This window comes from Dasypus novemcinctus, chromosome 21 (assembly GCF_030445035.2).
Source record: "Dasypus novemcinctus isolate mDasNov1 chromosome 21, mDasNov1.1.hap2, whole genome shotgun sequence".
Classification (NCBI taxonomy): domain Eukaryota; kingdom Metazoa; phylum Chordata; class Mammalia; order Cingulata; family Dasypodidae; genus Dasypus; species Dasypus novemcinctus.
The window spans coordinates 63582104-63654192 of record NC_080693.1 but is presented as its reverse complement, the minus strand read 5'-3'; the positions used below and the strand labels follow the sequence as shown (position 1 = coordinate 63654192).

The window sequence follows — 72089 nt, the reverse complement described above, 5'->3', positions numbered from 1 at the left end:
CCTCTAGCAGCTAGTATCTTGTGTGTTTTTTTGTTATTGTTGAAGGTAGTGTCACATTTTATTAAGATGTGCACATATTTTATTTAGTGCAGAGATAAATCCTAGCCAGAATTAAGCCTACCAAGGCCAAATATATGCCTCATCAGCAACCTTACAATACAATATAAAAGCATAATCTTCAGAATAACCCAAAGAAAGGAATTTTTAAAATGCTAAACTAGTTATAAACAAAAGTAATCTACTTAAAACAACTAATCTTAGCCATAGCTTTGTAAAGTGTATGAACTAAAATCATGGACTTGACTCTCTTATTCCTTTGGTATTAATACTGTTAAGCTTTGGATTGAGACTGGCTGATGAAAGAAATACCATAAATGGAAATTCTGCAGTATAGGGCAGAGTTCTTAATATAACATTCTCAGATACAGGTTGCTACAGATATTTGGAACTTTGAAAATTCACTCCTGCCACCACAATGAGGGACAAAGAAAGCAAAACTATTCTGTATGTATCATTAATCTTGCATTCAAATACACCTTATCCACTTGAAAAGGCTTCTCTTTATTCTCTTTCAAACCACTACCCTTAAGTTCCTCAGCAACTTGAACTTGACAGCCCAGGTGCCTGCAGCCACCGAAAGGCGGTTTATTTGTTTGGTTATTAGTTGTCTATATTCCTCCCTAAAATGCAGACTCCATGAGAACAAGGATTTTATCTGTTTTGTTTTTTTTTTTAAGATTTATTTTATTTATTTAATATCCCCCCTCCCCCGGTTGTCTGTTCTCTGTGTCTATTTGCTGCATTTGTCTGCTTCTGTTGTCGTCAGCGGCACGGGAAGTGTGTGCGGCGCCATTCCTGGGCAGGCTGCACTTTCTTTGGCTCTGGGCGGCTCTCCTTACGGGCACACTCTTTGTGTGTGGGGCTCCCCTACGCGGGGGACACCCCTGCATGGCAGGGCACTCCTTGCGCGCATCAGCACTGCGCATGGGCCAGCTGCACATGGGTCAAGGAGGCCCGGGGTTTGAACCGCGGACCTCCCATGTGGTAGACGGACGCCCTAACCACTGGGCCAAGTCCGTTTCCCTTTATCTGCTTTATTCACTGCTATACCCCAAAGTGAAGAACCTGCTTGGAACATGGAAGTGATTAATGAATATTTGTTGAATGAATGAATCTCTCATATCTTCAGTTTTTTCATTTTTAAGATGAAGATACTATTATCTACCAGGCAGCAAAGTTGAAAAGATTAAAGATGTGTTTTGCATATAGTCAGTGATCACAAAAAGGTAGCTTTTACTACTGTAGCAGAAAATATTTTGAGATAATAATTAACATTTTTCTTTTTCACCTTTTTTTTTCCTTGATTCCTGAGGGGGATGGATTTAGAATAAAGAAATCAGTGCATTTCAGCTCATATCATAGAGCAATGGCTTATCTCCCAATATACAAAAAAACCCACAAAATTTATACATTACATACAAAAAAAGACTAACAACCCAACTGAAATTGGGCAAGGGAACATTTCACAGAAAAGGAAATACGAAGAACTTTTAAACATATTAAAATATGTTCAACATCACATAAATAAGAAAAATGCAAATTAAGTCTACATTGAAATGACAGTTTTCACATGACAGATTGGCAAAGATCAATTTTGCCTTGCATAGTGGCTGTGGTATGCCCTTTCATCCAGCAATTCTGTTTCTAGGTACATCTTGGACCAGTGTGATCTTCAAAATGAGGTGTGCACACCTCAGGGACAAAATGATCACAGAAGTGCTGAAAAAAAGCATTAGAATTTAATTTTTTTAATCTAAAAGAGGAAGAAAAGCAAGTAAACTTTATTAAGCTAATATTTATTTATTTATTTAAAGATTTATTTATTTATTCCCCCCTCTTCCCCATTGTTTGTGTTCACTGTCTGCTCTCTGTGTCCATTCATTGCATGTTCTCTGTGTCTGCTCATCTTGTCTTTTAGGAAGCATTGGGAACCAAACCTGGGACCTCTCCCATGTGGGAGAGAGGCAATCGCTTGAACCACCTCCGCTCCCTGCTTTGCTATGTCTCTCATAGTGTTTCCTCTTTGTGTCTTCTTGTTGCATCAACTTGTTGTGTCAGCTTGCTGCACCAGCCCATTGGGTCAGCCTGCTGTCTTGCTCATCTTCTCCAGGAGGCTTGGGGAAATGAACCCAGAACCTCCCATGTGGTAGGAGGGCGCCCAAATGCTTGAGCCACATCTGCTTCCTAACCTAATATTTAATAAGCAGACTGAGACTGGTGGCCTCTCTGGGCCTCTCTGTCAGACACCCTGGGTCATATAAGACTGGTGAGCTATCTTGGTAAGAAATAAGGGGAGAGCTGCATATTTGGAAGGGCTTATAGGAATGCCCTTTGAGCTGTATTTTCTTCAGTGTCCTGGGATGTGTTTGATTTTCAGTATTTTGTGTAGTTACATATGCTTAGGTAAGTGGATTCATAGATTATACCAACTGGATTGAACTGTGTCCAAAGTGGACAAGGGGTTTAACAAGATTACTGCGAAGAAGCAAGATTACAGCTAATCCTAATGATTTACACACAAACAAACATTCCAGGTACAAGCTCTCAAATTCAATTAAAATCTGGTCAGCGGAAAGTGGCTGTGGCTCAAACAGATGAACTCCCATCCACCTATGGGAGGCCCTGGGTTCTGTCCCCGGGGCCTTTTTGTGAAGGCAGGCTCACCCGCACGCTGTGAAGCGCACCAAGCCCACGCACGCGGTGCAGTGCTGACTCAGCAAGGTGACGCAACTAAAAGAAGGGAGACAGGCGAGAACACAGAAGAGCCCTCAGCGAATGGACACAGAGAGCAGACAGCGACGGGGGAGGGGAAAGAAAACAAATACACACAGACACAAGAACGACCAGACAGCACCCAAAAAGCTGTGGGGGTGGGGGGGGGGGATAAAAAAAAATTCTGGTCAGTGTTGAGAGGAAGCCCGCTCGCCAATGGGTTAGAAAATCACTGCTTTTCAAGAGAAACTCTTGACATGGAAAAAATATTTTGAAGAAGAATGTTTGGAAATATTTTAGTCTTTACGTGACTTTGTTTCTAATAATAGTGTGTATTTCATCTTAAAAAATAATAATAAATTTTAAAAAAGACTCCTTATCTGCACATTTAAAGATCTAGGTGAAATTCTAGATTTTCTAAAATTTTTAAACCATTTAAAAATCTTCCAAACAGAAGATTTTCAAATGAGTTTTGAAACAATTTGTTGAAACTATAAAAGCACAATACTTTCTGAATAGTTTGCAAAAACAACTGATAAACATCATGGAAGATGGAAATTTATTAGCCCAACTTCAATAAAAGCCTTTATGGATGGGACTGAAAATTGAGTGCCAAGTTTTATTAAATGCAATTGATGCAATATTTTTAAAATGGAGAATAACAAATTCATAAAAGTAGAGAAATTATTATAATGAATAGCCCCGAGTGTGTGTCTTCTAGACCATTCATACTTCTACCCACTGAAGCTTTGTTCTCAGTCATGAGTATAAAAAGCAAGGATTGAAATAAAAGGAACTTAAAACCAGACCTAAAAAAAATTTTTTTTGAAATATTTCAAACTTAAAGGAGAGTTAAAAAAATTATACAAACCCCATAAAAACCAGACCATGGGATGGCTGTTTTACAAAGTGTTAAACCAAATTTTTAAAAAAATGAAGCATGTTCAATGACAATATTTTCACTAAATATTTTTCTGTTTGGTTTGATCATAAAGTTTTGGTAATGGATGGTGGTGGTGGGAGCACAACCTTGTGAATGTCATTAACAGCACTGAATTATGTATTTGAATGTTGTTAAAAGGAGAAATTTTAGGTTGTATATCCATTACTAGGATAAAAATTTAAAAAACAAACATAGGACCATACGACACAGTGAACTCTATTGTAAACAATAGACTATATAGTTAATAGTGCAATTATAAAAACATTTTTTCAAGAATTGCAACAAATGTACCACTCTACTGCAAGGTGTTGGTAATTCTGTGGTATATGGGAATGCTGTATTTTAGACACAATTTTTCTGTAAACCTGTAACTTCTCTAATTTAAAAAAATCTAAAAGCAAGCACATTGCAGAACGAAAAATACAATATATAAAACAATACAATATTTGGATGGACATGCTCTATTAATATGTATCAATAAAACTGATTTGTTAAAAAACAATATGATATATTGTTTATGGGGGATACATACACATGTTGTAATATGTTTTACAAATGTAGTAAAATGTGCTATATTTAAAAACATTCAACAGAAAGATGAACACCAAATTCAACAATAGTGGTTACCTCTGAGAACGAAGGGAAGAAAATGAGATTGGAGGAAAGACTTCACATTGATTTATTTCTTTAAAAGGAAAAAAAAAGATGCAGGTAAATAACTCATAATGTTAAAATAAGATGTTTTAAAACTAGTGTCTCTCTTACCTCTGAACCAAGGTCCCTGAGTTTTCTTCAAGAGCAACCATCCACACATCCCTTGTGTATCTATCCTGAGCTATTCTATGTGCATGTGAGGATACCTATGTGCATATATTTCCCCAGCTGTCCTTCTTTATCTTTTTAAAAGGAGGTACAAGGGATTGAACCCAAGACCTCCTACATAGGGAGCAGGAGCTCAAACCACTGAGCTATGCCTGCTCCCCTTCCTGCCCTCCCCCAGAGGGTTCCCTCATCTGTCTGCTTGTAGTGTCCACTCCTCATCTGCTCAACTTCTTTAGGAGGCACAGGAACTGAACATGGGACCTCCCATGTGGGAGAGAGGCACTCAACCACTTAAGCCACCTCCTCTCCCTGCTTTGTTGTACCTCTCATTGTCTTTCCTCTTTGTGTGTCCTTGTTGCATCAGCTCACTGCACCAAAGCCACCTCCTCTCCCTGCTTTGTTGTACCTCTCATTGTCTTTCCTCTTTGTGTGTCCTTGTTGCATCAGCTCACTGCACCAGACCAAAGCACCAGCTCACTGTCTTGCTCATCCTCCCCTGAGAACCAAACCGGGACCTCCCATGTGGTAGGCGGGAGCTTCACCTACTGAGCCACATCCATTTCCCTCCCTTTTTTTAAAAACACAGATGGTAATAAGCAGTACACACTGCTTTGAGCCTCACTTTTTTCTTTAGCAATATGTCTTGAATTTTGTTGCATGTCAGTACCTAAAGAGCTTCCTCATTCATATTTATGACTGCCCAATTGTCCATGGCTATAGCATGCTTCTCTGTGTCAGTCTTCTATAGATGGGATGTAGACTATTTCTCTTTTTACTACAATAAGCATCACTGCATGAGTATTCTTTTTTTTTAATTTATTTTTTATTTATTTCTCCAGCTCCCCCCCAGTTGTCTGCTCTCTGTGTCCATTTGCTATGTGTTCTTCTGTGTCCACTTGTATTCTTGTGAGTGGCACCAGGAATCTGTGTCTCTCTTTTTTGTTGCGTCATCTTGCTGTGTCAGCTCTCCGTGTGTGCAGCGCCACTCCTGGGCGGGCTGTACTTTTTTCGCACAGGGTGACTCTCCTTATGGGATGCACTCTGTGCGTGTGGGGCTTCCCTACACGGGGGATACCCCTGTGTGGCATGGCACTCCTTGTGCACATCAGCACTGTGCATGGGCCAGCTCACCACACAGGTCAGGAGGCCCTGGGTTTGAACCCTGGACCTCCCATGTGGTAGGTGGATGCTCTATCATTGAACCAAATCTGCTTACCTGAGTATTCTTATAAATGTCATTCTGCACATATCTATGTGTTAGAATAAATTCCTAGAAGTAGAATTGCTGGGTCTTTTCAAATTGCCTTCCAGCAAGATTGTACTGACTTACTTCCTGCTTCAACATTTTCCAGGGCCTGTTATCAATTCACTGCATATCCATTCAAACTTTTCCATCTGAGAAGCAGACAAGGATACAATCTCCTTGTGACTTTTAATTTGCATATTTAAAAATTATAAAAATAAATTGAGCATTTTTATAGTTTGAAACTCCAATTTGGGGGAAGAGGATGTGGTTCAACTGAGTGGGCTCCCGTCTACCCTATGGTAGACCCTGGGTTCACATCCCAGGGCCTCCTTGGGAAGGCAAGGTGGCCTGCACCTGTGGAGAGCAGATGGCCCATGCCCATGGAGAGCTGGTGCAGCAAGATGCTGTAACAAAAGGAAACATGCGGACATAGAAGAATGCACAGCAAATGGACACAGAGACCAGACAGCAAGCAAATGGCAGGAGACGGGGTGTATAAATAAAAAAAAAATCTTTTAAAAAAACAAAATGAAACTCCATTTTGGGGGAAGCAGATTTGGCTCAACGGACAGAGTGTCTGCCTACCACATGGGAGGTCCAGGGTTCAAACCCAGGGCCTCCTGACCCATGTGATGAGCTGGCCCACGTGCAGTGCTGATGCACACAAGGAGTGCCATGCCACACAGGGGTGTCCCCCGCGTAGGAGCCCCACGCACAAGGAGTGCGCCCCATAAGAAGAGCTGCCCAGCGTGAAATAAAGTGCAGCCTGCCCAGGAGTGGCGCTGCACACACAGAGAGCTGACACAACAAGATGATGCAACAAAAAGAGACACAGAACTTACCAAATCCAATGGATGTGTCATGATGATGGGAACGAGTGTTGCTGGGGGGGGGGGGGGGAGAGGTGGGGTGGGGGGGTGGGGTTGAATGGGACCTCACATATATATATTTTTAATGTAATATTATTACAAAATCAATAAAAAAAAAAGAATACATAAAAAAAAAAAGAGAGACACAGATTCCCATTGCCGCTGACAAGAATACAAGCGAACACAGAAGAACACACAGCGAATGGACACAGAGAGCAGACAACGGGGGGGGGGGGATGTGGAGGGGCAGGGAAGGGGAGAGAAATAAAAAATAAATCTTAAAACAAAACAAAATAAAACTCCATTTTGGGCTTTCAGCTCTGAGGAGGCCAAGGTGCAACTTTCTTTGGTGATCATAAATTGCGTTCACCCAACACCAATCAACTCGGCCATGACGCCCACGTTCCACCCCAGGTAGAATAAAGTTGTGTACCTGAGATGCACCGATGGAGAAGCTGATGCCATGTTTGCCCTGGCTCCCAAGATTGACCTTCTGGGTCTGTCTCCAAGAAAGGTTGGTGTTGACGTCACCAAGGCAACTGGTAACTGGAAGTGTCTAAGGATTATGGTGGAACTGACCAGAGGGGATAAGCCCAGATTGATGTGCTACTTTCTGCCTTTCCCTGATCATCAAAGACCATAAGAAACCACCAAGAGACAGAAAGAAGCAGAAAAACATTAGGCATCATGGAAAATCTCTCTTTCTTTAATCTTTTTTTTTGGGGGGTGGGATACATAGATCACACAAAATGTTACATTAAAAAATATAAGAGGTTCCCATTTACCCCCACTCCCCATCCCCCCACACACTCCTCCCACATCAACAACCTCTGTCATCCGTGTGGCACATTCATTGCATTTGATGAATACAGTTTACACTCTTTTCCAGTCCATTCTGTGGGTTACGGCAGGGTATATAATGTCCTGCATCAGTCCCTGCAATATCACTCAGGACAACTCCAAGTCCTGAAAATGCTCCCATGTCACACCTCTTCTTCCTCACCCTGCCCTCAGCAACTCCTGTGGCCACTGTCTCCACATCAATGATACAGTCTCTTCCATTGCTAGAGTCACAGTAATTCTGTAGTAGAATACCAGTAGGTCCACTCTAATCCATATTATTTTCTTCCATCCTGAGAAAATATCTCTTTTGATGAGATTGTAAACATTGCCTGACAAATGCGGCACCAGTCTCTAGCCAGAGAACTCCCTAGAATCAATAAAGAGATTCTGGGGGCTACCCAGTCTGTGGGATGCAGTGTTGATGGCCACCACCCTCATGACATCGTAAGTGACATCAACAGTAGAATGCCCTGCAGTAGAATGTAGTTAACAGCTACAAAGGAAATATTTCAATAAAGGATCATTTGAAAACCAATTTTTTAAAAAGATATTTTGTTCAATTCTGTAGCTTTCTGTTTAATGTGCCATTTATATGAAATTATTTATTTATTTTTAATTGTGATAAAATATGCATAATATAAATAACATTTTAAGTGGACACTTCATTGACATTAAGTGCTTTGACATTACTGCATAATTTTCATCTCATTATCTATTTCTAGACTATTTTCATCATCCTAAACCAAAAATCATAGTGATTTAGCAATACCTCCCTATTCACCCCTCCCAGCACACCTGGTACCCACTTATTCCACTTTCTGTCTCTATGAATTTGCTTATTCTAAGAATTTCATATAAGAGAAGTCATACAATTGTCTTTTTTTTTTTTCAAGATTTTTATTTTATTTATTTCTCTCCCCTTCCCTCCATTTTCTGTTCTCTGTGTCCATTTGCTGTGTGTTCTGTGTCTGCTTGCATTCTTGTCATGTGGCACCGGGAAACTGTCACTTTTTTTTGTTATTGTTGCATTATCTTGCTGTGTCAGCTCTCCGTGTGTGTGGTGCCACCGCTGGGTGGGCTGCGCTTTTTTCACGCAGGGCAGCTCTCCATGCAGGGCGCACTCCTTGTACGTGGGGCACCCCTACGCAGGGGGCACCTCTGTGTGGAATGGCAATCCTTGTGTGTGGCAGCACTGTGCATGGGCCAGCTCACCACATGGGTCAGGAGGCCCTGGGTATCGAACCCTAGACCCTCCATATGGTAGACACTCTATCAGTTGATCCACAACCACTTCCCACAATTGTCTTTTTGTGTCTGGCTTATTTTACTCAACATGATGTCTTCAAGGCTCATCCATGTTGTAGCATGTACTACACTTCCTTTTACTGCTGAATAATATTCCATTGTATGGATATACCACATTTTATTTATTTCTCCATCCCTTTTTGGACACTTGGATTGCTTCCACCTTTTGGCAACTGTGAATAATTCTGCTATAAACATTGGTGTACAAATATCTGTTCGAGTCCCTGCTTTCAGTTCTTTGGGGGTATGTATCTAGCAGTGAGATTGCTGGGTCATACAGTAATTCTATACTCAACTTTCTGAGTTAACTGTCAAATTGTTTTCCACAGTGGCTACACCATTTTACATTGCCACTGGCAATGAAGGAGTGTTCCTATTTCTCCACCTCCTCTCCAACACTTGTCATTTTCCATTTTTAAAAATAGCAGCCATTCTAATGGGTGTGATATGGTATATCATTGTGGGTTTGATTTGCATTTCTCTGATGGTTAATGATATTGAGCATCATTTCATGTGCTTTCTGTCCATTTGTGTACCTTCTTTGAAGATATGTCCGTTCAAATCTCTTGCCCTTTTTTTTTTTTTTTTTTTTGAGATACTAATGGCCAGGGATTGAACTTGGGTCCTCATATGTGGGAAGCCAGCACTTAACCACTGAGCCACATTGACTTCCCTGAGTTGGTTTTATCATTTGTTTTGCTTTTTTTTTCAGGAGGCATCAAAACCAAATCCAGAACCTACCATGTGGGAGGCAGGTGCTCAAATGCTTGAGCCACCTGTGTTCCCTTGCCCATTTTTAATTTGGGTTGTTTGTCTTTTTGTCGTTAAGTTAAAGGATTTCTTTGTTTTTTGGCAATCATGACTAACCACACTATGAACACTGGTGTGCGGATGTCTGTTCGTGTCACTGCTCTCAGTTCTTCTGTGTATATACCCAGTACAGGTATTCCAGGGTCATATGGCAAATCTTCTTTAGGAACTGCCAAACAGGCCTCCACATTGGCTGTACCATTCCACGTTCCCACTAACAGCGAATAAGTGCTCCTATCTCTCCACATTCTCTCTAACACTTGTAGTTCTCTGTATTTTCAATAGTGGCGATTCTGATAGGTGTGAAATGATATCTCATTGCAGTTTTTATTTGATTTGTAGGTGGATCCGTGGAATCCCCTTCACCTGAAGCTGGCTCAGAGGCTTGAGAATTCTAAAGTGTCTTTAGTGTGGAGGAGGGTGCTGGCAGCAGCAGCTGCTGGTCTCACCTCATAGTTATGCCATTGTCGCCATTCCCCTCCTTTGACCCTCTCTCTTCTGGGTGTCCAACCTTCCCCTGGTATCCTAAACCCTAGAAGATGTTTTTTCCAGGCAGTTTCAACCTGTCCTCTAGCTATTTTTCTGGCAGAGAAGGGAGTCCTGTGTCTTTCTAGTCCACCATCTTCCCAGAACTTCAGGATTTCTTTCTATAACATGAATATTAAACTCTTATTGGATATGCGGTTTCCAAATATTTTCTCCCATTGAGTAAGTTGTTGCTTTACTTCCACGATAAAGTCCTCTGAGGAATAAAAGTTTTTAATTTTGATGAGGCCCCATTTATCTTAATTAATTTTTTTATTTTGTTGCTTGTGCTTTGGGTGTAAAGTCTAAAAAACAATGCCTAACACAAGGTCCTGAAGAGGTTGCCCTATATTTTATCAAGAAGTTTGACAGTTCTGGCTCTTATATATTTTAGTCTTTGATCCATTTTGAGTTGATTTTTGTATAAGGTGTGAGGTAGGGATCTTTTTTTCTTTTTTTTTTTTTTTTTTGCAACTGGAGAACCAGGGTTCCCAGCACTATTTGTTGAAGAGACTCTTCTTTCTCAATTGAATGGTCTTTGCCCCTTTGTGAAAAGTCAGTTGACCATAAATACATAAACATGAGGGCTGATTTCTGAGCTTTCAATTAAATTCCATTGGTCTCTATGTGTTCTTGTGCTGTAATCACATAGTTGTGCATTCATCACTTCTGTCATTTTTAGAGCATTTTCATTATTTCAATGATAATAATAATAAAAAAGATAAACAAGAAAATTCTTCACCTCTCATTCTATGTTTCCCCTGCTGTAAAATAATTGCTATTTCAGGCTATTCTTGCACAGTTATTTATTTATTAAGCAGTTTTACTGAGATATATTCACGTACTATATGATCTATACAAAGTGTATAATCAATTGCTTTTAATATAATCACAATGCTGTGCATTCATCACAAAAAGTTTTTTTTAATTGACTTTGTAATAATATTACATTAAAAATATATATGTGAGGTCCCATTCAACCCCACCCCCCACCCCCCCTCTCCCCCCCCCAACAACACTCGTTCCCATCATCATGACACATCCATTGGATTTGGTAAGTACATCTTTGGGCACCTCTGCACCTCATAGACAATGGTCCACATCATGGCCCATACTCTCCTCCATTCCATCCAGTGGGCCCTGTGAGCATTTACATTGTCCGGTGATTACCTCTGAAGCACCATCCAGGGCAGCTCCATGTCCCAAAGACGCCTCCACCTCTCATCTCCTCCTGCCTTTCCCCATACCCATCGTCCACCATGTCCACTTTTCCCAATCCAATGCCACCTCTTCTATGTGGACATTGGATTGGTTGTGTCCATTGCACCTCTATGTCAAGAGGAGGCTCAGATTCCACATGGATGCTGGATGCAATCCTCCCATTTTCAGTTGTAATCACTCTAGGCTCCATGGTGTGGTGGTTGTCCTTCTTCAACTCCATCTTAGCTGAGTGTGGTAAGTCCAATAAATCAGATTGTAGGTGCTGGAGTCTGTTGAGGCTCAGGACCTGGCTATCACATTGTCAGTCCAGAGATTCAAATCCCCTAAATATATCTTAAACCCCAACATTAACTGCACCTCCAGCACATTAGCATGAAAGTCTTATGAAGGGAGATCCCATCTGAGTCCAGATTCATCACACATAAACACCATTTCCAAAGAGGGGCCATCTGCCCTGGTAGTTAACCCCATCGGCCATGACCATAACTCCCATGGGTCTCTTTAGCCCTCAAAGGAACCAATATCTGGGGGTTGTATCTGCTTTATCTGTTTCTCTGACTCTGCTCAGTTGTGCATGAGGCAATCCTTCTGCCAGCCTCCAGACTCTTTTTTAGAAACTCGTAGCCATATAAACTCATTTCTCCTTTCCATTTCCCCCTTACTTTAGGTCAAACAGCATTTTAAAGTCATGTTATTTTATGTAGACAGGGATATTCTGCTGATCCGCATTGAACCTTCCGTATAAGGTCATGTTCCAGTTGCAATCACAAAAAGTTTTTACAACTATTTCATTGCTCCAAAAAGAAAAACTCCATATCCCCTAGCATGCCATCCCAAGCCCTACATAACCGCTAATCAAATTACATCTTTATAAATTGATTTATACTTACATTTTATATACAATATGTTACACAATATATTTAACTCACAGTAGCGCAGTCATACAGTATTTATCCTTTTGTGTCTGGTTTGCTTCTCTCGACATAATGTCCTCCAGGTTCATCCATGCTGATGTGCTTTATGACTTCATTTCTTCTTACACCTGCATAATATTCCATTGTGTGGATACACCACAGTGTGTTTATCCATTCATCGGATGATGGACACCTGAGTTTTCCCCAACTTTTGGCAATCATGAATAACACCACTATGAACATAGGTGTGCAGATATTGTTCTGGGTATATACCCAGTAGTGGTATTGCAGGGTAACTTGGCAAATCTATATCCATCTTCTTTAGGAACTGCCAAATAGTCCTCCACAGTGGCTATACCATTTTGCATTCCCATTCACAGTGAATGAGTGTTCCTATCTATCCACATCCTCTCCAACACTTGTAGTTCTCTGTTTTTTTTAAAATGGCCATTCTGGGGTGTATATGGGGACCTCTTATATTTTTTGAATGTAACATTAAAAAAAATAAAGAAAAAAATGGCCATTCTGATAGGTGTGAAATGATCTCTCATTGTAGTTTTTTTTTTTTTTAAAGATTTATTTATTTATTTAATTCCCCCCCTCCCCTGGTTGTCTGTTCTTGGTGTCTATTTGCTGCGTTTTGTTTCTTTGTCCGCTTCTGTTGTCGTCAGCGGCACGGGAAGTGTGGGCGGCGCCATTCCTCGGCAGGCTGCTCCCTCCTTCGCGCTGTGCGGCTCTCCTTATGGGTGCACTCCTTGTGCGTGGGGCTCCCCTATGCGGGGGACACCCTGCGTGGCGCGGCACTCCTTGCGCGCATCAGCACTGCGCATGGCCAGCTCCACACGGGTCAAGGAGGCCCGGGGTTTGAACCGCGGTCCTCCCATATGGTAGACGGACGCCCTAACCACTGGGCCAAAGTCCGTTTCCCTCTCATTGTAGTTTTGATTTGCATTTCCCTAATCATGAGTGATGTTGAACATTTTTTTCATGTGTATTTTTGCCATTTGTATTTCTTCTTTGAACAAATGTCTATTCAAATCTTTTGCCCATTTTCTAATTGCATCGTTTTTGTCTTTTTATTGTTGAGTTGTAACATCTCATTACTAATCATGGATATTAAACCCTTATCAGACATGTGATTTCCAAGTATTTTCTCCCATTGAGTTGGCTGCATTTTTACCCTTTCGACTAAGTCCTGTGAGGTTTAATTTTGAGGTGTAATAAGTTTTAAGAATGGGAAGTATGACTCCCCCAACTACATTATTCTATTTCAAAATGGCTTTTGGCTATTTGGGGCCCCTTCCATATAAATTTGATTGACTTTTCCATTTCTGCAAAGGAGGCTGTTGGACTTTTAATTGGGATTGCATTGAATCTATATATCACTTCGGGTAAGATCGGCATCTTAACAATGTTTAGTCTTCCAATCCATGAACACAAAATATACTTTCATTTATGTAGGCCTCCTTTGATTTCTTAGCAATGTTTTGTACTTTTTAAAAAAAGATTTATTTATTTATTTCTCCCCCTCCCCTCCATCCCAGTTGTCTGTTCTCTGTGTCTATTCGCTGCGTGTTCTTCTTTGTCTGCTTCTGTTGTTGTCAGTGACACGGGAATCTGTGTTTCTTTTTGTTGCGTCATCTTGTTGTGTCAGCTCTCCGTGTGTGTGGAGCCATTCCTGGGCAGGCTGCACTTTCTTTCGCGCTGGGCAGCTCTCCTTACGGGGCGCACTCCTTGCGGGTGGGGCTCCACTACGCGGGGACACCCCTGTGTGGCAGGGCACCCCTTGCGCGCATCAGTGCTGCGCGTGGGCCAGCTGCACACAGGTCAAGGAGGCCTGGGGTTTGAACCGAGGACCTCCCATGTGGTAGGCGGACGCCCTAACCACTGGGCCAAGTTTGCTTCCCTATGTTTTGTACTTTTTGTATACAAGTTCTTCATATCCTTGTTTAGATTTATTCATAGATATTTGATTCTTTTAGTTGCTACTGTAAATGGAATTTTTTTTCTTGGTTTCTTCTTCTGATTGTTCATGGTTTGTGTATAGAAAAACTAAAATGATTTTTGGGTGTTGATTTTTACCCTGCCATTTTGCTTAATTCATTTATTAGTTCTAGGAGGTTCATTGTGTATTTTTCAGGATTTTTGGTATATAGAATCATGTCAGCTGCAAAGAGGAAATGTTTTACTTCTTCCTTTCCAATTTGGATTAATTATTATTTTTTTCTTTTTCTTTTTCTTTTCCTTTTTCTTTTTTTTCCTAATTGTTCTGGCAAGAAATTCCATGCATTGTCAAATAACAGTGGTGACAGTGGGCATCCTTGTCTTGTTCCTGATCTTAGAGGGAAAGTTTCCAGTCTTTTCCATTATGTAGGATATTAGCTATGGGTTGTTTTTTTTTTTCATATATGTCCTTTATTATGTTGAGGAAGTTTCCTTCTGTTGCTTGTGTTCTAACTGTTTCTATGAGATAATAAATAAAAAATAAATAAATCTTTAAAAAAAAAGCAGCAGCAGAAAGGGCAAACTTGATAGCTTATCTCAAAAAAAGCTAATAATGAGTAATAGTTGAGCATTGTGTTATTTATTACAAAACAAAAATGACTTGTGACTTTTTTTTTCTCTCCCTTCCCCCTCCCCAGTTGTCTGCTTTCTGTGTCCATTCTCTGAGTTCTTCTGTGACCGCTTCTATCCTTATCAGCAGCACCAGGAATATGTGTTTCCTTTTGTTGCATCATCTTGTTGTGTCAGCTCTCCATGTGTGCAGCACCATTCTTGGGCAGGCTGCACTTTCTTTCGCGCTGGGCGGCTCTCCTTACGCGGGGCATTCCTTGCACGTGGGGCTTCCCTCCGCGGGGGATACCCCTGCGTGGCACGGCACTCCTTGCATGCATCAGCACTGCGCATGGACCAGCTGCACATGGGTCAAGGAGACCCGGGGTTTGAACCTTGGACCTCCCATGTGGTAGGCGGACACCCTATCCATTGGGCCAAGTCTGCTTCCCGACTTCTGACTTTTTTACATGTACCATATTTAAATTGATCTCATCACCAGAATTCAGATAATGAATGGCTGATAGGATATTTTTGTTGGACAGTCCTGAGTTAAATAAGATTGGCTTATAGTTAAATGTATATGATCAAGCTTTTTGAATTTTGACAGTAATTCTGGTTCAGCAAGTGCTATCTCTCTTTCCTCCTTCTAAAGATATAATTGGATTCAAAGCGAGGTTGCAGTTGTAGTGTTCAACTTTTAACAAAGATGGTGAATGCCAACTCACAACTTACAGAAGATTGGTTTTATGTTTAGATTTATATAATGGTTTTATGAATATATTTAAATACTAAGGGAAATCCCTTCACTGTCTCATAGAGCAAGACTCATCTGTGTTTCACTTGGTGTTCATCAGCCTGTTTAAAGGCAGTTGTTGAAAATTAGGTAGCTTTGTTCACTTTATCTTTTTTGGTCTTAACTGTGTCAATCTAATTAAAATTCCCTGTATCTGAAATGTTGCCTTTCAATTAATAAAAGGTATTTTGGTGTGATTTATATAAGATACCAAATAAAGAATGCTGAACACTTCATAAATAAATAAATAAATAAAGTCTCCTATTATTAATGTAGAATCATCAATTTCTCCCTTTAACTCTGTCACTATTTGCTCCATATATTTTGGGGTTCTGATGTTAGATGCATATATATTTATGATTGTTACATCTTCTTGTTGAATTCACATCTTTATCGGTATATAATGACTATCTTTGTCCCTCATAATGGTTTTGACTTCAAGTCTATTTTATCTGATATTAGTATAACTACCCCTTCTCTCTTTTGGTTACTACTTGCATGGTGTGTATATATATATATATATATTTTTTTTTTTTTTTTTTTCCCATCCTTTCACCCTCTTCCTACTTGTATCTTTGAATTTAAGGTGAGTCACTTGCAGACAGCATATAGTAGGTCATCTTTTTTTATCCATTTTGCCCATCTCTGTCTTTTGACTGGAGAGTTTAATCCATTTACATTTAAAGTAATGCAAAACTTAAAGATAGGGAAACGGACTTTGGCCCAGTGGTTAGGGCGTCCGTCTACCGCATGGGAGGTCCGCCGTTCAAGCCCCGGGCCTCCTTGACCCGTGTGGAGCTGGCCCATGCGCAGTGCTGATGCGCACAAGGAGTGCCGTGCTACACAGGGGTGTCCCCCGCGTAGGGGAGCCCCACGCGCAAGGAGTGCACCCATAAGGAGAGCCGCACAGCGCGAAGGAGGGAGCAGCCTGCCTAGGAATGGCGCCGCCCACACTTCCCGTGCCGCTGATGACAACAGAAGCGGACAAAGAAACAAGACGCACCAAATAGACACCAAGAACAGACAACCGGGGGAGGGGAGGGGAATTAAATAAATAAATAAATAAATCTTAAAAAAAAAACCAAAATCTTAAAGATAATGCAAAACTTTGTTCTGCCATTTTGCTATTTAGCCTTTGTAAGTCTTTTTTTTTTTTTTTAAGATTTATTTATTTATTTAACTCCCCCCCTCCCCTGGTTGTCTGTTCTTGGTGTCTATTTGGTGCGTCTTGTTTCTTTGTCCGCTTCTGTTGTCGTCAGCGGCACGGGAAGTGTGGGCGGCAAAAATATGGAACGCTTCACGAATTTGCGTGTCATCCTTGCGCAGGGGCCATGCTAATCTTCTCTGTATCGTTCCAATTTTAGTGCTGCCGAAGCGAGCACTAGCCTTTGTAAGTCTTACACCTTTTTGTCCTTTAATTCCTCTGTTAATGTCTACTTTTTTTCTATCTGGTTATGTCATTGTCTTTTTGGTGCATCGCTTCACTGCTCAGGCACCTGTGCCTCTCAGCATGGGCCTGGGACACCTTTTTCCTTTTTTTACCAGGAGGTCCTAGGGATCAAACCTGGGTCCTCCATATGGTAAACAGGAGCACATTTGCTTGAGCCACAGCCGCTTCCCCCTACTTTTATATTTATTTGATTTTTTGTTTTGTATCATGTTGAGTGCCTTCTTTTCTCTATCTGGGTATATTTTACATATATTTTCTCTGTGATTACAATGACTTAAAATTTAACATCCTAAATATATAACAATCATATTTAATTTGATACCAACTTGACTTCAATAGCATACATATATACATTTCCTATACCTCTCCATGCCCCCACCTTTTTTATACTTGCTACAACTTATATCTTTGTACTCAGTATGTCCAAAACCATAGATGTATTATTACTTTTTATGCATTTGCATATTAGCAACTGTAGAAAATAAGAAGTGGAGTTATGTATAAGTACCCAAATGGGGGTACTTGTGCCACCTCAGTTCCTGGTTTCTGTTGTGCCTTTCCTCTCTCTTTTGTTGTGTCATCATCTTGCTGCGTGACGCACTTGTGTGGGCATTGACTCACCACATGGGTACACATTTTTTTACCAGGAGGCCCCAGGGATTGAACCTGGGTTCTCCCCTATGGTAGGCAGAAGTCCAATCACTTGAGCCACATCTGCTTCCTGGGGCTTCTTTATATATGACACATTGTTTTTCTCTTGCGGCTTTCAGGACTCTCTCCTTGTTCTTTGCATTCAATATGTGATCACTATATGATGGGGTGTAATTTTCTTCAAGTTTATCCTGTTTGATATTCTCTAGGTTTCTCGAATATGCCTATTCACATTTTTGCTAAGTTTGGGAAATTCTCTGTTATTATCTCTTTAAATACTCCTTTGCCCCTTTTCTCTCTTTCTTCTCCTTCTAGGACTCCTATAATGCATATATGGGTACACTAGATGGTGTCCCAAAGGTGTCTTATGCTATTTTCACTTTTTATAATTATATTTTCTTTTTGTTCCTCAGCCTGACTCATTTCAGTTGTCTTGCCTTTGAGTTCACCGATTTTTTCTTCTCCAATCTGCTCTTTTTTTTCCCATTTTCACCAAGAGGCCAGGGATAGAACCCAGGTCCTCCCATATGGTAGGCAGAAGCTCTATCAGTTGAGTCACATCCATTTCCCTCCATCTGCTCTTAAAGCCCTCCTGGGAAGTTATTGTCATCTTCAAATCAGTAGTTCTGTGTTTTAGTTTGCTAAGCTGCTCAAAGCAGATACCATGAAATGTGTTGACTTTAACAATGGGAATTTATTAGTTTACAAGCTTACAGTTTTGAGGCTGAGACAAATGTCCATTAAGGTATCAACAGGTGATGCTTTCCTTCCAAAGATCGGCTGCTGGTGATCCTGGACTCCTCTGTCACATGGCAAGGCATGTGGAGGTGTCAACTGGTCTCTCCCTTCTCTTCTGAGTTTTGTTGCTTTCAGCTTCCTGTTCTGTGACTTTCTCTTTTTTTCTGTATTCATCTCATTTATGAAGGACTCCAGTAAAAGGAGTAGGAGCTACCCTGGGTGATACCTTAACTGAAACAACCTCATCAAAAGGTCTTACTTATAATAGGTTTATACCAAAAGGAATGGATTAAATTTAAGAGCATGATTTTCTGGGGTACATAGAGTTCCAAACCACCACATTCTGTTTGGCTCTTTTTTAAAATTTCTATCTCTTTACTAAGATTCTCATTTTGCTCATTCAATGTTTTCCTGATATCCTTTAGTTCTTTCTCTGCATTTTCCTTCATATCCTTGAGCATTTTTAAGATCATTTTTTTTTTTAAGATTTATTTATTTGTTTAATTTCCCCCCCTCCCCTGGTTGTCTATTCTTGGTGTCTATTTGCTGCGTCTTGTTTCTTTGTCCGCTTCTGTTGTCGTCAGCGGCATGGGAAGTGTGGGCGGCGCCATTCCTGGGCAGGCTGCACTTTCTTTTCACGCTGGGCGGCTTTCCTCACGGGCGCACTCCTTGCGCGTGGGACTCCCCCACGCGGGGGACACCCCTGTGTGGCACGGCACTCCTTGCGCGCATCAGCACTGCGCATGGCCAGCTCCACACGGGTCAAGGAGGCCCGGGGTTTGAACCGCGGACCTCCCATATGGTAGACGGACGCCCTAACCACTGGGCCAAAGTCCGTTTCCTAAGATCATTTTTTAAAAGTCTATGTTTGGTATGTTCACATTCTAGTCTTATTCTTCGGTGTTTTCTGGATTTTTATCCTCTTCCTTTGGACAGAACATCATTTCCTGTTTCTTGTTTTCTTGTATTCTTTTTTTTTTTTTTTGCACACTGTACCTTTTAATATCTTATAAAATGTTAACTCTGGGTTTTTGTTCCCTGAAAAGTCTGTTTCTTGGTTTTGTAAACAGCTGGTTATAAGACAGCTTCTTCTTGAGCTTCAGCCCTTCAATTAACTGTCTCTCACAGCTCTGAGGACGCATAGTGTCTTTATGACTCTGCCACCATGGCCCTTACCCAGAGTGGATTGGAACAAATGACCACCCTAAGAGCCAGGCCCCAAGGCATCCAAAGTCCCTAATCAAAAGCCATGATCAGCAATTGGCCATGCCCACCCTGGTCTTGGGGAAGAGGATTTTTATGTCCCTTCTGTCACCAGTGAGACAGTAAGGGACTGGACTCCAGGGTAGCCTGCTGCAAGAGTGGTGGACGGGAGCCACTAACTACAACGCAGAAAGCAATTTACTGTAATTTACCATCCCTTTCCTTCTGCTCTTCCCTGGATGCTGTACAGTGTTCTCTTGGTCTACAATGTTTCAAAATAATTGTTTCAGACAGTTTCCTGCCTAGTTAATAATTGTTCTGGTGGAAGGACTGAATCCTGGAATGCCCCACTCTGCCATCTTCCCACAATCTTCTTTCTTTGCAATATTTTTGCAACTTCCTGTGAGCCTGTGATTATTTCAAAATAAAAAGTAAAAAAAAAAAGTATGCTACTTTTCTGGTTGTGGGGGTTTTTCACTGACTGTAGCAATTTGACATTATATATTAATGCCAAAAACGATATTATGTTTGTAAACTGGTCTGTTCCTCTAGGCATGATGCCCTTTGATTGTATTAAATTCAAGGGTTTTACATTTACTGGATTAAATCAAGATTAGGGCTTTCATTTGGCCATATCAGTATGGCGTGACTCAGGGTTGAGTTCCTGACCTGTTGATGGGTTGATAGAAACAGACACTCAAGAAGATACACAGAAGAAGACACAAAAGTTCCACAGACACAGAAGAGAGAGAACTTTTGCCAGTTTTGATCCTGGAGCCCTGGGGAGAGATGAGCCATTTGCTGATAGTTTACAGCGAAAGAGAATGGAGCTTTAAGAGAAGAGGGAAGGAGAGACCAGGCAGAGGTCATCTGTCATCTTGCTTCAACATGTGGCGACAGTGGGTGAGGAAACAACCTTGAGTTGGACTCTTTAGGACCTTGTAACTGTACACTTTTACCCCAAATAAATTCCCTTTATAAAAGCCAACAGATTTCTGGTACTTTGAATCAGCACCCCTTTGACTGACTGACCTCAGGCTATAAGCCTTGAGCCACAATGACTCCCAAGAGTCTGTGAAATAGTCCCACCTGCAAGACCGGTGGGTTAAGAGGAACATCTGAGCCTGGAGGAACATCTCAGGACTTGAGAAAGAGAGGGGAGTCTTTGGGAGCTGACTCTGGCTTCAGTAGTGCCACAGTTTAACTCAGTGAGAACACCAAGGGCATGGGATTAATAGTCACAGTACCCTGACTTTCTGCTAAGTATTATAGTTTTCCAAGTCCATTCATTTACATTATCCCAATAATAATAAGAGCAGAAAATTCTCTCCAGGCCTTTTGTAAGGTACACAAGACCCTCTATTTCTGTTGTCTTCTGAATCTCTTCTATTTGAACCCTATTGCTCAAGCCATTTAAGGCTCTCTGGGAGCCCACTAACAAGCCTTTGCACACACAGTCTCTTACATTTGGGGATCCCCCTTTTTCCTTTCACTCCCTTTGACTAAAGAACTCATTCACTCTTTTAGAAAGGTCCAGCATGACCGCTATTGGAAAGACTTCCTAGATTCTCCCCACCTGTCCATGCCATTCACCTCCCATCTTCCAGTGCTGTTCCAACTTGACAATTAACCTAATCTTCTAGGTATTCAGTGCAACCCCTATTTGACAAATCTCCATTAAAACATTTACCTCACTATATTTTCATTATTTGTTTAAACATGTCTGTTTCTACTAGACTGAAGATCCCCTGAGGGCAGAAATTTTGTGACATTCATCTTTGTATTTTTAGTACGCAGCAGCAATGCCATGCTGTGGGTTCTCAATATTTGATGAATGAAGGAGCCAAGCCAGGGACATGACAATCTTGGAGACCTCTGCAGTTTAGGCAAACTCAACCCAGGTTCTTGGTTTATTCCAGCCCAAAGCCACGTGTTTTGCTGTTAGCTGAGGCTCTGGTGTCTTAGCCCGATGACCTCTTGCGTCTGGTTAGGCCCTGTCTAGGTGTGTGATTCTGTTTCCTTACCTTTAAAAATGGACAATCAAAGCTCTCCTCAAAGGGTTGCTGAGAGGATTACAGGAGACACTGCATGAAAAGCTTTTAGCACAGTGCCTTGCAGAGAGTAATGAAAGACTCCTCAAAAATATGCCTGAGTATATGGGAACCTCTTGTATTTTTTATTGTAACATTTTGTGTTATTTATCTTTTTTAAAAAGATAATTTAAAAAGAAAAAAAAAAACATGCCTGTGAAAGTGTGAACGAATGGAGGAGTGAAAGAAATGGCTTGGGGTGCCTGTTCATTTATTAAAGCCTACTCTGTGCCAGGTACTGCCCTAAGTACAGCATGATAACTGCAGAGAAGCCACACAGCTCACTGCAGCGCTCCTAAGCCAGATTTCATGGAATCAGGGAACGTTTTCTGGAGCGAGAACTGTGATGGGGGAGGGGCCTACAAAGATGAAGGCAGCAACTGATGGCTATGGTGGGCTTTCCTGGCAGTTAGCAGGATCCTGCATGCTAGACAGCACGTTTTTCTGGGGTTCTCGACATCACAGCTGTGTAGAAGTGGGTGGCTTAGTATCCCACGATTGCGCGCGGAAGGGCAGCTCAGAGTGGTGGTCAGAAGCGCTGGAATCGACGTTGAATTCCGGTCCCGTTGAGTTATTAGCAGCGTGACTTTGGTAAAGTTAATGAACCTCTCTGAACTTTCCCAAATGTAAAAAGTCTGTTTAGAATACTTGGCTGCCAGACTTCCTGTGAGATCACGTGACCGAGCGTACGTGAAGACAGGCTTTATTTAGAAGCTACAAAACGCCCAGGCCAGTCGCCGCCGTTCGGCCGGACCTGCCGGGCACGCAGAGGCGTGGGCTCGCCCTCGCGGTGAGCGCCGTGGGTCCGCCGCGAGCCCGTCAGGCACCGCGGGTGGCGCCCCGGGGGCTGGCAGGACCCTGACCCCAAGATGGCGGCGCCCAGCGAAGCGGCCGCAGCAGCCTCGGGGGAAGGCGGCGGCGGGGGCAGCGGCTTTGGATCCTGGCTGGACGGACGGTTGGAGGCACTCGGAGTGGACCGAGCCGTGTACGGCGCCTACATCCTGGGTGTCCTGCAGGAGGAGGAGGAAGAAGAAAAGCTGGACGCGCTGCAGGGTATTCTCTCTGCTTTTTTGGTGAGAAGCTCGGACATGTTCCTTCAGCCTCAGGCGGCTGCCCGAGGGCCCTGTGGAGACTTCTCATTCCCTTTCCCCTGCCCAGAGTCCTAGGGGGTTAGTGGTCTCACCTGGGAGAGGAATCGTCCTCTGAGCGCCGGGCCGCGGGGAAAGGAGGTTGTTCCCCACCCGAGGTTTTGGGAAGCCGGAAGGTTGCAGGTACCTAGAGAGGAATGGCTTTCCCTCATTTCTGGGGACAAGGCCCTCTTGATGCCCCGGGGTGAGCTGGTGAGTGTTCTTCCGCAGGCACTGAAATGTTTAAATGAGAATTTTATCATAAACGTCTAACAACCGGTTTCCTTCACATCCGTTGACAGTGTTGAGAGGAGGGGATGCGGTGTTCTGGGGGCTTGAGGTAGGAGTCCAGAAAAGGTAAGCTGCCGGCAGAGGTCTTTTCATGCCTGCCTAGGTGGAATCGAAGCAGACGTTTCACTTGATCCTTTACACAGTAGTCAGAAATGCAGCGATCGTAGGTGTGGGGGTGACAGGAGGGAAAGGGAGAATGAGAGCTATCAGAGCTTTGAAGAAGGGAAATAAAACTTGGTACTTAGCCTCTTAGTAGCAGATTCAAGAATTCAGAAATGTGTACTTTTAACTGTGTTTATTCAGTCAGTCACCAAGATGTCTACTTTTCCAACTTGATCCTTTCTGCTGTCTTCATCTCTGCTTCCCCTCACCACTGACACACACACTTATTAGACTGGTTGTTATAGGTTACATTAGATTGGTTACAGATGCTGCCTGTGGCTTTGCAACAAATTGTTTTCTTTTAGCACAAGATCAAAAATAAATTTTACTTACATCATCACTAATTGGTGTAGAAGTCAAAATTGGCTTTGCATTCTTGGTTTAGAGGAGATCCTGGAAATCAGACTGCTCTTGTGGGAGCCACCTGCCTGTTAAGAGCTTTAATCCTGTGGCATCTATCACATCGAACAGGTCAAAAATATGGGTTCATTTGTTATCCTCCAGGTCAATTTTCAGGGACTATTAAAAAGCGTCAAAAGATACTGGGAACATATGTAGATGTAAATATACATATATACTTTTTTGAAGAAGAAGAAGAAGGGTAGGTAAGAGAGAACTTTTTTAAAATCCAAAAATATTTTGCTGACATGTCCATTGTGCAGATTCTGTGGCAGGAGATGGTGTGGGGTGGAGCAGGGAGTGGGTGCTTGGACTAAATCATGTACACTTGGTGGAAGCACAGTTCATTGATTGGGCACGCAGTTGAAACATGATACTATTGCAGCTGTTCAGGTCCTCCTGGCAGTGGTCCCTTTGAGTCCAAGGGCCTGCACTGGGGAGATTGGGCTATAAATGGGAAAGCTTTAAAACAGCTTGTAATGCAGCTCTAAAGTTTAGTGGAAATGCAACACAGTGGAGTAAATTATTTTCTTGGATGCTGACATTGCAGGTTGTAGGGGGGGAAATGTAGGAAGCGAGCAATTTATATTAGTTTTTATTTATAACTGGGAGTTTTTTTTAAAGAATCATGAAGAGGAAGTGGAAATAACTTGGATACCCCTTGGTACAAGCTCCTTGATCAGTTCTTTTTGTGGTGTCATTATTTGTAGCTTTGTTCTGCTGATAAAGGCAGCATGAGTTTCCTTAGATTCTTCCAATCTCTTTGTAGAAGAGAAAAAAATTCCCAGGAACAGAATTGGTTCTTTAAATCTGCCTCATTTGTGTAAACTGCAAAAGACAAAATTATTTTTAAGGGTGGCTTTCCCTCCCCCTACCTGATTCATACATTGTATTTAATTTTCTCATAGTTTTCCCAGCCCCTTCTATACAGAAACTGACTGTAGGACGAATTGACTAGGAATTCCATGGGGAGGCAGGGGTCTTGTCCATTAAACAACTGAGGAGCATCTTTACAGAGCAACAAGGACAAATGAATTTGGTATATATTCAAAGCTCTACTTTCTATCCGTCAGTCTGGCTGCATATAGTGACAGGAACTCCTGACTGTCTACCAGATCCCTTTCTAGGAAAAACAAAATACATAGCTAGATCAGCCACCAGATTGAGCTAGGATTAAATATTAGTAATTAAGAAGGTTGTTGGCAACAATTTGTCATTAGATTCAAGAACATTGTTATAGTCAAGAGCAAATAACTGTAAACAAGTAAAAACTATATATCATCCTTATTATTCTTTTCAGTAATATTTGCATTAATTGATTGATTCATCAAATTTGTATTGAGTGCTTATTTTATGCCAGACAGTGCCCTAAGTCCTTGAGGGTATGTCAGGGAACAAAATAGACCAAAATCTTTGCCCTCATGTGTTATGTTCTAGCACAAAAAAAACCACAATAAACAAAAACCATCATCAGTAAATTACATATTATGCTAGAAAGTAATAGTGCTATGAAAAAAGCATTGTGGAGATTAGGAGTAGAGGGGAGGGGTGGGTTACAGTTTTAAGTAGGGTATGGTCAGGTGTGTTAGGGTTCTCTAGAGACACAGAACTTACACTGTATGTGTGTTTACACATGAGATTTATTACAGAAACTGGCTCACCTAGTTGTGGGGATTGGCATGTCTGATTTGCATAGGGCAGGCCGCAAGCTGCAAAGTCCAATAAAGGTGATTCTGAAATCTGGCACGTCTGAAGTCTGTACGGTAGGTCACAGATTGGAAATTCCAGTGAAGGTGAGGTTGCATTCCCAAGAGAAACTGCCTGACTGAAATAGAGGCAGAAATTCTCTCAGACTTCTGACTTCCTCAGTTCTGACTTTTAAGACCTCTAGCTGATTGGATGAGGAGACTCTCCTCTTTGTGGAGGGTAGTCTCCTTTGTTGATTGTAGATGCAATCAACTGACTGTAGATGCAAATCCATCTCCAAAACAACTTCAGAGTAACAATCAGGCCAGTGCTTGCTTGACCAAACAACTGGACAACAGAATCTAACCAAGTTCGCACATAAAATTAATTATAACATCAAATGTATTACATTTTATGAAGCTGTTTATATACCAGCTTATTAAACTGTAAGCATCATGAAGCTAGGCAATAAGTCTCATTCTCCTTAATACTCATCTTGGTACCTTGAACATAGGCACCTTCTGGATGAAAACTTGAATAAATGGATGAATGTACTTGTTTGGTGTCAGTGAAGAAATTGGAACTATTAAACTACTTTCCCGGGAAGCAGACTTGGCCCAATGGATAGACTGTCCATCTACCACATGGGAGGTCTGCGGTTCAAGCCCTGGGCCTTCTGGACCCATGTGCAGCTGGCCCAAGTGCAATGCTGATGTGCAAGGAGTGCCTGTGCCACGCAGGGGTGTCCCCGCATAGGAGAGCCCAACGCACAAGGAGTGCGCCCCATAAGGAGAGCCGCCCAGCGTGAAAGAAAGTGCAGCCTGCCCAGGAGTATCACTGCACACATGGAGAGCTGTCACAGCAAGATGACGCCACAAAAAGAGATACAGATTCCCATGCTGCTGACAACAGAAGCGGACAAAAGAACACACAGCGGATAGACACAGAGAACAGACAACTGGGGTGGGGGTTGGGGAAGGGGAGAGAAATAAATAAATAAATAAATAAATAAATAAATCTTTAAAATAAATAAATAAACTACTTTCCCTTCCAAGACTCCCTTCCTCTTTTGCCTTTTCACTCCTTTTTCCTGTCCATTTTTCTTTTCTTCTTCCTTTGCCCTTTTTGATGGGCGCTCTGTGAACGACAGAAACTCTGGACCAAAGAAGTTCTGCATGCTTGGTAAATATGTTAAAATGATGCAGGGTAGAGGACAGAATCCTCTGTGGGCCCAAAGTAAGGATATCTACAATAGGTTTGGATTCTGACTCTCCTCACTTCCCTTTGGAGAGATAGTATAGTACAATGGTTAAGAACATGTGCTCCAACCCAGACTGCATGAGTTCAAATTCTGTTTAATCTACTTATTACTTGTGTAACCTTGGGCAAGTCACTTAACCTGTGCCTTGGGTTTCTCATCTATAAATTGAGAATCATTCGTGCTTACTTCATGGGATTGTTTAAAGTATTGAGAATTCTCATGCAAAGTAATTAGAACAGTGCCTGGCCTTGAGGAGTGGAATGTGAATGTGAAGGCAGCCATAATGAAGATATTTGTTCAATGCCTATTCTTTGCCAGGTAGGATGGTTGTTTTATATAAATTCCCACTTAATGCTCACTAAAATCCAGGGAAGATGGAGGCTTAGGAAGTTAAGAAACTTGCTCATATAGCTGGGATTTGAACTTAAGTACGTCTGACACCAAAGTTAACATCCTCTTGGTTACACCATGCTGAGGGAGATTAGCGTGCAGAATATGTATACTTATGTAAAATGGATGGTTGGACAGGAGACCATCTACTCATTTATCTCCTCTTTATGTGTACGCAAGCCATGGATATGACCCAGCATAAAAACTGATAAACTTTAGAGAATGTCCTGAGTTGAGCATATTAGCCAAGGAAGGTTTGACAGAGGAGAGTTTCAACTCAGGCAACAAGTATTTGTTACTAAAGGAGAAAAACTCCCCTTGAGTTGCTGGGACTCCCTTCCCCTGGAGTGTGGCAGGATGGAGTGGGTGCTCTTGCTATGGTAGATGTGGGTTACTGCAGGGTCACAGCTGTGTCCATAGCCTCAGAAGAGAAAGGGACTCTATTTTATTTTATTGCTCCCAAACCCTTCCCAGCTCCAGCTGGGAGAGCTGTGCCCTCTGCACAGGCTGTTTTCAGGTTGATACTGTTTTGGAAGATACTTTCAGAAATTAACTGATCTAATTTTTCAACTAGGAAGAAGATTCCCTCCTTAATATTTGCAGGGAGATTGTGGAACGATGGTCGGAAACTCAGAACGTTGTCACCAAAGTGAAAAAAGAAGGTAGTGTTGGAGTTTTTATGTCTAACCTCCAGTGCCTTTTCCCATTGCCTTTGCTGTCCAGCTTTAGAGTTTTAATATTCCCGTTTGTATACTCATTCTCCCTAAGATAACTGAAGCTGGCAAACCACCTAGAGCTCACTTTTAACTTTTTACTATTTCCTTTACCTCTTAAATTTTCCTTTTCAAACTAATAAGTTATTTTCATTGTAGTTTTTATTTTTTTCTTTTTCTTTCTCTTTTCTTGGCCCCTTGTGGATTTGCCTTGCAAGTATAGGGTAAAATATTTTTTTCCCACCTCCCACCTTTTTCGTATTCACATTTCATAACACAAATGGTGCTTGGGCTTTTGTTTTATTCACCTGAACTCTTCAACCTTTAAAGTAGAATAAAAATGGGCTAATATACCCACCGTTAGGATGGTAAATTAGCTGTTTTTTTTTTGTTTTTTTTTTTAAGATTTATTTTTTCCCCTTCTCCCCCTCTGCCACCCTGTTTTTACTGTCTGCGTCCATTCACTGTGTGATCTTCTGTATCTATTTCTCTTTTTTGTCTTCTCATCTTTCTCCTGTAGGATTCAGAGGGGTTCAATCCTGGGGACCTCTGACATGAAGAGAGGTTCCCTATAAATTGCGCCTCAGTTCCTGATCTCTGCTGTGCTTCACTTTGACTCTCCCTCTTTTGTTGTGTCATCATCTTGTTGTGTGACTCACTTGCATGGGCACTGGCTCACCACATGAGCGCTCATGTGGGCACTTGGCTCACCATGCGGGCAATCAGCTCGCCACGTGGACACTTGCATAGGCACTTGGCTCACTGTGTAGGCACTGGCTTGCCATGCGGGTACTGGCCCACCACAGGGGTACCCATGTGGCTACTGGCTCTCCATGTGGGCACTCAGCTTGCTGCACGGGTACTTGGCTCACCACACAGGCACTCGACTCGCCATGCAGGCACCTACACGGGCACTTAGCTCATTGTGCGGGCACTCGGCTCACTGGGTGGGCACTCAGCTCACTGCGTGTGCACTCAGCTCACCATGCAGGCACTGGCTTGCTGCACAGGCACGCTTTCTTTTCTTCTTTTTCACCAGGAGGTCCAAGGGATCGAACCCCGGTCCTCCTTATGATAGGCAGAGGCCTTATCACTTGAGCCACATCTGCTTCCCGGCATATTAGCTGTTGAAAACTCAAATCATTAAAAACCAAAGTTGAATAAAATCTATTCTAAACTGTTCACACTGTTGGTTCTCAGTCTTGGCTGTACATTAGAATCACTTGATGTACTTAAAATACCAATTCCTGGGCCAGATCATGGACCAATTATATAAACAGCTTTGGGTTGCGGCCCAGGCATTGTTTGTTTGTTTGTTTTTCTTTTAATTCCCCCAAATGATTCTCATGTGCACCCAGGTTTGAGAACCACTACTCTACACCATTGCCCTTTTGATGAGAATGGAGAACTGAATAGTTGATTTTATTTGGTTTCTGAGATGAGAAGGAAGAAAGTTGCATGTTTGGAGGCTTAATTTTCTATGATTCTAATGCAGTGCTTTCAACCTTTTTTTCTCCAAGCAGCAGAACTTCAATATATAAAGCAAATAAAAGCAGAGCTGCTGTGATTGAAGACAGATACAAGGTCCAAATCCTGGCCTGTATGGCCTCTTCTTGGATTTCTCATTGGCTCCTGAGGCACCTTTGAACCCCAGGGTTCAAAGGAGTCAGTAGATACCAGTGCCTTTAGATCAGGCACTGCTTGGGTGGACTAGTGGGGTTCAGTGACCTCGTTTCTCTCACATACAACTTTGTTGTCCCTCCCTTTCACTGCCTCCCAGATGAGGTACAGGCCATTGCTACCCTGATTGAGAAGCAGGCACAGATTGTGGTGAAGCCCAGGATGGTGTCAGAAGAGGAGAAGCAAAGAAAAGCTGCCCTCTTGGCCCAGTATGCTGATGTGACAGATGAAGAGGAATATCCTTTCTGGAGTTGTGGCACCATACCCTTTTCTTTTTCTTTCTCTTTTCATGGCCACCAAGTGCTTTCTGGCTCACAGTGAGCTTAGAGAAGTTACCTTTTCCCCTCTACAATGGTAGTGCTCTCTGGTCCTTTGTGGGTGTGAGGAGTGATGGAATAGCTGATACTGGACTGTTTTTCAGCATACTAATATGTTCCTGAAAATTTTAGTGTAAGACTAATAATAATCTCAAATTGGGTTTTCAGTTAATAAGATACAGTTGAGATTCCTTTTGTATAACACCTTTCCGTGTAGTGCAGATTCACATGTATGATCCATTTATTTATATATATATATTTCCCATTTTTACATTCTTTCCCAGTAGATAAAGGAAACTGATGCACAAAGACACGAATGGGTGATCAGAGACATTTTGAGAATAGTGGCAAAACCAGGACTAGAACCTAGATATTTTGGGATGAAAGATTTCCTAAATTTGGGGGTTTCATTTGAATTTTTTTTTAATATTCCAGTGACTACATAATTAAAAGTGAGGCTGAACCTCCAAGCAATACTATTACTGTGTCTGGAATTTGAGTAGAGCTTGTGCAGAAAGAAAAGGTGTTGCTGGAAGGGTCAGGTTTGGCTCCCTGTGAACTTGAAATTTGTGTAGGAAATGTTTAACTTGCTGAACCTACTTAAATGGAGTATGTTGCTACATAATCCATTCAAGTAGGCATGATGCCCCCTGCATCTGGTATGATGTCAGCTGCCTAATTACAAATTTAGGAAAATTCTCAGTCTTTTGTGGGCCAGTTTCTTTTCTAGTTTTTCCTGATGACTTTTCTTAGATTAGCAGAGTTACAAAATCTCATTGATTTGGCTAGAAAATAAGGAGGTACCAGAGATTGAACCCAGGACCTCATATATGGGAAGGTGTTCAACCACTGAGCTATATCTGCTCCTCAGTAAGAGTTTGTTTTTTCATTTGTTTTTTTAGGAGCTACTGGGAATTGAACCTGGGACCTCATACATGGGAAGCAGGTGCTCAACCACTAGAGCTATAGCTGCTCCCCTAGAAAATAACCCCCCCAAACTCGAGATGGCTCCCTCATCTATTTACTTGAACTGAACCTGGGACCTCCCGTGTAGGAGGCAGGTGCTCAACTGCTTGAGCCACATCCAGTCCCCTGGAAAATAACTTTTAAAGCACTGATTTTCCTGAAGGGTTTGTTAAAACAAATATTTCCCACACTCAGAGTTCTGATTCTATAGGCCCAGAGTGGGGCATGAGAGTGTACATCTCTAACTAAAGTTCTCAGGTGGTTCATGCTATGAGACCTGTAACAAACTCCCAGTGGTTCGTGGTATGAGAACCACTGTTGTTTTGGAGGTCATCTTGCCAAGCCCCAGTTTCCAGATAATGTGGCAGTCTACCCAGATCAGCTTAAGTTTGTTTTCAGCCTCCAAGAGGTAAGGATCTTACAGAAGCTTTGAATAATCTTCCCTGAGACTTTTAAAGATCAATCTCCTGGGTTTACTACCACATTCCAAGCAAAGGTCCCTGTCCATTCAAAATGCCTTTCCTCCCTAGCAGTCTTTTGAATGTTTTCTAATGTGGTGTGGGGATGTGCCAACCCTTGTTTTCCATTCAGCTTTCCTTAACATCACTCACTGAAGCAGATGAGAAGGATGATTCAGGTGCCATCCCAACGAACATTGGTTCTAGCAAATGTATCCTTTTTGTCTTTCCCATGTGTTTTTCCATAGAATCTTCTTGAGAATCAGTTTTTATTTTGCCATGTTGTCATTGCTGAAGACTCCCTTTACCTCTAGGTACTCATGGCATGCCAGCATTGGGAGCTCTGTTCTTAGGACGGCCTTTGATAGTCAAATTAGGAAGAACTTTCCCCAAAGAAAACATATCAAACATGTACTCTGAAGGGATTAACTTGGAGAAAGGTTTCCTAAGGAAAATAAGAATCCATATTCCATGTATAGCATTAGATTAACCAGCAGTGTAGAAGCAATTAAAATAATATTGAAGTCTTGATCTTTGTCCTCAGACACCTTATAATTTGTTGGAAAGAGAATACAAACAGCTGAACACTTTAAACAAGCTAGAAGTATGTACATATTGAAATAAATGTGCTGAGGAAGGTCCCAGGATCTTCCAGAGTGGGAAAGAAGCCCTCAATCTCTTGAGCAACCTCAGCTCCCTGGTCTGCTGGATCTTATTGTCTCTCTGTGTGTTTCTTTTTGTTGTGTCAACTTGCTGCGCCAGCTCTCCATGCAGGCCAGCACTCCTGCATGGGCCAGCACTCTGTGTGAACCAGCTTTCCGCTCAGGCCAGCTCACCATGCGGACCAGCTTGCCTTCACCAGGAAGCCCTGGAAATTGAACCCTGGATCTCCTATATGGTAGATGGAAGCCCAATCACTTGAGCCACATCTGCGTCCCCAGAATCACTTTTGAGAAGCTTCCTAGAGAAGGTGGATTTAGGGATCCATCTTAAAGGTGTGGAATGTGATAGATTATTAAAAAAAAAAAAAAAAAGGGAGAGGTTATTTCAGGGAGATTTGTTTTAAAGCTTAACTAAAGCAGGAAAAAAAGTGATGATTTAAAAATAGAGAGGAGCTTGATTGGTATAAACAAGATTTTTTTTTTTTTTTTTAGGAGGTACTGGGAATTGAACCCGGGACCTTATACATGCAAGCAGGCACTCAACCACTGAACTACACTTGCTCCCAACAGGTTATGTTTTTAAAAATGAGGGGTAAAGTTTTTGACTTGGTGTTTTCTAATTGGTCAAACTTACTTCACATCTAATAAAGTTTAGAACTTATAGGTATTAGAACATAGTTTTCACTTAAGTGTTAGTGGTCTAGAATAAAAAGCAAATTGGCAAATTGATTAAGTTCAGTAAGGTTAAAGGACTTATTTAACTCTGTAGGAACTTTTTTTTTAACTTTTTATTTTTAAATACTTCCAAACTTACAGGACAGTTATAAAAATAATGCAAACCTCATATAAAGAATTCCAAAATACCCCTACTACCCATTAAGAACTTTAATAGTGCCAAGGATATAAACATTTTGCCAGTTACACTTATTCTATTAACTAAAACTATCCTAGATACTCAAATAATACTTTGCCATTGAATGATATAAGTACTTACTCTAGAATGAAATTTCATTTTGATGAAATACTTTAAAATTTATGATTTCCCATTAGATCAAAGATAAACATAAGTTTGTTTTTTTTTTTTTTAAAGACTAGGAAAAGGTAGAGCACATTCAGGACTCAACATGTGAAGAAGACAGCCAGAATAAGGAGAGTGCAGTGGTTTTAACTTGTTCCCTAATCCCTTAACTCACCTGTAGCTCTATTCCGAAACACCAATGTAGAAGATGTCCTCAATGCTCGAAAACTGGAGCGAGACTTGCTTCGGGATGGGTCACAAAAGAAGAAGGAGCAGGACAAGCTGCAGAGGGAGAGGGACAAACTAGCCAAGCAGGAGCGCAAGGAAAAGGAAAAGAAAAGGACACAGAAAGGGGAACGAAAGCGATAACCTTGGCCCTACTCTCTTCTCCCATGAACTGGATCAAAGGGAGAACTGGTTGTGCCACGTTAAAAGAAATGAAAGAACATTGCAAAGTGGTTTTCCAAGGCACTTCTCCTTTTGTTTACATGGTCAAAGGAAAATCACAAACGCTTCTAATTACAAAATGTGCCAAGTCTCTGTGGTGATTATTGTAATTGATGTCTGTACCAAAGAGTTGGAATGGGGGCAACCTTTATTTTTTTAATACTGAAATCCTGTGCTCCTTTTAGCCATTTTAAAAAGTCTTCCCTCACTTGGGTGAAAAACAGGAGGATTCAGAAAGCTAAGTTACAGTTTTTCAGTCTGAAAAAGCAGAAACATCAGCATTCCTTCCCTGAGATGAAATGTGGGAGTGCAGATTGCTTCAGAGGCAGTATTGAACCATTAATGTAATTTTTATGGCTGGCATAGAAAGCTAACAAAGAGTTCTTCCTGGCTTCAGATTTTAGTTTACATGGCAGCAAACTAGGAAAATAGGAATTATTTGAGGGAAATTCTCAATTTGAGGATGTTTTTTAAAAAAGTTTTAGCCTATCAGAGAAAAGGAAGTGTATTTTAAAATACCTTTTTCTCATCTAGGCTGTAACTTTAAGGATGTGTCAAATTTGGTGTAAGAATATCATCATTTACTAGATTCAGTTTTCCAAATCATGGATCCTCTTGAGTGCTGATAGAGATTTTAATCCATTTGCCCCAAAATGTATGAGTTTAAAGACCTGGTAATTCTGGAACTATCACCCAGTTAAGTAAAAAACACTGGAAATCTGCTAAAACAAAGTTAATTTAATAATGTACATAGTAGGTGCTCAAAACAAATTTATTGAGTGAGTGAGTGAATGAAATTGCTAGGGAGAGTCAAGTGAGTGGGAGCTCTCCATTTCCAATTTTGTCATAAGCCACATTCAATTGTAAATGAGGCCCTTTTCTACTTCAAGCCGCAGACTGTCCAGAAGCTTAAAGACTGCAATTTCACTGACAAAATGTAGGTATTTTATACCAGAGGTCTGTAGACTACTTGTCCTCAAGTCTGATTTGGGCTGGCCTGTTTTTGTATGGTGTAAACTAACATTGGTTTTTACATTTTTAAAGGATTGTAAAAAAAAAAAAAAAAAGTGATAGACATTATATGACCCTTAAAGCCTAAATTATTTACTGTCTGAAATCAGATAGTAAATCAGAAAAAGTTTGCTAACCTCTGTTATACCATTAACTATGAGCTTAACAAAACTTTTTATCTTTGTGCAGAAGGTAAAAAGATGCATGGTTATGGAAAAGGAGATGTCTTACCTCTTCATACACTCCTGTAACTGTGGCACTGCAAACAAAAATACCTTTTTAAAAAATAAACTTTATTGAAACCACTGCCTTACGATTTATTCTGATTCCTTCCAGCTACCCATGTAAATGAATTCTGTGTGGTTAGTCACTTAGAAATGTGTTAAATTTTTACTTTACTTTTGATTAGCTCTATAATATGCTCTAATTGTACAGCCTCTTCTGGAATGTATAAACTCTCTGCCTCAGTCTTCCTTTCTGTGAAGCTAGGGATTAGGGGGATCATAAAGATTACCTTGCTTTTTGGAAACTGAGTAAATTGGCTTTGAAATCCATTGAAGTACTCTTGGACTCTTAGTCCTTTATGTGATTGTAGCAATAAGCTGTGGCTACCTATAGGGTATGAGAGAGCCTGTTTCAATTTAGTAACCCTTATTCTGAAATTTTAGTTTATTCTCACTTTGATTTTGGTCTCTAGAGGAGTCAGGATATAACCATGGACCTTCAGGAGAAACTTGTCTCATCAGTTTGTTATAATGGTAGTTAATTTTGGGGGGACTCTATTATATATGTTACAGTTAAATGTAAACTCAAACTAGTATTTACTTAAACAGAAATAAAGGATCAGCTCACTAGGCCTTGAGAATGGTTATTCACTTAACTAAGGTGTTAAATCCTTTACATCTTAAATGTTCAGTATTGCAAAGGGTAAATTTTAAAGAGCCATATCTTCTATGGTGAGACTGACATATTAGGCAAATTTGGGATTTCAGTCATAACATAAATTACCATCTCTCAGACTTTATAGTAAGAGATTATTCAGGTGGGAGGGATACTGATGTAATAATTTAAAGTAACTGTTGGTTTTCAAGTACCTTTATATAAACTGCTTTTTTCCCATTAAAAAAAATCAAATACGCCTAATTCTTTTGAATAAGAAAATGGTGGGAACATCAGTTTTATCGGTTTCACCACAAATCTTATGTGTTGTTAGATAATTTTATGAAGTTTTTCCCATAGGTTATAATTTGTAAGTGCAATATGTAAGAATCATCCTTCAGAGGGTACACCTTAGAAAGGGCTAAGCCAACTAATTTAAGAATTATCTTTTGGGTGACAAGTGATTTTGAGATTAACAATTTCAAATTTGTGTTAGTTTTTGTTAATAGATTGGTATTCATTTCTGATCACTTCATATAAATGCTTCCCCAGAATTTTTATTCTGATATCCTTAGATTGCAAGGATAAAGGCAGAGCAAAATTTACATCCTTGAAGGAGGTCAAATTAGACCCAAGGATATGGTTTCAATCTACCAGCATTAGTATTAATGTGTTAATAATGAAATTAAAACTTAGTTCCAATTCTTACCAGGTAAATGAAATTTGATTGTTTTTTGGACATGAGTGACTCAAGGTTAGAAACAAATACAGGCATGTAAAAAATGATACCAAGTATTTTCAACAAATTTATTTTTTACCTGACAGACTAAATTCAGTACAATATTTGTTTTCATAACATCCAACATATCTTATCTCAAACTTAACCACTTTCTATGCAGTGACTGTGGTGGGGTGATCCATTTTATTTAGCTACCCTCAATGTAATTCATTTGGGTAGTTCTAAGGCATATCAGTGATCAAAATGTTTTTCCCTACAGTTACTCCTGCATTCTCAATCAGTTTCTTCCGCACATCATCTAAAGAAAATTTATGTGGTGTGATTACACTCTTTTTTTTAATACCAGGATTTCTAAAACTAGGAAAATCACCAATATTTAAAACATTAGTGTTGCTAGTAAAGGATAGTTCAATTAAATTTCATCAGTACATTATATTATAGTTTAACTCATGCTAGAATTGTTAAAACCCAAGATCTTCTGAGTCACATAATACCAACATTTCATATTAATGAATAAATTATTCGGGTTCCATTCGAAGATATTAAATGATGAGAAACAGCCCAAGCTTTCAAGAGGTCTTAAAAAAAATACAGAAGCAAACTAATGAACACAACTACACAAAATATACACTAACCAATTGCAAACTAAACTAGTTGAAGATTAACCTTAAAAAAATACATTTTAGAACTTCGTGATACCCTCATAAAAGTCAGCAAACTAAGGGTATTAAAACAATAGTCATTATTTTTGTTACTGTGCATCAAGTCTATAAGATCTAGAAAAAGGAAATGTTTTATTTTGATTCAATTTAAATACTTTAAAATTGGAAATATTTATAATTGATAGTATAATTAAATTTTAAAGAATGTACAAAAATGATTTGAACAGGTTTTATATTCAGTAACTTGCATGGTTTTTACACTGGCACTTTTATCACTAATTTAGGAGAATCAGATGCATTTCCCTCCATATATTCGGCACTAAGATTTCAAATTTATAAATATGGTAGTATTTTAAATATTAAATTTTTACATGAATGTTGGGTTTATCCTTATTTTCCTTCGTTTCCTAGGTATTATCCAGTTTTATAAGGAAAACACTTTTATATCACAATCAAAACTTGTCTTGGCTACTAGACTGTAGCCATATTTGGGTTATAGTCACTTAGATTCATTATTTGGAATTATACTTACTAAGGCAGACCTAAATGAAACTTATCTCCTAGAAGAATTTCACATTTGTATTTACCTGCACTGCAGAATGGGTTCAAGCAATACTTTAGCTGTTAGGAAATATTTAATTTACTTAAACTTGTTAGCTTTGACTACTCAGAACTCCTAAGGTAGTCTACTTTACCTCTGAGTTCGCTTTAAACTATATCTGATTCATTCCAAATAGAAGATTTTTAAATAGAAGTTAGACTTCATTAAGGTATTAACTTTAAATCTGAAAGAAAATTAATGTACTAAAATTTTCAAGTTTGACAAGTTCATTAAAATTTTTTAGCATGTCTTGATACATTACTTATCAGCTTTTATTCTTCTTTCTGCATTTCCTTAATGTTTGTTTACTTCACCTCTCTGGTTCATTGGATTGCTACTATTTATGCTTTCATGGACTTTATCTTCACAGTTTACTATATCTTGTAAAGCCTTTTCCACATCTGCTTGGCCAGCTGTGCTGACTGTTTTTGGCAAGGTCATCTGCAGTGCACACCACAGGGTAGTGCGTGCTTTCCGAGTAGCTACACACATCTCTTTAATTGCTGAAGCAAGGGCAAAAACATCTGTAAAAGAAACATTCAGGCTAGGCTCAGTTCATCTTAGATACCATTTAAGAATCCCTTACCTCTTACAAAGCCCAATGCTGTTGCCACTAACTAACCAAACACTACTATTTTTATAAAAGAAGGATGGCGGTGGATTGAGCTAAAGTAAAAAGCAGTAAAAAAAAAGTTTGATACTTTTTCTGACTTCTGTGATAATGTCCATGCTTTGGGTAGAACACAGTCCATGTCTTAAAACAGAGTTACTATAATTAAATAAACAAAGTTAACAAACTAGATCAAAGTACTCTTGGATTAAATAATGTGGAGATTATTTACCACTTTATTAAAGTGTAAATTTTAGAAATTCAAACACTTAATCTCAGAATCTAATTTTACCAACACTCAATTTATTGCATTGCCTTATGCAGTAATACTTGTACCTCTGTCATCTTGGCATCTAGGAACTCCTTGCCTTTGCCGATTTGAAGCATTTACAATTTCATCCTTTCTACGTGACTGTACAATGTGAATGGACTCCAAGTGTCTATCAAGAGCAGTAGAGATATTGGCATGAAGGGGAGAGCTTCGAAGACGTTCCATTTTGCCTAGTAAAGTCACAACCTGAGGGAAATAGTTTAAAATTTGTTAAGGCATGTAACCACATTGCCCTGCCATTAAACAAATCTTCAATGAAGCAGAATAGAGATGAGAGCAGGAACATTCATTCAGTAAATATGTGAATGCTTACTTGTATCCTGGCCACAATGGTGGAGGAAAACAAAAATGGAAAGTCAGGCTTTTTTATCTATTTGTGTACATTAAATCTAAAAGCTTTCAGGTAGTTCATTACTGAGAATATGTAACAATGAAAAAGTCAAACATTCAAGCATTTCCATGTCATTAATAGAAAGTGCAAATGTAAGATTCAATATTGTTTTTTGGCAAATAAGAGAATAGCCTCAAAATACAGCAGTATTAGAAGGCATTGTAATCTATGGGAAAAAAAAACAAGCCAAAATGAGGAAAACCATTTAATAGCTTTTAGTCAATCATAGAAATACCGTGCTTTGCTACACACTTTTTCCCAGACATCTTTATCAAATTTGTAAAATAGTGTAAATTTTTTAAAAAGGTAAAAAAAAAAAAGTGTACTCTATTAAAGTTGCTTAGAGAATTCTGAAATTACAGAGGAGCTAATAGGAATAATTCTTTGTTAAATTACAAAATGGCTTAATATCAGGATTCTTTACAAGATTTGATTTGAAGTGATATAACACTTATCCATAGTAAAGCTATTATTTAAATTATGCATACCTACATACTCTAGTTTATCAGTTTTCATACTCTAATTTATCAGTTTTTAATACATTTCTGGATATAGTTAATGCTTATTGATGATTCAGGAGTAAATAAGCAATAAAATAAATATGGTAATTCCTGGTTAACTTACCATCTCATATAATACAAGCACAACTTGCTCATCAAGCTAGAAAACAAATCTTTGTGACTAAGAAATGGGACTTCCCTATCAATATTTTAAATGGGTTTTACTTTTAAAAAATTCCATTGAGGATTAGCTCTGTTGCTAATTTGGATTTGAAAGAGGAACTGTTTAATTACTGAAACTACTTTTTAAATGATTGAGTGGTGCTATTTTCCCTTTTCTAAATATTAGTCATAGTCCTAGGACCAAATATGGGGAAAGAATATATCTCAAAGAGTTACATGTAAATGTGATCTTAAAATCCTTCAGAGCTTTAACTTGCTGAAATGTTTTAAATTTTTATCAAGCAATTTAAAAATCCACCATTGGCTATTTTTACAGCTTACTCTGGCTTGTTCTCGAAGTTCATCCACAATTAAGCGATCAACTCTAGAGGGGTTGGATGTCAGCCTTGGAATTGGAGTATTGTTAGTACTTGATACTTTTTTTCCTGGGTAATTCTTGGCAAGGGCCAATTCAGTCTGTAAAAAATTATATAATGTTTAGATCCTGAATTTTCTAAATATGATTCAATGGTGAATAATACTTCCCATAGACCTAAGAAATAAATTGAAAATACCCCCTTTAAAATAAAATTTGTTTTGGTGTAAGGCAATGAATATAAACCACAGTATTTTTCTGTCATACTTAAGGCATATAAAAAATAAATTTTTAACCCATTAAGAAAAAAGCCTACTTTTAAAAAAATTAGAGTATAAATAACATTTTTTTAAAACATCAAGCTTTCTTTTTTTTGTCTTTAAATCATCTAGTTAATACCTTGTAGTCATGGACTTAATGAGTACTGTACAGTATAGAAGAATTCAGCTTAGAAATAAAGCAAATGGGAAGCAGATGTGGCTCAACTGGCATCCATCTACCATATGGAGAGTCCAGGGTTTAATCCGCAGGGCCTCCTGACCCTTGTGGTGAGCTGGCCCACGTACAGTGCTGCTGCGCGCAAGGAGTACCCTGCCATTCAGGGGTGCCCCCTCATAGGGGCACCCCATGTGCAAGGAGTATGCCACATAAGAGCCGTCCAGGGTGAAAAAAGTGCAGCCTGCCCAGGAGTGGCGCTGTACACAGAGAGCTGACGCAGCAAGATGACACAACAAAAAAGAGACATAGATTCCCTGTGACGCCTGACAAAAAATGCAGGCGGAAACAGAACACACAGCGAATGGACACAGAGAGCAGACAATGGGAGGCGGGGGGTGTGAGAAATAAATAAATCTTAAAGAAAAAAAAATAAGGCAAATACTGCTAAACTACTCAAGTAAACATAATGAAGACAGGCAGGTAGGACATACCAAGTTACTCCTAAATGGATTGCTTTGTTACCTTTTTCCTCTCCTTTTCTAATGCTCTCCACTGTTCATAGCACTCTTCTAGACGAATATGAAGTTCACTGGCTGGTCCACTACGGGTTTTAATTGGTCTTTGAAATCCAAAAGTTGGCACAAAACCAGAAAAGGAATTATCACCATACATCGTATCATTAAAATAAGGATATAAATGGCTTAAGTCATCATAAGAAAACAAATCATAGGAATCCAAAAGTGGAACAATAGAATGGCCAAATGGGAGGGTAGATCTTAGGGGAAACCCATTTGAACCAAGTTGTTGAAAACTCTGATTATGCCTTAAATCTCCCATCATATAATTATTAGAAAAACACGATGCCTGTGTGCGATTCACACGACTATTAATATTGTTGTCTCCACTTCCCTGTCTGTGGCTATTAAAATGACCCTGTGACTCCAACAGATCTTGGTATGTATTTTGAGACAAGGCATCCAAATGCTTTGGACCTTCCTCAGGATCATAATGTCCACTTTGGGGCTTAGCTTGAAAATTATGTTTGTTCACATTTTCAATGATCCCATAGTGCTGGGCTGAATAGTTATCACAAAATCCATTTGGCTGCTTTATTTTTTTATCAGTAACTGATTCAAAGAGATTTTCTTCTCCAGTCTTTGTCAGTCCTTCCATGTGATTGACAGATTGAATTCTTTCTGCACCACTGTAACTGAAATCAAAACTAGAAAATGCTGAAGGGTTTTCTAGGCAATATTTTTGAAATAAGTTGCTATTTGGGGTTAAATTTGTGGATGATAGTTGGGGGAAATCTGAAGAATGGTTAGAACCTTTTGAAGCTGTACTTAAATGACTATTTAATTTCATCAAGTTACCTTGATTTCGATAAGGAATAGGAGTGTTACTTTTTGTTTGAACATTCATCCAAGTTGGTCTGTTTAAGTTAATACCTCCTGAAGATGTTGCTGCATTGGATAACAAACTCACTGATTTAAAATACTCAGAATTTGGGGGATCAGGCTTAGCAAACTGCTGCTTTTCTGTGACATTAGCAAAATCATTATTAGCTGGACAAGCAGTGTGAGGTTTTAGTCCATACTCTGATTTTAAGCCAAAATCAGCAGTAAACACTGCTTCCTTTGCAAACTGCTTTTCTGTAAGATGTGGTGTAGTTTTTGGAAATGTGAAATTCTGCTGGTCAGGTATTGTCTCCTCCATTTTTTTCTGACTTGTTGGTTTAACCTGAAATAACTTTGTGTAGGTGTCTGCTTCTACAGTTGGTGTTTCAGGTGTGCCATTGACTAATTTTTTACTGTCTTGGACACTAAAATTTGAACACTTATTAAGCTTAGCCTTATTAGGATGAGCATATTCTGGGTATCTACAGTAGTCTGCATTTTCATTGTATCTATTAAATTGGGAAAGGAACATCTCTGCCCTTTTTTGTTGTAATGGTGCTTCAAAACCTTTAGCACATATTTTCTCTCTCCCATAAGGGTAAGTATCAACTCCTGATTCTTTCATGATGTCAGACAGACCAGACTGAGGCGTAAAACAGTTTTTGATAAATGGATATTCCTGGAATGTTGTCTTAGCTGTTTCATTTGTCTGAATATTATAGCAGTTAGAATGATCACTTCGTGAAGGGTACATCCATTGTTCTTCGAGGTCTAAACCAGTAAATCCATGATAAAGTTCATCTATTTTTTGTTGTGGTGCGAGATTACTATTATGCAGGTATTGCTTTTCCACTGCTGACACAGATTCACCACTATAAAAAGCTTGCTGAGAGATGGCTGTATCTATTGGCCTTTTGGTTTCTGTTAAGAGGTCATGGTGATCTGCAAATCTGCTTGTGTTCATTGGCCAAACTGACTTTAAATTGGAGGAGCAGGTCCTAGAACAAGTAAATACATCATAATTACAAGTTGGGTTTAAAAAATTTATTTTCTCAGCAGGGAAGGTAGGAAAGGTGTTCAAAACATTCATCTTGCCCCACCTCACCATTCTATAATCCTTTCCTATCTTGTCTTATAAGCTACTCTAAGCTCTAAATAATTTTCTATCGCTTAAAATGTGCTATATGCTACATAAATATGCATTTTAACTTTAATATGTCTTCACTATATTTTCCCAAAGGCATTAACTAGGGCCTAAGGCTGGTAATTATATGGTCTTAGATTGTTTTATGGTTAGAGAACAAAATACATTTTCCCTTTGATCAGATTATTATATAACTGGGGTCAATCACAGTTTTTTAAAAATAAAAAATGTGTTCTGCTTAGACTATTTTTGGAATTAAAATATTTTAATTGCTTACCCATGTACTGCATACTTCCCTATTTATGAAACAGGGCGTTTGGATATGGTTTCCATACCCAAAAACAAAAGAATTAAAAAATTTTTTTACCACATGAGTAAAATCCATATGCATTTCTGCACAGCAGTAACGATAGTTTTAGTCTTTGGGATTTATGTATAAAAGCTCCTTGGAATTTACACTCTTTAAGCCAAAATTTACCTCATGAACTTAAGGGAAATAGCTCTGAATTTTCCAAATGAAAAGTTCTTAATTGCAAATAAAATCTTAAGACTGAAACTTTCAATTGTATGGCAAGTACTTCAGCAAAATCAAGGCTCCTAGAAATAAATATTTGAATTAATATCCCTGCTGCCAGCTAGTCCTCTATTAAGTAAAAATAAAAGTTAATAAACAATGGACAGAAAACAAATTGGGGTTTGCCTGAGGTTGGGGAGAGGGCACAATAGGGAGTAACTGCTTAATGGGTACAGGGTTTCCTTTTGTAGTGATGAAAATATTTCGAAACTAGATGGAGATGGTGGTTGCACAACATTGTAATGTACTAAATGCCATTATATTGTTCACTTTAAAATGGCTAATTTTATGTTAGATGAATTTCACTTCAGTTTTTTTAAAAGTAATAAATGGGGTAATCTAGTATATTTAAAAGTTTACTAAACACTATATAGCTTATATAATATACTAACCCCTCGGCAAAATACGTCTGTGACTTATCTTGTTCTTCCAAAATGTTAGATACAAGTCCATATAAGTCTGTTTCACTGCCATAGTCATTTCTTTCAGTTTGAATCCTAAAAATAAATGAATACCACCTATAAATTATTTTATTCATATTGAAATACAATATTTTGATGTAAATTTCCAGACTCATCCTACCATTATTTTACTATAAAATATTTGGACTGAATCTACATCATTATTTCAAATAGAGGAGTCATGAACACAAGTGTCTATCCTACACAAATATTTCTCCTTCATTTCAAATCATATGTCTAGTTCACAATGTATGCTTACATCTTATTTCTCCACAAATGCTGTATTCATTTTAGCTGCCCAAGATGTAAATCTCTGACTTTTAATGTAGCCATGCTTGGTACCTTAGCTGCTCCTGAAAGCATGTCTGGTCCTAGTCACACATCATTTCATTAACACCTCTTGTTCGTTTGTGATTTGAAAACCATATAAACCTGCTGCTCTGCTCTTTTTCTGTATATATATTTATACTAAATATTAAGCCAAAAAGTGGAATGTGAGATGGTCATCTAGATACAATAGCAATATAACAGATTTGGGGAGCTATCCCTAAATCCATACCAAAGTGACTGGAATTCCATGTACCCAAAATCCTATCTAGTGGCTAAAACAGTCTAACAATAATACAAAATGTAAAAACCACAAGGAGATGAAAAATTGGCACTTTACCTCCTATGGATTTTTTTTTTTGTGTAATTTCTACCCAGAAATAAATAACATGTTTTTTAAAATTGTAACTTTTCACTTTTTCATGTTTTATACTTTCCAACATTTCAGTGTTACGACATTTTTTTTTGTTACGACATTTTAGAAATAATACTTTATATTTATTTAACATTCAAAACATTTAATTGATCTTCCTAACACAGAAAAGGCAGGCATTAGTAATCATTCAGTTGTCTGTTGAACGAACGATCATTTGACTATATAAAGAAACTTGTATTTTGCCAACTTTACTATATACTTGCTGAACAAAAAGTCTAATGCTTTTTCTACTACATTAAATTATTTCATAAAAACTCAATACAAAAATTTTTAAGTTGTTACTCTCTATCTAGAAAAATAACCAATAAAACATATACCAAAAACTGTTAACAGCTGATGTTGGCCCGGGGGCAGGAGAAGAAGGAAGATTAAGATATATTTTCAGTTTCCTTGATATATATTTCTGTAAAGTATGAATTTTTTCTGTGAGCATGTTTCAATTAAAAAAGATTTTTCATTTGATTTTTGAAACTATTTTGTATTATTGTATTACACAGTCTTTCTATTAAAATCATTATTATTGAGAATTTACCAAGACTTTTAAAAATGTAGCATTTAAAAATTAGTATGATTCAATGAATAACTCTGTCTCTAGGTTAAAATAAAGACACCTCAGCCTCTATCAACAGCTCCCTTATATATAATTAAAAATAAAGGTAGGGAAGTGGATGTGGCTCAGACAACTGGGCTCCTGCCTACCACAGGAGGTTGCTGGTTTGGATCCTGGTGCCTGCTAAAGAAGACAGCGAGCTGGTGCAATGGGCAGGCATAGCAAGCTAAGACAAGAGACACAAAAATAAAATAAAATAAATGGAGACCCAAAAAAGCAGAGAACAGAGGTTCCTGGTGCTTCCTAAAGAGAATGAACTGATGTAACAGGCAGGCGTGGCATGCTGATGTAACAAGATGACACAACAAGAGACATGGGGAGGAAAAACAGAATGAGAGACACAATAACGCAGGGAGCGAAGGTGGCTTAAGATACATTGGAGGTACTGGGTTTGGCTCCCAGTGCCTCCTAAAGAAACAAGGAAGACGAACAGACTCAGCAGGTGAAAAACAAGGGGGTGGGGAGAAATAAATAAATAAAATAAATCTTTAAAAAAAAAATTCCAATAGCCTCCTTTACAGAAATAGAAAAGGCAATTACCAAATTCTTTTTAAAATAAAATAACAGTAGATGTCACTCCCATAGGCTTCTCTTTGCAACAGACTCCCGTAATATCTTACACTTCGTCTTTTGTAGCCCTCACTATATTTGCAGTGCCTGGCATGTCATCGAAATCATCACCATCATACTAAGATCTATAAAGGCAGGGATGTTTGTCATGTTAATTGTAGACCTCCATCAGGAGAGCATCTGGCATACAGTATGTCATTATTTTTGGAATTGAATAGAAAAATAATTTAAATAATTTAAAAATAATTAAAAGTATCTTATGTTTAATAAAACCCTATTTGCTGTGAACATGCAAAGGAAAACTACTGAAAAGTTAGAATTGGATGAAAAATAGATTTAAATGTTGTAACTCATTTAAGTGTTATCTTTAGAAAGAGGAACTTCTTGAGAGTTTTTCACTAGGCTTTCCTCTAAAGGATAAGAAAGTAATAAGTTAAAAATTATAAGCAAATAATTAAACACAGTTTAGGCCTTCCTAAAAGTTTGGTAAACATAAAATTATACTACAACATTAAAATGCTGATACAGGGAAATGGACTTTGGCCCAGTGGTTAGGGCGTCCGTCTACCATATGGGAGGTCCGCGGTTCAAACCCCGGGCCTCCTTGACCCGTGTGGAGCTGGCCCATGCGCAGTGCTGATGCGCGCAAGGAGTGCCTTGCCACGCAAGGGTGTCCCCCGCGTGGGGGAGCCCCACGCGCAAGGAGTGCGCCCGTGAGGAGAGCGGCCCAGCGTGAAAAGAAAGAGCAGCCTGCCCAGGAATGGCGCCGCCCACACTTCCCGTGCCGCTGACGACAACAGAAGCGGACAAAGAAACAAGACGCAGCAAAAAGACACCAAGAACAGACAACCAGGGGAGGGGGGGGGAATTAAATAAATAAATAAATAAATCTTTAAAAAAAAAATGCTGATACAGGAACAAAGAGTTAATGCTCCTTGGTTCCTATGTAATGAAACTTAAAAATACCCCATTTAGCCTGAGAGAAGTCTAATTTATTAATTTACCTGTTCTTTACATTGATCTGAGAATTAGAAGGTTGTTTAATATCATCTCCATAAGTAGACCATGGTGCATAGAAAAGTGAAGAATCTACAGAACTTGAATATTCTGTTGATGTAGAAAGTGGAGTATAGGTCTGCCTTAGGTCTACGTTGTCATCACTCTGCAATTATATAAGAAATGTTCAAATATCAGATACATCAAAACTTCATTTATGACAGAATATAGCAAAATAATAAAAAATGAGAGGAAATAATGCACTAGTAAGAGCTGGGAATCACTTATTCAAATCTAAACTTAGCTTTTTGAGTGCATTCTACTCCAGGGGTTGGCAAATTTTTTTTTGTAAAGGGCCAGATACTAAATATTTTAGGCTTTGCAGGCCATTATGGTCTCTGTGGAAACAAGAATGTAAGCAAATGGGTGTGTTCCAATAAAACTTTATTATGAAAGCAGGCACTGGGCAGTTTGGCCCCTGGCCCATATTGTTTCCTGACTCCTAGTATAAAATGTCTATAATTATTGTGTTTTAAATTTTTTGAACATATGAACATTATACAGTCACTGGCTATGTTATTTTTAATAAACCATATATTAAACTCAGTCTTATTACTCACAATCTGCATACGAAAAGAAGTTAATATACGTTTATGTACCATTTTGCAATTTTCAAAGAAATTCCACGTGCAATTACTGTATTTGGTCAACTTGTGACAGAGGTATAACCTCTATTTTTTAAATTATGAGGAAACAGGCTCCTAGTTACTGAGTCAATAGGTAACAAATTTAAAACCAAAACTCTGGGCCTTCTTTTTCCCTGTCTAGGGCCATTTGTTTAAATCCTGGCTATGATAACAACTTAAAATATATATATATAAAGTATAACTTTCCTGTTCATAGCTTATATTATGATCACTATTTTTGAAGTTCGGGAAACTGAGGCACAGAAGTGATTTTGCTGAAAGTGCCATTAAAAACAGCTTTTTCAGAATTTCTGTTAGCAACGACTTTTACACAGGCTTCTATCTTTAGAATGTCTCATAATTTTATTTCTTTAGTTCTTAAGTTTTTATCCTATGCCCATCAAAATTCTTTTAGGTGTGAAATATTCAAATGACACAAAAATTGTTCATCTTTTTGAAACAGTTGCTTAAACCAGGGGGGCATTTCAGATTGTGTAATATCAAATGAGGTAAACAGTATTTGAAATAGAATATATTTTGGGAGTATCTTTCAACTATATGATGTATTTTAAAATACGATTTTGAGTGGTAGTAAAGTTAAGTCCTTTTTAAAAATTTTAGATTTAAATTTAGTATTCTAGGTAAAACAAGCAACTAAAGTAATTTGGTGGCTACCAACATAATTATCCTTGAAACCTTTTCAGTTACTATATTTATGGAAATTAAATATGAAAATACTTGGGGTGGGCATACCAATTAGTCTGGATAACTGCAAAATGTATCACTCATATCCTTTATATACTTTGAACAACCAAATGAAATTAAATCCAAGTAAGTTTTCTTGGGAGTGAAAAGACTTGGGTTCCAAATGAGCTCTGCTACACTTAGGGCACAAATCAAGCTCCCTGAACCTCAGTTTCTCATCAGTACAGTGGGCATAATGCTATACCAAATGTTACAATCAAGATTATAATGTGGATAAAATAAAATAAAAAATAAAATTATTTTAGGATATTGTTATAACTCCAAGTTTAATAATACCAACATCATCTTCTGGCTAAATAATTTCCAATGAAAATGACTTAAGTTACCCAATGCCTAATTTTATATGATTAATAAAAACTGTTTCCAGTGAGGTAAAGGTAGAGACTTTGTTAAAACCAGAGAATAAAGGAGTGATGAAAAATTTCACTAATTTTAAATGATCAAAAGTATGTTCATACTGATTTGCATAAGTGCTTTAAAGAAAAAGTATTTTGTGGTCTTACTAAATAAATGCGGATTTTCTTACATTTCTGGCGTCACATTATGCTGAGGACAAGGTGGAAGCAAGAGTCAATGGAAAACCTTATTCCTTAAATTGTTTTCAAAGCAAAGTATGTATTCTGCAAACCCTGTATTATTAAAATGCTGCCACAGGCTTTCTGGTCCTAACCGTGAAGCAATTTAAACACCTATGTGAATTGGCGTGGGTGGATGAATTTGATTTAGAATAAAGCCTCTCACAAAGGTTGAGTTTATTAATGAACCTGCGATTTGTAGCCATCATAGAAGGAAGTGGAGCCGGTCAACATCCCGCTGTTGAACACATCTGTTAACCTGCTGCCGGCGTCGGCGCTGAGGTTCCAGCAGCGATTGGCACCTCCGCGGAACGCTACTTTCGGCTGCACAAAACAGGCATAGGGAAGCGGAGAGACGTCACGCCGTGCGAAGCTAGGACCGAAACCGCCAGGTGAGGGCTCCGCCTCGCCTGCTGGAGTACCTCACTCCGATTCTTCTCAGCACACTCGAGGGCCCGGGGTTCCCTCCTCTTCCTCCGGCCGCCTGCGAGGCGACCCTGACAGGCCCACGCCGCCGGCCATCGCCTCAGCGCGGCCGCCACCCGACGTGAGGGAGGCGGCGACAGCCCGGGCGTCGTGGAGACCCCCGCCCGGCCCGGCCTCTCAGCCCGACCCGCGATCCCCCGCCCAGGGCCGACGTGTCGCCGCGACCCCCGCCCGCCCCCGCGGCGCGGCTAGGGCGCCCCGTCGGACTTCTCACCAGCAACCCGTCCTTTCCCGCCCGGCCCAGACCTCCTCACAGGACTGCGCCTGGCGACGCGCCTGCTCCTCAGCCTCTCCTCACCGTCGCCATCCTCCAAGCCTGGCCGCCACCCGAACCCTGACCATCCCCACCGGTTACCTCTGTCCCTTCCTCAGACCTGAGGGGCGAGGAGGGTGAGGGGATTGGCAGGGTGTCTCCGCTTCTCACCTCCATGGGGCCCCCCCAGCCCCTCCTGGACTAGGTACAGCTCCTGGGGTACGGGGGTGAGGGGGGGGCGTCGAGGCCCTGCTCCCTCAGCCCGCACCCCGCCTCTGCCGCCGCTGCCGCCGCTGCCCCAGGCGCTGCCTGGAGCTGGTCTGTAAGGAGGGGGGCTGGAGCGGGGAGGGAGGGGCGGGGGAGAGGCCGTTACATTGCCTACCCCACCGCCTCGCGACCCAGCACGCGACCCGGCACCGGCCTGCCCCCTCCCTCCTGGGAGGCCCGCCCCTCGCTTCGCACCCCCTTATTGGACTGCTGCGCAACCAATAGGCGACCGCCTTCAGTGCCCCTTATCCCCAGAGACAAGGCCGAGAAGGGGCGGTTGGTGCACCTCGCTCACCCACAGCTTCTGAGTTTTTCCCGCTCAAAGTAAGAGTGCTCTGGATTGGGCCAGACTGGCAAGCACTAGCCCTGTGATTGGCTAATAGGTCTCGGCAGGGAGGGGCGTGGAACGAAGGGAAGGAGCTCCGGCCTACCCGGTAGGAGAAGTGATCGAGGTGGTTGGAAGATTTGAGAAATCACTCAGCAACTGGCTGCTAATCGTAAACCCGTCCAGGGTGCACCCTGTGCCAACCAACATTTCATTTTTGTCCCTCAGACGACCCCTCCCTAAATCCCAGAATTCTTTGGACCCGCCAAGAGAATAATAGAACATGTGCCTGTTTTCCAAGGGTGAGGAACCCCTTACGGAGTTGTATGTCGTTGGGAGATCCCCTTCTGAGAGAGAGCCTCCCTACTAGGCCTCAGGCTTCACTGGGGTGTTGTTTGGTGTTGTTATATTTTATTTTATTTTATTTATTTATTTGTAATGTTACTCTTGAATAAAGCTCACTCTGACCCTTATTTACGATAGGCTATTTGAAACTGGCACTGGACAGCCATTTACAGCGGCAGTCCGGTTTGGGGGTGTGACAGTCTCAGAGAAATGCAGGTTTTGTCTCCAATGCTAAGAAAGAATGCTGTGTGCATTTAAATATTGACGATGATCAAAGTAAACACAACGAACATCTTTAGAGTGTTTTTATTTAAAATAAAAAATTGAGAAACTAGATAAAGTCCGTTAAGTGGAAGATGTTTCTTAACTTAGGCACGAATGGATACAGGCCGGTGTAGGACCAGTTTTGTTGACTCAGATTGGCCTAATCGTTACTGCAGCTCTGATTTTAAAAAGCTGACGAGGTAAAATGGGTATGCCCACTTAATTACATTTTTTTCCCCCTCACTGTTTATGTTGCTGAGGTGGAGCTCATTCACCATTTGCTTTGAGAGTATATTGTCTTGTTTTGGAAATGAAAATTTTTAGGAAATAGCACTACATTGAACTCAAGTGACTACAAGTAAGTAGCGAAGGGAACATTTTAGTTATGGAGCCGAGCAAGTATTTAGCGTGTGGTTCTTCCTCTCAGCTCCTGGGTTTCTTTTTTGGAAGATCCTATTTTGAACGTGTGTGTTGATGATGATATAGGGTTGGTTTCTCAGTGTTACACAAGGACATTTACAAACCTTAAAGTGAGAGGGCTGGGAGCAGGTGTAGCTCAGTGGTTGATGTGTCTGCTTTGCATGTATGAGATCCCTCATTCAATCCCCAGTACCTCCTTTAAAAAAAAAAGTGAGGAGTTAGAAATACTGAAACAATTGTTCTACATCTTCTCTGCCTTCATTTGAATTTAAATTTAGGTGGAAATGGTGACCTTCCTTCTCCATTTATTAAATATTTCCATGTAGATGCAATTGTGAAAGACATTTTTATGTAATAAGGTCACATTTCCATGCCCCTCTTGATCCAATTCAAAATGATGGTAACCTTAAGTAAAAACTCATTTTTTTCACTTGCTATTTTGGGGATATTTAAATGAATCTGAATTTACAATTGGATTTTATTTTCATTTTTAAGGTATCTAAAATCACTCTTCTATAGAACTGGGAACAATTTTAGCCTATTCTGTCTTGAAATATTAGTGGACAATGCAGTCTTTCTTCTCCAAAACGTATTTAAAGGTTAACTTTTTTTTTTTTTCAACTCTGGAAGACAAGGTACAATGTGGTACTCTTCAGAGACATTAATGAGGCCTATTTGATGCTTTTACAAATACTTAAACATTTCCTTTAGTAACAAAAAAATTACCAGTTTCATTTTTTTAAAAAAGTCAATCTCCCTGTGGAAATGTTTTGAGTGATAAAACAAATATGACTTCATTATTTTCTTTTTGAATTCAAATAAAGCATTTATTTTTGAAAATTCATGTGTATGTAGGGGCAAAACCTAAATGCCAGAGAAAACTCTGAATTAATTCAGTCATCCATAGAAAGCGTTCATATAATTCCAAGTCAGTAGGTAATTAAATAAATCACTGTAGAATTGTGATATATGCTCTCAACTGTATTAAATGAATTGGTTTTCCAGTTTTTTAATGGATGAGTAGTCCAGCAACACTTAAGACATTTAAAACTGCTTCACGTCAAACCATGCAATTCTTCAGAGGAGCCTGACTTGAAGGACTAAGTTCTTTTAATTATACTTTCTGAAATTAACTGGAATGGAATGCCAGATACGGTTTCTAAACCTTAATAGCTGGCTGAAAGCCTTACAAAATACTCCTTATAGGAGCTATTTGAAATGACGGCTCCCTTTTTGGATATAAGTGTTTTTCTAGCTTTCCAGCAAAATTTTTGTATCTTATGCCTTTGTAGGAAGTAAGCTTGTGTTCTGCTTTCCCTCTCGTAGTTTGGAGGGGTACCTATATGCTCCAGGAAAATTGTAGATTTCTATTTAGCTCTGAATGAGGCTCTTGAAAAATTCTTTTTTTTTTTAAGCATTTATTTTTATTTATTTCATTCTTGACAGGCAGCACTGGGAATCTGTGTCTTTTTTTTTTAGTTGCATCATCTTCCTGTGTCAGCTCTCGGTATATGTGGCGCCACTCCTGAGCAGGCTGTGCTTTTTTTGCATGGGGCGGCTCTCCTTGCAGGGCGTGCTCCTTGCATGTGGGGCACCCCTATGCGGGGGACACCCCTGTGTGCCATGACACTCCTTGTGCGCAGCAGCACTGCTCATGGGTCAGCTCACCACATAGGCCAGGAGGCCCTGGGTACTGAACCCTGGACCTCCTATACGGTAGGCGGATGCTCTATCAGTTGAGCCACGTCCACTTCCCATCTTGAAAGATTCTTTTTTCTTTCTTTTTTTTTTTTTTGAATTTTTTATTCTTTTATTTTTTCTGACAAACATGCAAACATGAACTGTTTTTTAAAAATTTTATTTTATTCATTATTTTTAAAAAATATTACGTTAAAAAAATATGAGGTCCCCATTCACCCCCACCGCCCCCACCCCACCACTCCCCCACAATAACACTCTCCCCCATCATCATGACACATCCATTGCATCTGGTGAGTACATCTCTGGGCATCACTGCACCCCATGGCCTGTGGTCCACACCATAGCCCACACTCTCCCACATTCCATCCAGTGGGCCATGGGAGGACATACAATGTCCGGCAATTGTCCCTGCAGCACCACTCAGGACAACTCCAAGTCCTGAAAATGCCTCCACATCTCATCTCTTCCTCCCATTTCTCGCACCCAGCAGCCACCATGGCCACTTTTTCCACACCAATGCCACATTTTCTCGATTATTAACCACAATAGTTAATGAATAGAATATCATTAAGTCCTCTAATCCTTACTGTATTCCTCCTTCCTGTGGACCTTGGCTTAGTTGTGTCCATTCCACATCTATGTCAATAGAGGGCTTAGATTCCACATGGATAATGGATGCAATCCTCCTGCTTTCAGTTGTAGGCACTCTAGGCTTTCTTTTTTTTTTCATATAGTTCTAGGTACACCAACTCCCATGATGTTTTGTTTTGTTTTTGAAAGATTCTTGCATTTACCTTGGCTGAGTAAATGTTTTTGCTTGGAATGGGGCAAGATAATTGAGTCGGTTTGTCTTTATCAAAGACGTTACCAACATGTATTTCCTATGGCAAACTCTTCTATCTTTAAAGTCTAGAATTAATATTCTTTCTCATCTTTTTATATTTTGATCTTTTCTAAGTTTAACATTTCTTGAATGGGGATTTTAATGGGAGTGCATTTGGTATTTAAATCGATGAATTCACTAGGGTTTTCATTGTAAAATGAAAGAGTTCTGAATATCCTTGTTTCATTGTCTTCTAAAACTGTTTCTTTTCTCAGTGTTTGTTTGCAACCAAATGTTAGGAAAGGCTCATAAAAAGTGACTAGGAGAATGTGGATGTGGCTCAAGCAATTGGTATTTTTGTGTAACAAGATTTGACCTATGCATTATTTAGGCTACAAAGAGGTAGGCCAAAAATGTTCCTGCTTTTCTAGAACTGTACAAGGGACAATGGACCCCGCAAAAGGGAAAAGAGAAGTATTCAACAGCTTCTTTCTCCAAAGGGACTTTCCCTTCAGGGGGCAAGAGAACCCAGGATCAACATTTATGACAGATTGAGAGGTAATCCTGTGATTTAGGCCTGGCCTTGTTTCTTTCACAGCTCAGCAACACCTCTTGAATGAAAGCTGTCTCTCTCTGGGCACGGCTTATGTCTGCCCTCAGCCCGTTTAGTTGGCTCCACAATAGCTTGTCCTGACAGATATATTGTGGAAATTGCTATGACAATTTTTCCACTCCAGTGAAGCAGATGTCTGGATCCCTTTGTGAGCCTCTTGATCCTTGTTTCCTACCACCAGCACCAATGTACAACCAAAGCCTTGTTCGCCATGAATCTTTATGTTCTCATTTTATAGGATTCCCAAAGAAGAGAAGTATGGCTATGGTTCTCAGAATGTTAATTGATAACACTTGTTCTTGGTGATATTGCCCATCTTGGCTCTCCCTCCTTAATTTGCTCCTTCTACCCATAATACTATCATTGCTTAATAGATTGGAATTAGTCTGGAATTTTTTTTAGGGAATTTTGTGACATGTAAAAATTCTCCCCCCTCTTACATTTATCCCTTACATTTACACACACAGTCTTTAATTTACAGGTCCTTCATTCCTTTTCTCCTTGCTCTACTGATTATACTTAGTATTGTTTAACTTTCTAATATGGCTAGTTTGTAAGCAGACTCTCTAAATATTGTGTTGATATGAATATTAATGATTAAAAGAGCCTCACTGGAGTTGTTACTTTCCATTTCATTCACATTTCATTATCAAAAGTAGGGAGGTGTCTTGCATCTCTATTCTTTCAAGAGCTCCCTCATTTAAACAATTGTCATTAGACTCCATAGTTAAGTAAAATTTAGGTCCTACAATGGGGAGTGGAAGAGGACAGGAACCTTATCACATAGGTAAACCCTAAACAAATCTGGTTTTTCCAATCTAGCTTGTCCAAACATTGGGCATAAAAAGTGAAATCTATCAGGGGTTTCTGTTGGAAAATAAGCTGGGGGATCATTTGGCTTGGTATTTTATTTAGGATCACATATAGACCACCTCTGAATTTCTTGCCTTTACTTTCTCTGGGTCTCACTTTTCTTATCTGTAAAATAAAGAGTCTGATTAGTCAGTCTTCAAAGTTCATTCCAACTCTAAATTATTCTCATTCCACATCCCCATTTATAACCTGGAGACAGTAATCTCTATCATTATTCAGGGATTGAGTAATGTTAATGAAATGCCAGAAATAGAGACTTGTTGAATCCCCCAGAAGAGAGATAGTCACACTGAACTCTCATTTATTCAGAATGAGCGAAAAATGGAGCATTACAATTTATTCCATGTTTGTTAAATGGAAGTTGTTGTAGACCATATATGCATTAGCAAATATTTACATAATTAGAAGAGATAAAATATACAACAGTAGGAATATGATAACCATAGCATAAACTTTTTTGATTCAGCCTCTTGTAGTGCCTTCAGAGTAGAATTCTTATAATCATTGGAGCTATAGATGAGATAAGACTAGGCTAAGTTAAAGACAAATAATTGAAATTGCATTTTGAAAGGTTTACTTACTTGCAGTTTTTCTTTCTCACAAAATTAGTATACAGAAAACAAGTTATTAGAAGCACAGAATTAAAGCATTTTAGATCTGGAAGGGCTCTTGAGGATAATTTGGACCAACTCCTTAATGTTCAAATGAGAAACTTGAAGTTTAGAGATGTGCAAATCTCAGAGCTAGGTGGCGCCAGAGCTGACTCTAAAACTCGCGGGTACACTTAGCACAAAGGTACATTTATTTACAAGATCACAGTTACTTTGTCTTTAGTAAAGCATCATAATCATCTCGATTATCTACTCATGTAATCACCATTGTAATTATCTATCATTGAGATTTTAATTTCCTAGTACCCAGGATAGTAGTGCTGTTTTTTGGAAATAATCAGGGGCAGGTGTGGCTATGTCAGTATTTTTTTTTTAAGAGATGAAATTTAAGATTTTGAAACCATTTTATTTTTTTTCTTTTTTGGGTGTTGTTTTTATTTATTTATCCCCATCCACCTTTGTTGATTTGCACTTGCTGTCTGCTCTCTGTGTCTATTAGCTGTGTGCCCTCTGTGTCTGCTTGTCCTCTCTTTAGGAGGCACTGAAACAGAACCCAGGACTGCCCACGTGCGAGAGAGGCATTCAGTTGGTTGAGCCACCTCAGCTCCCTCCTCTGTTGACTCTCTCATTGTGTTTTCTCTTTGTGTCTCTTGCTGCATGTAGCAGTTTGGCATTGTTTATGAATTCTAAAAATAGATATTAGATTATGTTTGTAAACTGGTCTGTTCCTCTGAGTGCTATTAAATTATGATTAGGGCTTTGATTGGGCCTTGTCAGTAGGATGTTGGTGGGCCATGTCAGTAGGAATCATTAGAAAACTACAGAGAAAACTACATGGCAGAGAAGAGAGGGACAGTTTTGAGCTGGAGCTTGGGAAGTGAACATAGAGGAGAGAGCAGAGCAGCTGAGCCCAGAGAGAAAAGAGGCCCGGGAGAGAAATGAGACTTATCCCAGCCTACAGCTGATATTGGAAGAAGCTGGGACCACAGAGCCTTAAGAGGAAGAAGGGTGAATGGCAGCAGCCATCTTGCTCCAACACGTGGCAACAGACTTTGGTGAGGGAAGTAACTTATATTTTATGGCCTGGTAAGCATAAGATTCTACCCCAAATAAATACCCTTTATAAAAGTCAACAGATTTCTGGTATTTTGCATCAGCACCCCCTTTTAGCTCACTATAACACTGTGTCATCTTGTTGTGTCAGCTTGCTGTGCCAGGAACCAAACCCAGGACCTTCCATGTGGAAGGCAGGACCCCAATGGCTTGAGCCACATCTGCTTCCCTGAAACCAACATTTTAAATATATGGCACCAAATATTTTATTTGCAAAAATTTTCAATTTTTTTCCTGATTTCAAAATTTACTATAAAGCTATAGTAGTCAAGACAGTATGGTACTGGCATAATGATAAACATATAGATTAAAGGAATAGAATTGAAAGACCATAAATAAGCCCTCACATTTACAATCAATTGTTTTTTTAATTATTTTTTAACTTTATTTTGTACATTTAATAATTGAAAATATAAACAATAATTGAAAAATGAAAATAAAACAATTGAATAAAAACATACATTTCTCAGTTAAATGTACTGGATACATATAAGTTTTATTTTATTTGTGAATCATACAATATGTTACACAATGTATTTGGTTCATAGTAATGCAATCATATAGCTTTTGTCCTTTTGTTTCTGGCTTGCTTCCCTCAACATAATGTCCTCTAGGTTTATCCTTTTTTTTTCTTTTGGATTTATTTTATTTATTTCTCTCCCCATCCCCTCCCCATTGTTTGCTCTCCGTCTATTCACTGTGTGCTCTTCTGTGTCTGCTTGCATTCTTGTCATGTGGCACCAGGAAACTGTGTCACTTGTTTTGTTGTTGTATCATCTTGCTGCATCAGTTCTCCATGTGTGGGGCACCACTCCTGAGTGGGCTGCACTTTTTTCATGCAGGGTGGCTCTCTTTGTGGAGCACACTCCTTGCATGTGGGGCACCTCTGCACAGGGGACACCCCTGCGTGGCATGGCCTTCCTTGCACGCAGCAGCACTGCACGTGGCCCAGCTCACCACATGGGTCAGGAGGCCCTGGGCATCAAACCCTGGACCCTCCATATATTAGGCGGACACTCTATCAGTTGAGCTACAACCGCTTCCCTACCCATGTTTTCACATCTTTACAACTTCATATCTTCTTACATCTGCATAATATTTGTTTGTTTATCCATTCATCAGTTGATGGATCCCTGGGTTGTTTCCACCTTTTGGCAATTGTGAATAATTGCCACTATGAACATCGGTGTGCAAAGTCTGTTCATGTCTTTGCTCTCAGTTCTTCTGGATATATACCCAGCAGCAGTATTACAGGGTCATGTGGCAAATCTATATTCAACTTCTTTAGGAACTCCCAAATAGTCCTCCACAGTGGTTGTCCAATTTTGCATTCCCAACAACAGTGAATAAGTGTTCCTATCTCTCCACATCCTCTCCAACACTTGTAGTTCTCTGTCTTTTTAAAACTGGCTATTCCGATAGGTATAAAATGGTATCTCAGTGTAGTTTTGATTTTCAATTCCCTAATTATTAGAGATGTTGAGCATTTTTTCTTGTGTTTTTTTTGCCATTTGTATTTCTTCTTTGGATGAATGTCTATTCAAGTCTTTTGCCCATTTTTAAATTGGGTTGTTTGTTTTTTTATTGTTGAATTATAACATCTCTTCATATATCCTGGATATTAAGCCCTTATCAGATATGTGATTTCCAAATATTTTTTCCTATTGAGTCAACTGACTTTTCATCCTTTTGACAAAGTCCTGTGAAGTACAAAAGTGTTTAATTTTGAGGAGGTCCCATTTATCTATTTTTTCTTTTGTTGCATGTGCTTTGGGTATAACGTCCAAGAAACCAGCACCTACTACAAGGTCTTGAAGGTGTTTCCCCACATTTTTTTTCTAGTAGTTTTATGGTCCTGACATTTATATTTAGGTCTTTGATCCATTTCGAGTTGATTCTTGTATAGGGAGTGAGATAGGTGTCCTCTTTCATTCTTTTGATTATAGATATCCAGTTCTCCCAGCACCATTTGTTGAAGAGACTGTTTCGTTCCATAAACATGGACTTGGTAAGTTTGTCAAAAACCAGTTGGCCATAGAGATGTTCAGTTCTAGTGTACAAAAACATTACTGATTTCTGCGTGTTGATCTTTTATCCTGTCACTTTGCTGAACTCATTTATTAACTCAAGTAGCTTTGTCGTGGATACTTCGGAATTTTCTAAATACAGGATCATGTCATCCACAAACAGTTTTACTTCCTCTTTTCCTATTTGGGCGCCTTTAATTTTTTTTCCTTGTCTAATAACCCTGTCTAGAACTTCTAGTACAATATTGAATAACCATGGTGACAGTGGGCATCCTTGTCTTGTTCTGGATCTTAGAGAGAAAGCTTTCAACCTTTCCCTATTGAGTGTGTTGTTGGCTGTGGGTTTTTCTTATATGCCTTTTATCAGATTGACGAATTTTCCTTCTATTCCTTTCTTTCGAAGTGCTTTTTTATCAAAAAAGGATACCGAGGGAAGCGAACATGGCTCAACTGATAGAGCATCAAGAAAAGCGCAGCCCACTCAGGAATGGCACCACACACAGGGAGGGCTGACGCAGCAAGATGACACAACAAAAAAGAGACGTGGTTTCCCGGTGCTGCCTGACAAAGCAAGCAGATGCAGAAGAACACACAGCACATGAACACAGAGAGCAGACAATGGGGGGGGGGAAGGGAAAAGAAATAAATAAAAAATAAAACTTAAAAAAAATAAGGATACTGGATTTTGTTGAATGCCTTTCTATTGTCAATTGAAATGATCATGTGTTTTTTTTCCCTTCAATTTGTTAATGTGATTTATTAACACCGATTGATTTTCTTACGTTGAACCAGCCTTGCATACAGGAATAAATCCCACTTGGTCATGATGAATAAATTTTTTATATACTGTTTTGATATACTGTTGGGTTCTATTTGTAAGTATTTTTTTGAGAATTTTTGCATCTACTTTCATTAGATCTTTATCTGGCTTTGGTATTTGGGTGATATTTGCTTCATAAAAGTGTAGGGTAATTTTCCCTCCTCTTCAATTTTTTGGAAGAGTTTAAACAGAATTGGTGTTAATTCTTGTTGAAATGCTTGGTAGAATTCACCTGTGAAGCCATCTGGTCCTGCACTTTTCTTTCCTGGGAGCTTTTTGATGACCGATTCAATTTCTTTAAATGTGATTGGTTTGTAAAGTTTTTGTATTTCTTGTAGTGTCAGTGTAGGCTGGTTGTGTATGTCTAGGAATTTGTCCATTTCATTTAGGTTGTCTAGTTTTTTGGTATACAGTTTCTCATAATATCCTCTTTTTATTTCTTTGGGGTCAGTTGTAACTTCCTCCCTTTCATTTCTAATTGTATTTATTTCAATCTTCTCTCTTTTTTCCTTTGTTAGTCTAGCTAAGGGTTTGTCAATTTTATTGATCTTCTCAAAGAACCAGCTTTGGTTTTGTTGATTTTTCTCTATTGTTTTTTTGTTCTCGATTTCATTTATTTCTGCTCTAATCTTTTTTAAATATATTTTTTACTTATTTTAAAAGATACTTATATTACATAAAATGTTACATAAAAATATAATAAATTCCCATATGCCCCACTCCCCACACCTCCCACTTTTCCCCATATTAACAACTTCTTTCAGTAGCGTGGTATATTCATTGCAATTGATGAACACATTTTGGAGCATTGCCACTAAGCATGGATTATAGTTTACATTGTAGTTTACACTTTCTCCCACTCAATTCTATAGGTTATTGCAGGATCTATAATGGCCTGTATCTGTCGTTGCAATGTCATTCAGGACAATTTCAAGTTCTGAAAATGCCCCCATATTACACCTCTTTTTTCTGGTCCCTTACTTCAGAACCTCTACTTGTAGTAGAATACCTACTATAAGTCTATAGGAGAATACCAGTAAGTCCACTGTAGTCGGTTGCAGCATCTTTCTGGTTGCACATCTACCTTTAGGAAGTACTGGGAACCAAACTCATGTGGGAGGTGGGCATCTAATTCCTTGGGACACATCTGCTCCCCCCAGGGATACATCTTAAAGATGTTTCGTTAGGTGGTTCTTTCTTGGACCTTACACCTAAAGCACATGCAACAAAAGAGAAAATAAATGGGACCGCCTAAAAATTAAACACTTTTGCACTTCACAGGAGTTTGTCAAAAGGGTGAAAAGGCAGCTGACTCAATGGGAGAATATATTGGGAAATCACATGTCTGATAAAGGTTTAATATCCATGATATCTAAGAGAGTTACAACTCAACAATAAAAAGACAAATGACCTGATTTAAAAATGGGCAAAAGACTGGAATAGAGGGGAGCAGACATGGCTCAGGCCATTGTGCTCTTCTTTTTCTATCTTTGAGTTTAGCTCTTTCTTCTTTTTTAATATAGGTGTTCAGGGCTATAAATGTTCCTCTCAAGACTGCCTTCACTGTATCCCATAAGTTTTGATAAGTTGTGTTCTCATTTTCATTTGACTCAATTTATTTAGTGATTTCACTTGCAATTTCTTCTTTGACCCAGTGATTATTTAGGAGTGTGTTTTCAGCCTCCACACATTTGCTAATTTACTTTTTTCCTGTCTATTCTTGATTTCCAGTTTCATTCCATTATGATCTGAGAAGGTGCTTTGTATAATTTCAATCTTTTTCTATTTATTGAGAGCTGCATTGTGTCTTAACATTTGATCTATCCTGGAGGAAGATCCATGGGCATTTGAGAAGAATGTATAACCCACTTGGGTTTGGATGCAGCATTCTACATCTGTTAGGTCTAACTCGTTTATTATATTCCTCAAGTTCTCTGTTTCCTTGTTGGTCTGTCTAGTTCTATCTAATAATGTGAGTGGAGTGTTGAAGTCTCCAACAATTATTGTAGAGAAGTCTATTTCTCCCTTCAGTTCTGCCAGAGTTTGTTTCATGTATTTTGGGGCACCCTGGTTAGGTACATAGATATTTATGACTGTTATATCTTCTTGGAGGATTGTCCCTTTTATTAATATATAATGACCTTCTGTATCTCCTAAACCTTTTTTGCATTTAAAGTCTGTTTTGGGAAGTGGATGTGGTTCAAGCGATAGAGTATCTGCCTACTATGTAGGAGGTCCATTTAGATACCCAGGGCCTCCTGGCCTGTGTGGTGAGCTGGCCCACATGCAGTGCTGCTGTGTTCAAGGAGTGCCATGCTACACAGGAGTGTCCCCCATGTAGGGGTGCCCCACATGCAAGGAATACGCCCTGCCAGGACAGCTGCCCCGCATGAAAAACACAGCCCACACGGACAGCTGATGCAGCAAGATGACGCAACAAAAAAAAAGGTGACACAGTTTCCTGGTGCCACATGACAAGAATACAAGTGGACACAGACAAATACACAGTGAATGGACACAGAGAGCAGACAATGGGGGGGGGGATGGAAGGGGAGAGAAATAAATAAAATAAATCCTAAAAATAAATAAATAAATAAATAAATAAATAAATAAATAAATAAATAAATAAAATAAAAAGTCTGTTTTGTCCAATATTAGTATAGCTACCCCTGCTCTTTTCTGGTTACTATTCATGTGGAGTATCTTTTTCCAACCTTTCATTTTCAGCGGTTTGTATCCCTGGGTCTAAGCTGAGTTTCTTGTAAGCAGCATATGGATGACTCATGTTTTTGATCCATTCATATTCAGTGATATTACTGTAAATGCATTATTTACTTCCACCATTTTATTCTTTGGTTTTCATATGTCATATCATATTTTTGTCTGTCTTTTTACTCTTTTGGTTTTCCTTTCTCATTTTTCCTTCTATACTCTCCTCCAAGCCTCTCTCCTGTCTTTTTTTTTTTTTTCAGGTTCTAAGGCTTCCTTTAATATTTCCTGCATAGGTGGATTCTTTTTTGCAAACTCTCTTAGTTTCTGTTTGTTTGTGAATATTTTATACTCACCTTCATATTTGAAGGACAGTTTTGCTGGATAAAGAATTCTCAGCTGGCAGTTTTTCTCTTTCAGGATTCTAATTGTATCATAACACTGTCTTCTTGACTCCATGGTTTCTGAAGAGAAATCTGTACTAAGTCTTACTGGGCATCTCTTGTATGTGATAGTTTGCTTCTTCCTTGCTGCTCTGAAATTTTCTCTTTATCCTTGACATTTGACATTCTGAGTAGTATGTGTCTTAGAGTAGGTTTATTTGGACTTATTTTGATTGGGGTACAGTGCACTTCTCGGACATGTAAGTTCATTTCTTTCATGACAGTTGGGAAATTTTCAGCCATTATTTCCTCAAATACTCTTTCTGCTCTTTTCCCTTCTCTTCTCCTTCTGGAACTCCCATGACATGTATGTTGTCGCATTTCATGTTGTCATTCAACTCTCTGAGCCCCTGCTAAATTTTTTCCATTTTTTTCTATTTTCAATTTCAGCTGTTCTGACTTCGGTATCATTTATTCTTTCTTCTATCATTTGAGTCTGCTGGTATATGCCTCTAATTTGTTTTGGTTTTTTTGTCTGTATTTATTTTATTTATTTCCCACCCATCCCCCTTGTGGCTTGCTTGTTGTCTGCTCTCTGTGTCCATTCTTTGCACATTCTTCCATCTTTTTTGCTTGTCTCACTTTTTGTTGCATCACCTTGCTGAGTTGGCTCTCCGTGATGCCCAGGGGCCGGGCAGCACTCTGCAGTGCTTGTAGGAGAGCCTGCCTTCACAAGAAGGCCTCGGAACGCTAACCCAGGGCCTCCCATATGGTAGACAGAAGCCCAACTGATTGAGCCACAGCCGCTTCCCTCTAATCTGTTTTTGATCTCACTTATTGTGTCTTTCATTCCCATGAGCTCTGTTACTTTTCTGCTCAGGATTTCAAATTCATCTTTGCACGCACTCAATGTCTTCTTTTTTCTTCTTAAGATTTATTATTTATTTATTTCTCTCCCCACCCCCACCAGTTGTCTGCTCTCTGTGTCCATTTGCTGTGTGTTCTTCTGGGTCCACTTGTATTTTTGTCAGTGGCACTGGGAATCTGTGTCTCTTTTTGCTGTGTTGTCTTGCTGCATCAGCTCTCCGTGTGTGCGGTCCTGGGCAGGCTGTGCTTTTTTTTCCCACATGGGGTGGTTCTCCTTATGGGGCACACTCCTTGTGCATGGGGCTCCCCTATCCAGGTGATACCCCTGCGTGGCAGGGCACTCCTTGCGTGCATCAGCACTGTGCATGGGCCAGCCTACCACATGGGTCAGGAGGCCCTGGGTTTGAACTCTGAACCTCCCATGTGGTAAGCAGATGCTCTATCAGTTGAGCCAAATCCGCTTCCTTCACTCTTCTTAATGTCTTCTTAATGTCATTTATCTCTTTAGCCATATTGTCTTTCAACTCATTGATTTGATTTTGAAAATTTGTGTGCATCTTGCTAATTAGCTCTCTCGAATCCTTCTGGGACTTTGGTATATTTCTATTCTTGGCTATGTTTTCCATTTTCTTAGCATGGCTCATAAGTTTTTGCTGATGTCTAGGCATCTGATTAGGATGTAGTTTACCCAGATGCTCGATTTATTTCTCTTTTGTAGGGATTTAATGGAGGTAGGCTGTGTTTTACCACTGCTCTTTTCTTGGCTCGACCTGGATCGTCAGGATTGTTCCTGCTAGCTGCTCAAATCTGGACTCTGGACCCAGTAATTGGTTACAGACCCACTTTCTAGGGCCTTGGGAAGGGAAGCTATAAAGGCAAGAAAAAACCTCTCTCACTTATTTTCAATTTTCTTACTTACACTTCCTTGGTTTGCCAGCAGATGGCGCTCTTTGGCAGCTCTTAATTCAATGTTGGTCAGAGTGTCTTTGCTGCACCACAGACTGGATCAATGTTAATAGAGCTTCCTGCTTGGAGGCTAAGAGCCTTGTAATTCAACTTTCACAGAGATAGTTCTCTAGCCTTCTCTGGCAGCACACTTCCTTTTCCTGGTAGGAAGTGATTCCACTTCCTTCTGCTTCCTTAATAGTCAGTCCCAGTAGTAGAGAAGAAGATTGAGAGGGTATTATATTTTTAGCCCCTTGCTGGCTACCCAGGCAAACAATGGCACGGCCTAGCCTGGAAGGGCTCCTGGGACAGAGCAGACCAAATTTGTGAGTCTAAAGCTGAATCGGCATTAGGCTGTGTCCCTCTCTCCCCTTCCTGAGAAGGTGCGTCTTCCAGCATCGTCCTGCCTAGACGAGAGAGAGACTGCAAGGGTTGGATTCCTCTAGTCTTGTGACATCTCCCAGGGCAAACCACGCTGTGGTCCCACCTGGCCTGGAAGGGTTAGTGGGACACAGTCGACAAAATTTGTGGATCAGAAGCTGGGTCAGCCTTAGGCTATATCCCTTTCTCTCCCCTTTCCTGGGGTGATGGATCTCTGGAGCCCCCTTTGTCTGTAGCCACAGGTCCAGAGGCCTGAGAATTCTGAAGTGTCTTTAGTGTGGGGGATGGTCAGGAGCTGCTGGTTTCAACTCAGAGTCTTGTTGTTGCGATTCCCCTCCTTTGTCCCTCTCTCCTCTGGGTGGTGTCCAGGCTTTGCCTGGAGTCCTAAACCCTAGAAGATCTTTTTCCAGGCTGTTTCAACCTGTTCTCTAGCTATTTTTCTGGAGGAGAAGAGATTCCCATGTCTTTCTAGTCCACCATCTTCCCAGAAGCCCTCATTTTTTCTTTAAAAGTTTTGGCATCATTTAGGTCAAACTCCCTGACTAGTAAGTTAGGAATACATCCATAAATTTAGAAACAACTGTCCTGGGTTTGCCCCAATTTCTTTGGTAGTAAGGAAAACATAACATACAATAATACTCTTTCTCACTGTCCTTTGCCCTTTCCCTTTCCGTGTACACCTAGAGTATTATAAGTAACACATTCAAGGACTCTTTGGACAATAAAAAAAATAGCTCTTCAATATACAAATACTGGGAAGCAAATGTGAGTCAAGCAATTGAGCTCCCACCTACCACATAGGTAGTCCCGGGTTTGGTTCCCAGTGCCTTCTGGAGAAGATGAGCAAGACAGCAATCTGGCATAACAGGCTGGCATGGCAAGGTGACACAAGAAGATGATGCAACAAAGAGGAAACAATGAAAGAGACAACAAAGCAGGGAGCGGAGGTGGCTCAAGTGACTGAGTACCTCTCTTCCACATGGGAGGTCCCCAGGTTTGGTTCCTGGTGCCTAAAGAGAAGGCAAGCAGACAGTGGGCACAAACAATGATGGGGTGGGGGGGAACACACACAAATCTTTTAAAATACATATATACGGGAAGTGGACTTGGCCCAGTGATTAGGGCATCCATTTACTACATGGGAGGTCCGTGGTTCAAACCCTGGGCCTCCTTGACCCATGTGGAGCTGGCCCACACGCAGTGCTGATGCGCACAAGGAGTGCTGTGCCACGCAGGGGTGCCCCCTGCATAGGGGAGCCCCATGTGCAAGGAGTGTACCCCATAAGGAGAGCCACCCAGCGCGAAAGAAAGTGCAGCCTGCCCAGGAATGGTGCTGCACACATGGAGAGTTGATGCAGCAAGATGATGCAACAAAAAGAAACACAGATTCCCATGCCGCTGACAACTACAGAAGCAGACAAAAAAGAACACGCAGCAAAGAGACACAGAGAACAGACAACTGGGGTTGGGGGGGGAAGGGGAGAGAAATAAACAAAATAAACCTTTTAAAAAAATACATATATATATACACACAAATACTGAAGACCTTTGGAAAAAGACACCAGTTTTGTGTGGGTATAGTCTATAGTCATCAAACAAATTTTAGAAATTATGTTCTCTGAGTCATCTTGTTCTTTTTTCTTTTTTTAAAAGATTTATTTATTCCCCCCCCCCCCCCCTTTGTTGTCTGCTCTCTGTGTCCATTCGCTGTGTGTTTTTCTGTGTCTGCTTGTCTTCTCTTTAAGCAGCACCAGGAACCAATCCTGGGACCTTCTGGAGTGGGAGATAGGGCCTCAATCTCTTGAGCCACCTCAGCTCCCTGGGCTGCTACATCTCTTATTGTCTTTCCTCTGTCTTTTTTTGTTGAATCATCTTGCTGTGCCAGCTCTCCGCGTGGGCCACCTCTCCACCCAGTCCAGCTTGCCTTTACCAAGAGGCCCTGGGAATCAAACCCTGGACTTCCCATATGGTAGACGGGAGCCCAATTGCTTGAGCCACATCTGCTTCCCAGTCTTCTTGTTCTGATTTGCCACAAGCAACAATGACCAGCTTCAGCTATCATTTGACTAGTTTTATTTATGCCAGTAGTTCTCACATTTTATCCTGCATCAGAATTACCTAGAGGGCTCATTTAAACACAGATTGGCCCAAGCCCCAGAGTTTCAGATTCAGGAGATCTGGGATAAGACCTCACGATTTGCATTTCCCAGCAAATGTGTATGTGATTTCAAATGATGGATATTCCTCTGTGGTCATTTGACAAGAGGCTTAGAACTTTTCATGAGTAGATGTGAGATCATGGACATAGCAATGCAAATCTGTCTACACTTTTAGAAAACATGTTTGTTTGACTAAGTGTTATCTTCATATTCACAAGGCAAACATATTATGTGATTTTACCTCTTCTGGTCTAAGAATGAAAAGGTAGGGAATATCCTGAAGGAATTTGCTCATCTAGTAGAAGAGGAAGTAAAGATCTTGATCCTATAGCCTTCCATTCCAATCATGCAACAAGATTCCTGCCTGAAATTAAAGCAAGAAACTCCAAACCTTTTAGCCTTCTGTCAATCACAGGAATTCCTTCTCCTACCTTTTGCATCTTAAAGACAGACAAGTCTGGCATCCTACAGCCTTTCAATTAAGAAGGATGGATCATGGGCTATTCTGTCCTCCCAGCTGTCAAGGTAACTTATGTAGCTAGAAACCTAACTAGCTCCTAATAGTTGTGTTGTGAAATGAAGTTAAGCAGAACCCTTTGCAATTCCTCCCTCCTGAAAAGAGAAGATATAGCTTAGAGATTGGATGAAATTGGATAGAACAGGGATGGAAGGTAGACTTAGACTTCACATGCGAAGATGGTGTGGTTATTAGTTAGTGGAGTCCTTCACCTTTTGGTGGGGGTGGGGGGATGTTGCTACTAATCATGCTTAAAGTATTTTGGACCAATCATTGGTAAGATCCTTATACTAATGCCCAAGAGAGGTGGTTGAAATCAGAATCCAATCCAGGGTATAATGCTGAAACAACAACAAATTATTTGCGCTACATTTTTCTTAGAAATTGTTTTGTTGTTGTTTTTCCCACTGAGGTCATGTGCATTTGATACAAAAACAACTCTTTGATTTGGAAACCTAATTGGATTTGCTGGAAGAAAAGATAAATAATGTTCTCTTGGGCTGAAAAATCAATATCGGTTTATGTATTACGTAGAATAGACCAAGACATAACTATCAAAATTTTCCACATTATAATGGGTTATGTTAATATTTTATAGACATACCTAACTAACTTTATTTTTTGTCAATTGAGTAAATCCCACCTATGTGGAACTGTTTTGGTGTTGTCCAGACAAAACCTCCAAATAAGCATGTAATTGAATGGGACTCATCCATTTGTTATATGGTTTTATCTAGTCATCTGTGTGGTTATTACACTGTTCTGCTTTATGAGAAAGGAGGACTCTATCTGATTAGTCCTGGTGGGAAGCTGTATTTTGTACTAGTTGCAGCTCCTAAATGATCTTTTAAGGTTGTTAAAGACACTGTGATGGTGTGGTTTGCAGTTAACCCCATGAATATTAGGATCAAACCATCCCTGGGGAATTAACTATTTCTGTTTATCCAGTATTCCCAGCCTCACCACCACTACCCTATCTTCATTATTTATTTTTGTTGCCTGAGTTTTCTTTTTGGCTTTAGGAAAATGTCATACATTTTTAGGAGGGTGCATGGGTGGTGACATTGATGTATTCTTTGACCAGTGCACTATTAGAAAGAATTTTCAGGAACTTCCCATGCTGGGGCAATTACTGAAAAAATTCAACTAAAAAAAAATTCTCTTACCTTAGTCTCCACTTCTTTCTTAAATATGTTTTATTCAGTTCACAAAGATAACGTTGTAGGAAGTTAAACTATATAAAATGATTTTTTAAGAAAAAAAATCCCTAGAAATCTCACTATACTTCAAAAAAGAGCCCCCCATCTCTCTCTCTCCATGTATGTGAATGAATACATGCACACACACGAACAAGAGTATAATGGAAAGCACATCTCAGGCTAATTTTCCTCCCCACATTATATCTAGGGACGTTGGGGCATAATCTAACATGGTAGTGGTAAAAATCTCCATAAGATGGTGCTCAAAGATTATTTTCATTTTTAGTTTCTTTCCTGAAATTATGAACTTGCAATTCACAATTTATGTAGATTATTTTATGTGCTAAATCTTTGTGTGTGTATTTGTGTGCATGTGTTTTATTACATTTGGAATGGTAATAAAATCCTACCTCTACCCTTGGGGCTTCTGGTTATTAATTGTTGCTTTGGGAAATGTTGTAAAAGAAATGGGGGAGATGTTACATGTGCCCCATTTTCACCAGACAATATTTTATGGAAATCTTTCTAAGTCTTTATGTGTGAATCTTTATATGTATGTGCATGCATATATATAAATATATATATATATATATTCCTTTTAGATGATTTTGAGGTATTCCTTTATAATTAAATTTAATTGTTTTATTTGATTATAAAAGTAATATGGGCTGGCTATAAAACATTTTTGTAAAACATTTTAAACAGTACAGAAGTATAAAAAGTAAAAGGTAAACTTCTTCCCCCCTACATCACTCCCACTTCTTTTCCAGAAGTATCTACTGTTAACAGTTTTGTATGTATCTTTTGAGACTTTTTGGTCTGACACAAACAAAAGTAAATGATATATGCTTTTTTTTTTTACAAAAATGGGATTATATACAGTATAACATGATTCTGTACTTACTTGATTTTTTAACCAACAATATATCATGGGAGTGGATGTGGCTCAAGCAGCTGAGTGCCCATCTCTCACATGGGAGGTCCCAGGTTTGGCTCCTGGTAACTCCTAAAGAAAAACAAGCAGACAATGAGTAAAAAACAATGAGCAGACAATGAGCAAAGACAACAAGTACAAACAATGAGCCAAACAATGAGCCAAACAACGAGCAAATAGATGAAGGAGCCATCTGGGGAAGTGGGGGAAGAAAAAAATGTATGGTATATTTATCAAGGTACACAGTCATTTTTCTAAAAGAACTGTATAATATTCCAATAGAACAAATCCTCTACTGATTGACATTTAGGTATTGTTTTCCCCCCTAATTTTCACCTATTATTTTTGTTCACTTGTCTATTTAATGATAAATAGTGAAATTTCTGGGTTGAAAGGTAAGCTCATTTAAAATGTTCACACCTGCAACAAAATTGCTCACCAGGAAAGTTATACTGTTTTATACCTTTACCAGAAGTGCAGAAAGGACCCACTGTGTGGGTATTATTTTTTTCTTAATCACTTTGATAAACAATAAACAAAATTTCATTGTTGGTTTTATTTGTATTCATTTGACTGCTAATAAGGTTAAGCATGTTTTTTCATATGTTTGTTGTCCATTTGGAATTATTCTTTCATGAATTATCCATTCTTGTGCTCATTTTCAGTAGAAATGAATGACTTTTCCTTATTAACTTGTAAGAGTTCTTTGAATATTGGAGAAATTAGTTATTTGTCATAAGGGTTGCACATATTTTCCCAATTTGTAATTTATCTTTCAATCTTGTTTATAGTAATTTTTACTGTGTAGAACATAGAGAAGTTGTTTCCATTTGAGTGTTATGTTTTGTATATACGGTCAATGTTATTCTTTTCAGTTTCAGGGCTTCATGTCAAACTTAGAGAAATCCTCATCACCCCAGAATTTACAGATATGTTGCTATATTACCTTCTTGAACTTTAATGGTTCCATTCTTCTACATTTACTTCTTTAATCCATCTGGAATTCATTTCGGTATAAGCAGTGAGATATGAGTCTAGCTTTATTTTCCCCCCAAATAGCCATTTATTCCAACAGAATTTATTAAACAATCCATCTTATTTAGTATATACTAAATTCCCATATACACTTAAGCCTACTTCAGGTCTCCATTTTTCCCCCTTCATCTATCATCTGTTCCTATGCCAATAACACATTGTTTTAATTTCTGTGGCTATAAAATATTTTTTAATATCTGGTAGGGCTACATTTAAAAATATTACTTTTTACTTCTACAAATTTTAATTGAGGTGAAATTCACATAGCATAAAATTATAAATTTATAAATTATACATTAAAAATTATAAAACTATTTTTAAAGTGAACACTTCAGTGTCATTTAGCACATTCACAATGTTGTGCAACCACCACCTGTCTAGTTCCAAAACATTTTCATTACCCCAAAAGAAAACCCTGTACCCGTTAAGCAATTATTCTCCATTCCCCATCACCCACTACACACACAAATTTTTAACACAAAAGCACTTGAACGTTATTACAAAATGCCAGGCTTCAGGCCCACTCTATTAAGGAAGATTAAAATTCAAATCCTGGGAAGTGGACTTGGCCTAATGGATAGGGCGTCCACCTACCACGTGGGAGGTCCGCGGTTCAGACCCGGGACCTCCTTGACCCGTGTGGAGCTGGCCCGTGAGCAGTGCTGATGCGTGCAAGAAGTGCCGTGCCACGCAGGGGTGTCCCTGCGTAGGGGAGCCCCACGTGCAAGGAGTGCACCCAGCGCGGAAAATAGTGCAGCCTGCCCAAGCATGGTGCAGCACACACGGAAAGCTGACACAGCAAGATGACGCAACAAAAAAAAGAAACACAAATTCCCAGTGCCGCTGACAACAACAGAAGCGGTCACAGAAGAACATGCAGCAAATGGACACAGAGAACAGACAACTGGGGGAGGGGGGAGAAGGGGAGAGAAATTTTTAAAAAAAAGCACGCAAGGAGTGCCCTGCCACACAGGGGTGTCCCCCACATAGGGGAGCCCCGTAAGGAGAGCTGCCCAGGGGGAAAGAAAGTGCAGCCTTCCCAAGAATGGCGCCACACACACGGAGAACTGACACAACAAGATGAGGCAACAAAAAGAAATACAGATTCCCGGTGCCGCTGATAAGGATAAAAGCAGTTACAGAAGAACACACAGCAAGTGGACACAGAGATCAGACAACTGGGGGGGAGGGGAAGGGAGAGAAATAAATAAAAAATAAATCTCAAAAAAAAAAAAAATTCAAGTCCTAGTTCAGAATCATACTTACTAGAGAAACATTTTCTGATTAAGGTCATCCGCCAACACAGCTCAGCATCCCGCAGCAGTCCAGGACTCAACTTGGGTTCTGTTGATTTGCTGCTAAGTTTCTTTGTGACTTTTCTCAAGCATCTGCAACTTGTGTTATGCCTCTTCAACCACCTGGTAAACCTACTACCTCTTTTCTTTGCCCC

The 72089-nt window shown here is 39.7% G+C and overlaps 2 protein-coding genes and 1 pseudogene across 2 annotated transcripts; 1 reads left to right on the top strand and 2 right to left on the bottom strand.

The window, feature by feature from the left end:
• Positions 1 to 16900: 16900 nt before the first annotated feature.
• LOC111762576 (U6 spliceosomal RNA) lies at positions 16901 to 17001 on the bottom strand (annotated as a pseudogene).
• Positions 17002 to 22424: 5423 nt separating this feature from the next.
• Positions 22425 to 34645, top strand: CCDC43 (coiled-coil domain containing 43). Its single transcript, XM_004451539.5, has 5 exons — positions 22425 to 22824; positions 27642 to 27729; positions 29561 to 29696; positions 31355 to 31413; positions 33063 to 34645. The coding sequence occupies exons 1-5, from the start codon at positions 22621 to 22623 to the stop codon at positions 33248 to 33250; spliced, it is 675 nt and encodes a 224-aa protein (XP_004451596.1). The 5' UTR covers positions 22425 to 22620; the 3' UTR covers positions 33251 to 34645.
• Positions 34646 to 36011: 1366 nt separating this feature from the next.
• On the bottom strand, positions 36012 to 49555 carry MEIOC (meiosis specific with coiled-coil domain). Its single transcript, XM_058284346.1, has 8 exons — positions 49480 to 49555; positions 48759 to 48893; positions 46552 to 46709; positions 43536 to 43640; positions 40551 to 42423; positions 39557 to 39691; positions 38167 to 38347; positions 36012 to 37744 (listed from the first exon to the last, which is right to left on the bottom strand). The coding sequence occupies exons 1-8, from the start codon at positions 49483 to 49485 to the stop codon at positions 37515 to 37517; spliced, it is 2823 nt and encodes a 940-aa protein (XP_058140329.1). The 5' UTR covers positions 49486 to 49555; the 3' UTR covers positions 36012 to 37514.
• Positions 49556 to 72089: the final 22534 nt, after the last annotated feature.

Coding starts and splice junctions, on each gene's coding strand:
- MEIOC (XM_058284346.1), bottom strand. Junction 43,641..46,551: donor CAGATCAATGTAAAGAACAG/GTAAATTAATAA, acceptor ATTTATTTTTAG/GATTCAAACTGAAAGAAATG. Junction 42,424..43,535: donor CAGACGTATTTTGCCGAGGG/GTTAGTATATTA, acceptor TACTTGTTCTAG/GACCTGCTCCTCCAATTTAA.
- CCDC43 (XM_004451539.5), top strand. CDS start 22,621: ATGGCGGCGCCCAGCGAAGCGGCCGCAGCAGCCTCGGGGGAAGGCGGC. Junction 22,825..27,641: donor GTATTCTCTCTGCTTTTTTG/GTGAGAAGCTCG, acceptor TTTTTCAACTAG/GAAGAAGATTCCCTCCTTAA. Junction 29,697..31,354: donor GATGTGACAGATGAAGAGGA/ATATCCTTTCTG, acceptor AACATCACTCAC/TGAAGCAGATGAGAAGGATG.